The sequence below is a fragment of the Pyrgilauda ruficollis genome, unplaced genomic scaffold, assembly GCF_017590135.1.
Source record: "Pyrgilauda ruficollis isolate IOZ18807 unplaced genomic scaffold, ASM1759013v1 scaffold23, whole genome shotgun sequence".
In the NCBI taxonomy this organism is placed as follows: domain Eukaryota; kingdom Metazoa; phylum Chordata; class Aves; order Passeriformes; family Passeridae; genus Pyrgilauda; species Pyrgilauda ruficollis.
Window position 1 is genome coordinate 5351647 of NW_024522539.1, and position 71430 is coordinate 5423076.

General features: G+C 47.7%; 1 protein-coding gene across 1 annotated transcript; it reads right to left on the reverse strand.

Annotated features, from left to right (window-relative positions):
* Window positions 1-4638: 4638 nt before the first annotated feature.
* ST8SIA2 (ST8 alpha-N-acetyl-neuraminide alpha-2,8-sialyltransferase 2) lies at window positions 4639-36372 on the reverse strand. The gene is made up of 6 exons (XM_041469316.1): window positions 36209-36372; window positions 22003-22065; window positions 19965-20093; window positions 19186-19443; window positions 16359-16652; window positions 4639-7068 (listed from the first exon to the last, which is right to left on the reverse strand). Exons 1-6 carry the CDS (start codon window positions 36304-36306, stop codon window positions 6783-6785), a joined length of 1128 nt encoding a protein of 375 aa, XP_041325250.1. The 5' UTR covers window positions 36307-36372; the 3' UTR covers window positions 4639-6782.
* Window positions 36373-71430: the final 35058 nt, after the last annotated feature.

A 71430-nucleotide genomic window follows, 5' to 3' on the forward strand; every position in this document is an offset into this window, starting at 1 on the left:
CTGGGCTGCAGTGTCTCTGGATTTCACGAGGTCAGGACGAGTCCCACCACGCACTGGCTTCTCAGTGTAAGAAACAGCACAGCATGCTAAGGCTTGGAGCCTTTTGGGGCTAATTATTTGTTTTAAAAGAAAAGAAAACATCCAAGTCTGGGGCTTGTGGTTAATAAAGAGTTTGTAGGAGCAAAGTTCATTTTCCCTAGAGTTGTTTTAGTCGTGGAAGAACTTCAAGAGTTCTTTCTCCAGCTTCCTTGAATTTGTCATTGAAAGTTGCCTGAATTATGCCTGCAAACATCTTTAAATCTGATCACAGATGGAGCATAAATGCCATGTTATTGAAGTTGAAGGACACAGCTTACTTTCTGGGGAATAATACACAGGAGGAAGCTGATACAGAACTACTAGGATCATTCTTGTTTTGTTTTCTTTTAGCCACGTTTCCTTCAAAGCTTCCATCCGCAGCACAATACTCTTCCACCCCCGTAACTAATTCATTATTTTACAGCAAGTAAAATCAAACAGGAGACAAATGATTGTTGTTTGGTGCCATCAGTTTCAATGGCTTTGCACAATATTTGAGTCATTGGCTCTCGCCTTGCTTTGGAGGAATCCCAAATCTGGATGAATCTACGCGCATTATAAACCATCCATGGGGCCAGACCAGGCCTGCCTAACAGATGGAGGTCCATATGCTTTGGCTCTGCACCCATATGGAACACTAATATGCAGTCCAGGAATAGAGCATGCCTCTTCTCCTCTTCCTAGCAATCTCCAATCCAAAGTTGTTTCCAGGCGCAAGCCGAGTTAAGCAAGTTCATCTGGAAGCGGTGCAGCAAGACACCACGAGACTGATGCTCCAAGCACAACATTTTCCTTGCTCTGTGGCTCCTGCTGAAGCCTAAATTGCAACATTTTCTAGAGAGTGGTGTGTGAGGCTTTCCAGAGCACTGGTTAAAGCCCTCATTAGGCTGCTCAAATGTGCTTTAACCTCTGCTGCCTGGGCCGTGCGAGAACACCGAGTGCTCCACCAGCCCTCCTGGAGCAGCTTCTCCAGGCAACCAAGCCAGCAAATAGCTGAGGATATTTCACAGTGCCTGGGAGGCTTTGTTTGCTGGAGGCACAGGATTAGTGTCAGATGGCCTGCCACCATCTCAGCACAGGGGGACTTAACTTTTATTGCTGGCAGTGTTCCTCCAGCAGAGCCATGGGTTTGTTCTGGCTGGGCACTTTGGGAGGGGACAACAGCCCTAGCTGCTTTTTGCCTTTCAAGGACAATGTTTTTTCCTAATCCATGCTCAAACTCTGTGCTTTTCTCCTGGATACAATCAACAGATGCTGCTCACTTATATTTTGAGCATGAGAGCAATAAATTCAGTGCCTGCACTGTGCAGCCTTCAGCCTGGACAGCTTGGTATCTCCTTTAGGATGACATCTCCCTGACCATCCCTGGGGTCTGTCCTCCTCCTGCCTGTGCCTTCTTTAGGGGTTGGAGATGGCTGAAGGTTCCTTCATTAACCAAGCAGGAGATATTTCCATCCATGTTGTTACTTCACATCTGTTCTCAGCTCATGCACAAGGTCTTGAGGGCATCACAGCAGGAAGGGTCACTGAGTGCTGATCCTGGTTTTTGCAGGGGCATGGGTAGATTTGGGAGATGATGTTAAGCAACCAAATTCATGTACCTCTAGCTGGGCTGTGAAGGGAACAGGCCTGTGACAGCTTTGCTCTTGCACTGGGCAGGTTTGATGAACAGGAGTTCATCCAAGAGGAGTTATTCCAGCTGGAGAAGGATCTTACTGCTGAATGCCTTGATGTTGCTAATAGTGGGAGAGAAGTCCATCCCCTTGGGTGGATGATGATTCTTTTGGCTATCATTCAGGCCCCTGTCCAAGGCCTTTCTCACTAATTTCCTTGCCTACAGGGGTGATGTGCACCCATCTGGGGGCACAAGTAGGACATGGAGTCCGTTCCCTGATGCTGGTGGTGTCCACAGTGAGAAGATGACCCAATGTAGAACTTGGACTTGAGCACCACTGGAGCTGCAGACAAGATTTGCCAGCTCAAAGGTGCTCAGTAGTTTTCACAGAGAAAAATAAGATTATGTAGCAGTGAAGAAGGGGAAGGCTAGAAAGCATCTGATGTGGTTAAAAGGCAGATCCCGAAATGAAATTCTGCTGTCTGGTGCTGAGGTTGATAGAGTAACACACAGAGATTAAAACACATGCTAATAAACCATTCATAAATGTGAGAAACCTAAAAATTAAAGCAACCAAAAGAGCTGAAAAAGTATGGTTTGACAAAGCCTTACATTGGTGACCACGGTTATATGCCTGGTTTTACCTCCTGACATTGTGGGGCACTCTGGAGGAAACCAAACCACTTTCCTGCTGTCCCCTGTGGGTCTCTCAAAGCTTTAAGCTTTAATCTCCATAGTTTCAAGCCTCTCTAGCATGAAATTGGATTGTTTAAATTTTGAAAAGGGGTGGTGGATAAAAAAACCCCAACCCAATATCTATGTTGTGATTTGTAGATGGTGCAACCTTTCTGAGACTATTTTGCACAAAATTAAAAATGAATTTGTTTTGGGATCAACTAAAATAATTTGTGTCATTTGAGACTGTCCGAAGTGTTCAGCGTTATTCCCAAGAAGCATCCAAAATGTAGTGTAAAAATGCAAACAACTTTCATTACACCTTGAATACAAAATACTGTGTCTTTCTGGTTTGTGAGATTGGTGTCTCAGAAAAAAAAATCAGTTTTTTCATAGGGCTAAAGAAAGCCCTCAGGCACCTTGAAAAGAAATTAAAAGGTAATTTGAATCACAGTGACTATTTGCACTTTGCTCACTAATTATCTGGGCTGGGACTGAAGCAGAGGGTTGGTTATTGACCTGCAGCAAGTCCTGGCTGGTGGAGAGTTTGGGGGAAGGGGAAAAACTCCATTCCTGTCCTGTGGGGCTGGGAGGGAGGGCAGCCCTGCCTGGAGAGGGGCTGGGCAGCGTGGGAAGCAGCCAGGGGCTGCTGTGCTGCAGTTCAGAGGAGCTGCTGCAGCCCAAATCACCCCAGCCAGCTTTGAACAAGGCAGTGCAGGTATTAATGATAAAGGATGTTGGCAGTGGAGCCTGCAGACTCTGCAGTTTGACCAGAGGAGATGTGCTTGGTGTCAGGGCCAGATATGGCATGATGTCCCCCAGGAGGGCAAGAGCCATATATATATATTTATATATATATATGCATCTCCCAAAGCTGTGGCAGACTCCAAGGCTGAGATGTAACCCAGCAAACCATGGATAAAATTAAAAGACAGCTGAGCTTCTCACTGTGGTGTGGGGAGCAGGGAACACACAGCCCTTATCCCCAGGCTGTTGGACCTGGAAGATGCCCCAGGGGCACAGGGTGAGGAGAACACTGTGTTTGCCCAGCAGCACCTTTCAGAGCATTGCCACAAAAAGCCCCAAACTCTGGGCATAGCCAGTTGAAGACTCAAGTTTTCCTCTATTTTTCAAGTTTAGGTGGCTTCTTACCACCCAGGCGCCTTTTGGCACAAATGTGCCTAACCCATGGGAGGGAGCTCCCCGTCCCAGAGCCACCAGTTTGGAGCAGCCTCAGTGCTGGAGGGAGTGCTGGGATGGAGGAAGGGCAAGGGGAGCTGCTGCTGCCATTTAGGGCAGTCAACACATTCTTGGTGCAACACCTGCACCTCTCCCTAAGCAGCACCAATGCTCTCTTCTGTTTCACTCCTGATGACAGAAGAGCCTTAATTGGGCATGAAGAAACCCATCAAGCAGCAGCTTGGTGCAGCTGCTGGGTCCCCACAGCATCTGGCAGCTGCTGTGCTGCTCCAGGGCTGGTGGCTGCCCCAAAATAGCCCAAAAATCATCCAGCCACCCCAATCTGGATCTCTGCTCCTGCTGCTCGTGAACAGCACAAGGGCTTTATGGCTCACTGGGGCTTGGTGGAGCCAGGTCCCACCTATTTGCTGGAAACTGAGATGATAAATTATGTTTCCAACCTGAGGAGCCGCTCAGAGAACCAGACCAGAGGGTTTGACACAAAACACTGAAGCAAGGGGAAATTGTTGGTTGTTTTTTTGTGCATATAAACGCAGCAGAGACCAGCCTGCATGGCAGCAAGGTGAAATGGGAGCTCAGCCAGGGATTTCAATAGCTGCAGGGTCTTGCTCATGGTTTAATGCATTTTTACAACGGGGGTGGAACAGGACCCATTCTGGGAATAGAAACATCACCAACAATTTCATTCCCCTGAATAATTTGCTTATAACTCGCCTGTGCTTTGATGCAGCAGCTGCTTCAAGAGCACCAGAAAAAAAACCCAAAATCCCTTCTCCCATCCCCTTTTCACCCCCTGGCACACCCTTGCTGTGCTGCTGCAGCTTCAGCTCAAAACTCTCTGTAGGCACAGCGAGAACATCCCGATGGCTTTGGATGTCTCCCTGGCACAGCCCTGACATCCACCCCACGTGGAAGCCCAGCCTTCCCCTCTCCTGCACCGGCCAAAGGGGTGCCAGGGTCTCCCCATTTAATCCCATGGCACTTCATGGGCTTGCCTCCCCTCTCGCCCTTCTATTTGAATTAAATACAGAATTAAAAAAAAAAAACAAAAAAACAACCCTACACATTTATTTCATTTCCTCTACTTTTATTTAAAAAGAAGGTTTGCTAACAGCAATCAGTACCGTGGCCCAGACCCCTCAATACAACAGTGAGCTTTAGCAGTCCCTGCAGCTCTAGCCCTGCTCTGTTCCTCCCCCTGTGCTGGGGACAAACCTGGGAATTACCTGGCTTTAAGAACCACTCCTGAATCGTGGGAAGCTCCCTGGGATTGCAGATTACTTCCACCCTGCAGTTTCACTCTCTGTCTCTTTCTGTCTCACCTTAAGCTAAGGTTCACAGCCAAGCTTAGCTTTATTGTGAAACTAAAGTCAAGTAAAAATAATATGCAGAAAAAAAAAAAAGGCACCAGGTTTAAAAAAAAAAAAAGAAAAAGAGACATGAAAGAAACGATTTTCTGGTGCTGGAAAGAAACATCCCCTCAGTGGCAGATTAGCCCACATTTATCCACTATAATGTTGCTTATACCTTAATCTTAGCCATCTTCATCTGACACTAATTAGCAGGCTGGAGGCTCCTGTGGGTACAGTAGCTTCTACAGCCCAAAACATGAAAGTGAGCTCTTCTTTTTACCACTTGAAGCACTCAGCTTTTAAAGAGACAATGTCAAGTATTTCAGCCCCAAACTGTACACTTTTTAACTTAAAAAACACAGCAGCAGGAGGAGGCCCAAAGGTGATGATACCCAGCCATGGCAGCAGTGAAGTGCGTGCCTGAGGTCTGCCTGTGCAGTGTTATTTACTCTCCCACAAATTAAACCCAAACAGCCCTCGCTGAACCCTGGACTCACCTGCATTCTGGCACTGAGTGCTAATTAGGAGACAAACAGAATAGACCACAGAGGCAGAAAACGAAACAGAATCATCAGATCAATCTAGTTGCTTCCTTCAAAACCCCCGAAAATCAGAGAAAAGCAAATGTGGTTATAAAAAATTCTTTATGTTTTGGGTTCTGTCTGGCAGGGAAAAAAAAAAAAAAAAAAAGGAAAATATTATTTCTATGATGTTCATCACTAGGCAAGCATTCCATCAAGATCCATCTGACATCCTATTTAACTGTTGGGAGTGAGAGATAATTAGGGCTTGAAAGGACTGACAGAGTGGGACTCCAGGAATTCAGCACTGTGTGCTGGTTCTTTGGGGAGAAACTGAAAATAAATTATTTAGACTTGAAAAAGTCCCTTGATGTCCTGTGCTCTTTCTGCTTGGCTGGGTCTAGGCCTATCATCCATATTTTGGCAGTTTTTGGAGGAGGAAAGAAGGCAGGCTGCTTAGCAGGGAACAGCTGGGAATTTGAGGAATTAGAGCTGGATATACTTATGGTTTTCACGAGCCCTGACAGATGCTGGGTGTCCTTGTGACACAGTGAGACTGCTCAATACTAATGGTGCTGCTTTGTGGCAGCAAAGCTCCTTCCTGTGACATTCCAGCATCTCTGCTCCTCAGAAAAGGAAAAGAAACACACATCCAGCATCCTCCTCACCATCCCCCTGGCCCTCGTATGTGTGAGTGTCACTGGGATCAGCTCAGCTCTGCTCCCTGACTCCTCCTGCAGACCCAGCTGCAGCCCCAGAGGCTTCCCCTGCTCCGAAGGCTGTGCCCGCTCTGTGTCCGGATGGATCTGGTCCCTGCAGAGCGGGAGCCGGGTCCTGCTCGGTGCCATGGAACCCTGGGCTGTGAGAGCCACCAACAAACCTTCCCTGCCCACCCCGCTCCCTGCCCCTTCCCCTCCCCGCCACGAGCACGGGGCCAAGGACGCGCCTCGCCGCCCTCGGCCGAACAAACTAACTACCACCCTCGGACCAGTCACGACAAACGGCTCACGGTTACCCATCACCTAACACACCCTCAGAAACCAAGGCCACCTTCACGGCTTTCCGACGCAAGGCAAACGCCCTTGGAGTCCAGCAAGCCCCACGGCAAGGGGTCTTGCCCAGGCCAGCCTTGTGAGGCGCTCCCGCATCCCTCCTGCCCGTCCCTTGGTGAACACCGAACAGTTATAACACTCAGGTCAATATATATAGGTACCACGTAGATATATTTGTGTCGCTGTCCTGCGCGTGAATGAAGACGACCAACCCCGCCAGGCAGCGCTCATCCTTTCTGCCCCCTCCCCTTCCTCCCGTGGCTGTGCAGGAACGTGCCCGGGGACCACCCTACGTGGCCCCATCGCACTCCCCCACAGTCAGCTTCAAGGCTCCTTGCTGGTGCAGCGTCTTTAAGGCTTTGAACTCCAAGGGCATGGTGTGCGGGCTGGCCTGCGAGGTGTAGCCGTACTTGAGGCTGTCGTAGTAGTGGTACTTGACAGGGTTCTGGTTCTGGTCCAGGGGAAAGGGCCAGAAGCCGTAGAGATAGATCTGGTTGCAGAAGCGGGTGGCCAGGGTGTACATGAGGAGGCCGGTGGTGGGTCGCTTGATGTGCACCTTGTTGGTCAGCCAGTACCTGCAAAGGGACAGTGGAGCCTGTTAGTCACCCCGCACACCCAGCTCCTGCCCTGCACCTTTTCTCTCTCCAGCCTCTCACTGAGATGTACTGGTGATTCAAAGTGAGAGGAGTCTGACTGGCAGGGTTCTCCATGCCAAGAAAAAGCCTCTCTAGGGACTGCATCCTCCTGCTCTCTGCCTGCTGGTTACATCACACTTGTTGCCATGGCACTGAAGCATCTCATGCCTCGACAATCCTTTATGAAAAACAAATTGCTTGCAACAGTGGCCTTCGGTACTTCAGCCTACAATTATCTTCCAATCAACCCTGGAGATCAATACCACAGACCAAAGCATCCACATGTCAAGTAGACTCCAACAACCCCTCGAAGCAGACGCAGTCAAACACATGCTGATGGCTTTCATTGATGAATGAAGATTTTACTCTGACAGCAAACACGACAGGGCTAGAAAAACATCTGCCTTGGAACAAAGGGTCACCAGGCTGAAAGAGCTAAAATGCACTGCTGAGTTCCCATTACACCCAGCAACTGCTGCTGTGATCCTGGACCAAGATACATCACCACGCTCGGCAGCAAGAGTCCATCAGACACACAATATGGCACACTGCAATAGAAAATGTGAGATATGGAGGTCAGCTGTGCTCGCTGCTGGGAAACACGTTCATTTTTATGAGGGATGGCAAAAAGAACAGGGGAAGCATGTAGGGATGTAGTGATGCAACAGCAGAAATGGTATCAGCTGTGATATTTTGGGCTGCTGATAAAAATTATTGCAGAATCAACATCCTGTAAGAAGATGTTTCCAGTGCCCCATATTTATTGCAAAAGCAACTTATCTGGTTCGCTCAGGAAAACACTGTCAAGAGGAGCAAAATCAGAAAGCAAAATGTGTGCGGAGGTAGAAAATATCCCCATCAGGCACACTCCCTCCTCTCCAGCCTGTCTGATGCCAGCACTGCCCAGAGCAGGCAGCACATCCCGCTGTGCTGCAGCCTCTCTGAGCCCTTGGATTATTTTTAACAGGTGAGTGGCTGGCAGCACCTTGGACAAAAGGCACGAGGAGGCAGAGCAGAGCCCTCAGCAGATGTTTGGGATCCTGAGGTGGCTCCTGCAGTGGCAGTGGAGCCCCAGGAAGTGCCTTGCTCATTCACACTTTCTGCTGGGCTCCTGAGGGTCTGGTGCTCAGACAGCAGGAACCCTTGGGAGAGCTGAGCCTTAATCCTGCAAATTAGCTTTTCAAGAAAGCCATTAAAATTTAGCAACCGAGGCACAAAAACGTGCTTGCTTGTTCTCAGCCAGATAAGAAAAAAAATTGACTTTTCTGGTGAATCAAATTCTGGAAGCAGAGTGACCGCCTCAGCATATGCAGGAAGGGCACAGGGACAGTTTTTTGGGGTGCCACATCCAGGGGTGTTCAAGGGGGCTTTAGCAAAGGATGAATATGATGTTTTGGGAAGGAGGTCTTTGCCTGGCTCAGGTCTTTGGCATCCAGCACAAAAAAAAAGAGCAAAAAAAACTGGGGGAAAAGCAGTATCATCAGCATTTTGTGTGCTTGCCCAGCCACAGGGCTGTGCTGGGGGGACCCAGCAGAGCTCACTGCAGTGGCAGGCAGCCTGCACCCACAGGTAGCCATAAAGCAGCCTCCTTGATGAGTTTATGGGTAAGCACATTAGACCCCCTGTGTGCAGAGGGAAATGGGAGATTATCACAACCATTTAACACTGTGAATTAGGGTCTCCTCATGCAGCAGGGAAGCAACCTGGGAAGAACTGTCAAGTCATATTAACCAGCTGGCTTTGAGGGAGGACAACTGTCGGGGTTTGTCCTGCAGCTGCTTTCGCCTCAAAACTCTCCTTTCTATCAATTTACCAGCTGGACTACACAAAAAAATACTGGTGACCTTTTGCCCTCCCAAAATATTAACTTTTGTGTTGGGAGGCTGTAAATACTCTATGAATATCCAAGGATCCTGACAGCAAGATGAAATGATTCTTGTACAGAGGCACAGGCCATTCATGTGACCACCAGTTTAATGCACATTAACAAGGATGAAAATGACCTGGGTCAGACACTGAAGCACCCTATAGACACACGCTGCCCTCTGCAACCCAGCACACACAAAAAACCTTACCAATCCCAACAAATGTGCACAAGCCACCACCCAAAACCAGCCCTACCACAACCAACCCAGTGTATCCACCTCACCAAAGATAGCTTGTGAGCACTCACTTGATAATACCGGGGTAGGGAATACTGACAAGTCGTTTTTTAAATAATGAAAATTAAAACCTGGCTCTTTTGTCTGTATTTCCCTTTGTTGCAGGCAGGGTATTGCAAAAACCTCACTCATGCAGCATTATGAATTCTCAATGCAGCTTTGAGAGGGGGTGAGGGACTCCAGGCTGTCCCAAACCACCCACATGGATGACATAACATAACACATAATGCCCAATCCATAAAACAGGCCATGCCACCGCTCCTGCAATTTGTTTCCTGACAGTGAAGGTGGGAAATCCTCTGGTGAGGTCCGGGAAATACTTTTTTATGACTGGTTTGTGATGGGAGTCTCAGAACTATGCAAGACCTTCCTCTTATCTCTCCCACCACTGTCCAGCTGAGACAGCAGCCACAACCCTGGTGCAGGAGAGAACAGCTGGGGATGGAAATAAAACCTAATTAATTCTGTAAATCCAAATGAGGTTGTCTGGGCGCACATGGGATGCTGTGTCAACAGCACACCTTTAATATGTGAGGTCCAGGATTTTAATTAGGAGGAAAGATAATCTCGAAGCAGGCAGTAATTATTTTTCAAACTGGCTACACCAATCACCATAACTATTAACTGCAACATTTTATGGAAAGAGACAGCAATTAAAACAGAAGAGCAAAGAGCAGTGCTGAAACCCAACACCTCTGTTCTAAGAGCTGTTCTCCCAGCGAGGAGCTGGTGCTGTGTCTCTAAATAAACCCTCAGGAGTGGATGCAGCTCCTGAGATAGGCAGGAGCCTGAGCAGGATGTGGCTCAGAACAGGAACCTTGATTCTGTCAGGGAAAAATTGCCTGAGACAGCTCTGGTTTCAGATGATGATAGTGACAGATGGAAAATGCCATCAGATCTTCAAGGCCATCGTTTGTAAGGAGGCAGCCTAGACACAAGCCCTAACACCTTCTTGAACTGAGACTTAAGAAGAGCAGCTCAGAGGGTCCCACCCTACAGCTGGGAGATGGTTCTGGCTGCTCCTCATCTCCTAATCCTCAACTGGAGATGATCAGAAGTCTCCTAGGCAGAACTGCTGCCAGGTGCCTCTCGTGAGGAGGCTGCTCTGCAGCCACAGGGAAAGAATCTGCTGTCCTGGGACCTCAAAGCCCAGGGAATCCTGCAGGAGGCAACACTGACACTGCCCCTAGGCAGCCACAGCTGCCACAGGAGCCAGGGAAGGTGGCAGCCTCCCCACTGAACATCTGGAGCATGTGCCCCACCACACTGAGAGTGCTCATCCTCCCCAGCATCACTGAATATGGAGAGAAGAGCCTGGCCTGGATTTGGGCTGGAATGCTGGGTGCAGAACTCCCTGCAGGCAGCATTCAAGGACTGCTAGAGAGGGCAGGGCTCTGCTCTCTGCTTACCAACCACCTGATTTGGGCTGGAATGCTGGGTGCAGAACTCCCTGCAGGCAGCATTCAAGGAGGGCAGGAGTCTGCTCTCTGCTTACCAACCACCCCCCGAAATGCCTGAGAAAAACCGAAAATAACTTGTACCCTCCTGGTAAGGGTTAACCCACAGGATAAAATTAACAGAAAATCCATTGCCCTCATGAAATGAATAAAAGACATAGGTCAATGAAGAAATCAAATTTCAGCAGTATCAGCTGCATAATTTCATGATACAAATCAGAATAGCTGAAATAATGCAATTTCGGACTCTTTTAAAAAAGCTAATTCATAAAAGGGCGATATGAACACAAGCTGTTGTGGAGGTGCTGGTCCTTGAGTGGCAGCAGTGTATTATTATCAGTGTGCCACACACACCCTGCTCCAGCAATACCCAGGAAAAACCAGACACAGATAAGCAGGTGCTGACTGACGGTACAGGGGGGACAGGAGCTGCTGCTGCTGGCAGGGGACAGAGCCCAGGGCTGGGTGGAGATGAAGTGCTGGAGCCCAGAGAGTAGCTGATATCCACCATTCAGCTTCTTCCAGCCCTTTTTCTGTCCAGGTATCGAGTTTCCTCTGTCACCTCCACCAGAACAGCCAAGAGCCATGAGCAGTGATGAGAGCTGTGCTGGAAACGCAGGAATGGGCATGTCCCCGTCCAGATGCTAACACTGGCTCCAAAAACTGCATCTGGTGTCAGCTGGGCTTTATCCAGAGGCTGGGCAAAGCCCAAACACCAAACCCAGCCTCCCTGTCTAGACTGCATCCAGACCATATAGCCTGGTTCTGCTTTTGGTGACTTGGCACAAGCAGATCAGCTCTGAGCCACAGATAAAAAACTCTCTTCTCCTCCAGATCTTGAGCTGAGATGCTTTTTCAAACACATATGGTACTCAACACCCTCAAGGTAAAGCTTTTCTAAACAGACAAAAAAGGAAAATAATTGAGAATAACCTTATTTCTTTCACCTTTCCTTTCTATGCCCCTTCACTTCTTTTGAAAAAGAAAAGACTGAATCCTTCAGATTAACAGGAACAAATTAACTCTCTTGGGCCCCCAGTGCAGACACACCACAGCTCAGGTTCAAGGTGCCTGAAGTGCAGAAGAGGAGAGGATAATAGCTCACACAAGGACTTTTTCTGCAGGATATCCACTGATCTAACCCACACATGGCTTTATGGGTGTTCACAGTTCCCCCTCACATCCCACTCCAGTCACACACTTGTGAATGGCTGCTGTCTTTCCCTACACCCTTTGGACATCTTTCCCTCTCACCTTAGTGCAGGACCACAGTCCTTGAACCATTTGTTTCATGTTCAGGGGAAGTGCTTTAGGCACAAGACCCCAGGGCAGCTATTTCAGAGGAGCCCCTGTAAGCATGAAACTCCTTCAGGGAGGAAGCATGAAGTAGCTGCTTTAGAAAACCCACAGGTGGGTGATGCTGGACACAGCAGAACCAACCCTGAGAGAGAGGGTGAGAAAAGCTGAGCTGGGAGGGGCCTGAAAAGGAAAAGCAGGGGCTTAGGTTTGATGTGTTAGAGAAAAGCAGAGGCTGGGGAGGAATGCAAGAGAGTGCAGTCAAAGCAAAGGGTCAGGAGAACCATCTGCACACATGTCCTGTGTGAGGCAAGTGAGGCAAAGGGGGTTGGATGTGGCACAATGGGGACACGAGGAGAGCAGGGAGCAGGGGTGGGTTTCCACCATGAGGGCTCCCACCACGGCTGGATGGGAAAGGCATCGTGCCCTGAAACCCTGGAAAGGTGGAGGCTCAGCCCTGTGTGGGTGTGAGGACACCCAAGGCAAAGGTGAATGCACCCTGTGGCTGCCAGGCTGCAGATCTGAGTGCACGTGGCAGCCTGGGCACGGTGATAGTCCTGAAGAGCACACACCAGCTGTCACAGCTGTTTGGATTTAAACCTAATGGGAGACCAAGCCAAGGAGCTGGAAGGTTTATTGATTTTTAATTTTTTTTTTTTTTTTTTGTCTCTCAAGAAGCCCTTAACAAAATCTTATGGGACTGGAATTGGTTACTGCTAAGAGACCCTTGTGATGGACACGGTGAGAAATGCTAGAGCAGATTAGACAAAGTGAAACATGTCCCTGAATTCGCTGCAAGGAGTGACACACAGACCTCCCAACACAATCATTTTCCCTCTCTGCCTGCACTCCATGTTATTTCTCTAACGAAAGCTGCCTGGCAATAGGGATTACAATGCTTTTTGGAGAAACAAACAGGCAACTTCTAAGGGGTTTGCTTGCTCCCCCCAGCCAGGTGAGGAGCATGGGGCTCGCCAGAGGAATTGCTCAGGGGACATTTTATGGAACCACTGTGAAGTAAGGCATGCACACACCCTGAAACACACAGGAGCTGGCTCCCTGCCACCAAACTGTCCCCCTCTCCAGCCCTGGGGGTGACTTGGCTCCCTCCTGAGCTCCTCCACTGGAATGCTGAAGGCTCTCTCCCCTCCTGGTGAGAGCTGAACAAGCCTTCGACTATCAGCAAACATTTAAAGCACCCTCACAGCTTGAAAGGTGATGTCTCAAATGATGCTGTTAAGGATAACAAAACCAAACGCTTTTTACTTATCTCAGCAATGCACCCTCTACAAATGCCCCAAAATGCACTGAAAATTATAGGGAAAACACTCAATTGCCACTTGAAATGAGTTTTGGTTTGAGGGAAAGCAGAGCAGGACAATAAATACTGTGGTTCAAGGAGAAGTCAAGGGCTCACAAATGTATTTTGCTGGTAGTGGAGAAAGAAAAGGCAACACTTTTGTGGCCAAATTGAAGTTGGCTGAGATGTCAGCCTTTGTAGAAAGTGCTATTCCTTGGGTAAAAAAATATAAAGGGGTGCCTTGGGTGAAAAACTTCCCCCATTTCTCATTTCTTTGTGACTTCCAAATCAACTCAGGGTAGGTGATAAAAGGTGGTTTTAACTAAAAAGGGAGAAGATGGGACCCCTCTGCAACAGCGGCCCACTGCAGCACAGAGGGATGTGCTGTGGGGCTTTGTGGATTATCCATTCTCTGCTGCACACCACATGCCACAAAATGTATTTGTTTCACAAATCTCCGATCAGGATAGTGCTATGAACCAGCACAGAGAGAACTGCAGAGACAGAGGATGTTCTTGGAGACCATACTCTTCAGAAGCAAAAATATGGGATGGTCATAGGAACTGGGCAGTGACACAGAAGACGAATAAGTAAACTCCTAGTGATTCTGGTCCTGAGGAAGGACTCCTTCACCCCAAACCACATCATATCAATTACCCTCAGCAGATGGTCAAGACAACCCTACTGGTACCTGAGGGACTTCCTTCACAGCAGCAAGAGCATCAGCCACCTCCCTCAGCTGAGCCCAGTTCATTCAGCTCTGCCTGAATCACTCTCAAATCCACCCAAGTCCACACCTAAGGAGGCTGCACCAAGGAAAGGGTTAACACTGACTCCAGCCTTCACCCAGAACAGCCCAGCCCTTCACTCCCCAGCCCTGGGTGACCCCTCTGTGTGCTCTTGGGCCAGGCTACAACTCAAAGGGTCAGTGCTGAAGTGCTCCCATCAGTTCTGGCTTTCTGAGGGGACTGCACTTTTCATTAGACTAATTGCTAATCAGTAGGCATCCTTGTTTTCCTGCTGATAAGTGTGAGAGCAGGAGGGCAGGTCAGGCAGCAGCTCCCTTGGCTTAGAGGGCAATCCCTGATGAGGATTAGCCCTGGCCTCTGTGGTTATAATTGAATTAGTGCTGCCTCTGTGCTGCCAGGAGCCCCCTGGCACTGCCCCCAGCACGGTGACCAGCCCAAGGGACAGCACAGAGGTCTTGGCTGCATTTCCAACCAGGACCTTGGGGTTGGGACCAGCACCAGCCACTGTCCAGGCACGGGCTGCTGCCACCCCCAGCACCCCCAGCTCCCTTCAGGGCCTTGCTGCTCTGACTGGCTGCATCCCTCTGAGCCCCAGGAGGTTCTGAGAAGCCCAAGTTCCTTGCACGAGACCCCAGTGAAGTCCATGGCTCCACTAAAACATGTGCAGAAGGAAGACACTGCTCCAAGGCACGAGACAGCACTGAGCCCCTGGGCTTCTCCCAAAATCCCTGCACCTCCTGCAGCCAGGCAGGTCCTGCCAGCCACAGGTGGTGGCTCCAACACTGCTCTGCTGGAGCTGCACAGGGACATCCAGCACAGCCAGCCCAGCTGGACCGCAGGGCTGGGACACAGAGAGGCCAGGAAGATGCTGTGAGTTGGAAGATAAGCCCAGCAGCTGAGCTTGTGGAGGCATCCTCCTCTCCCATAGGGAAATGATGCCTAACCCTTGCCAACTCTTCTGCAAAGCTTCCTATGGGAAGGTCCTAGCACTAGGAATGGTTGCCAGCATAGGATTAGCAGCCTGTTGATTTAGAGGGCTTATTACAGGAGCTTAATTCTATTTTGACAGATGAAAGTAAGTCAATTATAGCTAGAAATAGCTCTGAATTTGGGTTGTGGGATTTTTTTCCTTCCTCTCTTCCCCTTCTGTGAGTTGTGGTATCATTTCCTTCCCTTTTTTTACCTCAAAGCCAGTGTCTCCTGCGAGATGCCTCTCTGGCAGATGTGGTACTTGCTCATTATTGCTGCCTGTGAGGCACCATGGCACCACTCCTCTCCTCCCAGCCCCACCAGGCTGCCCCAGAGCCCCTCCATGGGCTTGATCCTGGCAGAAATGGCCCCAAAACGTGTCCCCTACCCACCTCCAGCCCTGACACACAACCTGAGCTGGGGCAGGAAACACCCAGCAGGGACCAAGTGACCTGCAGAGCTCAGACTCAGAGGCGTGCAGGAGAAGTGCTCAAAGAAATCAAGGAACATTAATGCTGAGGCTTAGAAGTGGGAGCACCAGCTACACAAGGAAATTGCCATCCTGTGAGATTAACGGGGTCTAGTCAGGATCAGAGGACAACTACTGCCATAAGTCATCTCCAGCAAAAGTCAACTCCCTAAATGCCTAAGAATCATGATCTTCCTAGAGAAATAAAGCACAAAGGCAAGAGCCTACCCCATTCCCAAATCATTTACATGAAAATCTCACCCCTGGGGCTCTCTTTTATTTTCTTTCTTTTCTCCTCCCCACCACACCTGTGTCTCCTGTACACCTGAAGATGCAGGCAGAGAACAGAAAGACCCTTTCCTTCCCTCAGAGCAAACCCAGTCACCATCACCTGGCCCTGTTTATGTGACCAGCAGGACCAGACCACGTCACTCCCCTCCCACCCTGGCTCACACACGAGCTCCCTGCCTTGAGGAGCTGTGTCTGACCTGTGTCACTGAAGCACAAGGTGACAAATCTCACTGCTAGCTCAGTGCACACCCTTTTCTCCAAGGAAAGCCCTAACCACAGGCTTGGGAGTTACGGTGATGCCCCAGGAAAGCCCTGGAGGTTTGGATATTGCTAAAATCCCTCGCAATCAAAGAGCACAGTGGGGAGCCCCTGCTCACAAGGCGGTCTCCAGCTCTTATCTAGGGACCATCCACCACCCCATCCTCATGGTCTGCAGAAGGGAACAACCTGTGCTGTGTTCCTCTGGCACAAACCCAGGGCTGCCTCTCCAGGGAGCCCAGGAGATGCAGTCAGGGAGCTCAGCAGAGAGGCGCTCACCCTCGGACAGCGTGCAGCAGGCGCAGCGAGGGGTAGGCAGTCCTGACGTTGATGTGGTGCTTCAGGATGAGCTCGTTCACCCACTCCACTCGCTCCTTGCCCCCCTTGGCCATGAAGGCTGGGATCCAGAGGATGCTGCCGTTGAGGCTGTGCAGGCGCTGCAGCAGCTTCTCCCTCCAGGTCTCGTTCACCAGGTCCTCGAAGGCGCGCTGGATCACCGAGGGGTTCATGGTCACCAGGTCTGTCTTCATGCCCACGTCCTGAGAGTACTCCTGCACAGGGGCCAGGTTGCACCTGCAAAGGGGAATGTTGCCGTGATGTTTTATGGAAAATCCCTTCGCCCAGGATTTTTCTCCTGAGAAGCTGAGAAGCCTCAGAGGAAAAGAAAAACAATAATTATATGCAACAGGTACGTCTTTGATTAGTCCATGTGAATTGTTTCTACTTAATAACCGTTCAAAGATCCAGCTGTGTTGGATTCTCTGAGTCATGAACTTTTATTATCATTTCTCTTTTCCTTTTCCTTTTCCTTTTCCCTTTCCTTTCCTTTCCTTTCCTTTCCTTTCCTTTCCTGCTTCTAATAGATCCTTTCTCTCTATTCTTTTTAGTATAGTTTTAGTATAGCATTTTAATATAATATAATATCATAATATAATAAATCAACCTTCTGAAACATAGAGTGAAAATTCTCATCTCTTCCCTCACCCTGAAACCTCAAACACAGCCACAGGGGAACACCCAGCAGCCCTGTTCAATGGACTGAGAGAGGGCAGTGACAGGCAGGAGGGGGGAGTGGTGCCAGAAGCCAGGGTGGTGACATTGTGCCCATTCGCCCTCGCTTTTGGGAGGAAGAGGAGGGAGAATGACCCTCTGCAGTAAATTAGTGATGATGAGCCATCTCCATCTCAGGCACCGTCCCTCAGCACGATGGCACGTGCACACGTGTCCCCCTGGGACCAGGCTCATGTCAGCCACAGCTCTGGTGTCTCCTGGGTGGTTTGCAGGGAGCGGCGGCTCTTCTGGTGCCTCTCAAAAATAACATCAGCAACAAAGCTCCAGTCTCTGCTCCCATGGCAGAGACATGAGATTTAGACAAAACCGCCTTTTCCACTCAAGGAAAGCAGTTGCCTCATAATTCCAGCCCTGCTGGAGTAACATTATCCCCAAGGCCCCTTCTCCCCTGGCGAGTCTCTGCAAGCAGCAGACCTGGTGGCACCATGGTGATACTGACACCAGCACAAGGGGGATGCCAGCACATGGTCTCCACAGGGTCTGGCTGTCTGGAGGCTGTGACCCTCAAAAACCACCTTTTTCTGTAGTGTTCACTGGTGCCTCCTCTCAGACTGCACATGTGGGCACGGGCCATGTATCTTGAGCTCCCGTGCCACAGCAGCGTGAGGGCTGAGGGCCCGTGGGACAAACTGCCAACAAATCACCCTTGTTGTTGTTATAGAGTGGTTTTCTACAGCTCCTTGAGGGGAGTCATCTGTGTCTGTGCCATGCCCATGGCACAGGGCAAATGGACTGGGAACCAGCTGATGGGGAGATGCAGAGAGATGCTGCCCCAGCATCCTAAAAACCAGAGGCTACCCATGTGTCTGCACACTGAGTGCTCTGCTGTGGTGTTTGACAGTGAAGTTACAGTATTTAATGAGCAGGAATTGCATCTTAAGCATCTGCCTCAATAATCAGCCATTATTACTGTTTTCCCTACTTACACATGGGGAAAATAAGGGAATGGTGGAAAGAAAATCCAGCTACTGGCATGGGGGCCCTTTGGTTGACTCATCACAAGAGTGAATTCAATAAAAAGAAACATTGGACCTGTATCCTGGACACAGACCCAATCACTGGTCACTGCCAGCCCTGTTGAAAAGGCTGCCTGGATGGATCAAACCTTCCTCAGGAAGATGCAGGTTCCAGCAGTGGCTCAGACAACCTACAGTGGGAAGTGTGTCTGTGCCAGACTGCACCAGCACATGGCTGGTGACAAGTTGCTCAAAATCCCCATCCTCACATCCAGAAAAGCTTTTCTCCAGCAATTTTGCTGCCTGACAAGAATGCCCCTCACTAAACTTTGCCAGAACCACAGTAAGCAGTTTTTCCCTCTGCTCACTGGTATTCCAGTTAAGGATAATGCTCTGCCCCCTTGGGCAGGCTGGAGCTGCCAGCAGCCAGGCAGCTGCAGCAGCAGGGTTTGAAAGGGGGACAGAGGTGACATTATCCTCATTCCCACGTCACACCAGCACCGCCTCTGTGAGCTGCTGATGGATTGGGCTGTCCTTGTAATAGACTCACCAGAAAACAAATGTCTGCATGTACATAAATCATCTGTGGATTCCACAGCCTCTCATCTAACAGGGGCATCGGGCTGGGAGGGCAGGAGCTCCTCCTCTCCACTTCAGACACCTCCAGAAGTGAATTTGGTGTGTCCCAGCGGGGCTCAGGATGTGCTGCTGCAGGTCCCTGGGGCAGTGCAGCTGCAAGGACAACAGCACTGGGGACACAGGGAAGTGCCACACCTGGGCATGCACAAGTGTGGTGCCAGGGCATCGTGTGGTGCTCCAGGGCAGAAGTGAATCAGCTTTGTGAGAGCCCAGGGTGGGGTTTGTTTGAAAGAGGACAAACCTGAGAGAAGAGGAGGTTGGGAGCGCAAATGGTGCACTTACAAGAACACATGGGGAGCACCTGGAGATGCGTGGAAGGCTTTCCAGCAGAACTCAGAGTGCATGTGGGGCTGTGAGGCCGTGCTGCCCCAGCTGAGCTGGATTCCAGCCCCTGCACTGCTCCCAAGCCCCCCTTGCTGCAGGAGCAGTCCCCTCCCTACCTTATGACGAAGCTGTGGGCGTCGATCTCGGGGCCGCAGCCGCTGCTGAGCAGCACCCCCGAGTTGCCCACGATGGCACAGCTGGGGAACTGCTTGCCCTTGAGGGGAGAGGTGCGGGGCAGCAGCTCGTACAGGTTCTGGGACACGTTCATGGTGCTGTCCCTGTCAAAGACGTAGTGGATGATGTCCCCCGGCTTCAGCGTCCCCTTCAGCACTGAGATGTCCTTCTCTGCATCCAGGAACTTCAAGATCTGTTTTCTGAGCACAGGGAAGAAAAGAGCCTTATCAGGTGAGGTACAGAGATAACCTGGGTCATGTGTAAGATGAGCTCTTGCCTGCTGGCTGCCCTCACTCTCTGGCCAGTCCATCTGACCATGCTCTCCAGGCACAGATACAAAAGGATATCTCCATCTCAATGCCTGCTCCCTCTCCTCATCCCTGTCCAGGGCAGGCTACCACAGTCAGCCCACCAGTAGTGAGGGTCCCTGAGCTGACCCAGGCAAGAAGGTCTCCTTCCCTCTGTGACCCATCACCTGCACACACAAATTCCACTTGGCCTGAAAAACAGGGGCTCAAGTGCTCCTTGTTTTATTGTTGCCAGGCCTGCTGGCCTAGATGGGAATTCATTTCCAAGCAATCGTTTACAGATATGAAACCTATCTCAGCAGGAGGTTAAGTCTTTTTATTTCTTCCTTGACTTCTTTAGATGATACACAATTTGCCAGCTTGCACTGGAGAGGATCAAATCTGTCTCTTGTCCTACAGGTAATTACCAGTACCTGATCTTCAAAGAGAGTGTCTGGTTGTGTCTCCATTTGGATGAGGCTGGTTTAATGTTGTGCTTAATGCTTTCATTACTTCTGTCAACAACAGCTGGAGATGAGGAGTCATTTATTACTACTTCAGCTCTGGAGAAAAGAAAGTCAGGGAGAGGGAGACAGAATCTGTTAGCATCCCAATGGCACTTCTAATCACCATCTTCAGCTCTGGCTGCTGGAATTCAAACTTCATCAGAAAAGCAAAATTGTAGTTATTAGCTAAACAAGAAGTGAAAGCCTGTTCGTATTCTGCTACACTCAAGCAGACAGACAGATCCTTAAATACCCGCTCGCTTCCAGGAGCACAGACTGACAGCCAGGCACAGCTCCACAGAAAACACACCATTACACACTGAGCTGCAGGGAGGCATGCACAGAAAAACACACAGTGACAGGCTGGCAGATGGGTAACTGCAGACAAGACACCCCAAACCCCCAAAATTCACTAAGAAACTTCCTAGCCAAGGTGGCTGCCCTGTTGCCTCATGGTCACGCATGAATATCCCGAAGTGGAGCCAGCTCATCTCCTGGAGAAGATTAAAATCCTCACCAGAGAGGAACAACCCTCTCTTCACCCAATGGAGAAATTAATTCAGCTGAGCTGCTGGGTGCTGCTTGTGTGACTGGGCTGTGAGCATCCTGTACTTAGAGGGGCAGGCTGGCTCACTGGAAACTTTTTCCCTGCTTAGAATTGAGCACAAGGATTTCAGCACCCATATCACCTGTTCCAGACCAAGAAATGAGGTCAGCCAGAGATCACTGGGAGACCCCAGAGTTTAATCCCTGCTCAAAGAAGCAAATCAGCCCCAGCACTTCTGTGACATTAAAATCAAACTGCACGAATTGAAGGAGCTTCCAAATATTTGGTTCCAGCCAGCTGCCCTCCAAAAAGAAAAGCCAAGCATCTCATCAAGAAGCTGCGTGTGTATCTGCAGACCCAAAAAAGCCTTCACACTTCAGAGCACTCTGAAAAACACACAGCTAAAGCACTCGCTATCAGCTAGAGGGAATCTCCCTCTCCACTGCAAAGGGCTTCTTCCAGCTGGTAAATGCTTTGTAAATAAATGCATTTATATAAAGCATGTAAACCCCAAGGAGGGAGCAGAGTGAGAGATGGGGCAGAGGTGGTGGCCCAGGCTCATGGACAAACATCCAGTTCCTGGGAACACATCTCCAGCTCAGGGAAAGAGCTCCCCAGGACACACTGTGGCTCACACTGTATAATGTTCTGAAAAGGCAAGGAAATGTGTTTATAAATGCTGGCTGCCAGTGTCCTGATGTGTGTGTGTACAGTACCTCTCCAGAGGCTGCCAGGCTGTTGGATTTGTTTGCTTCTTGCATTTTGCTGCATCACTCATGTCTTGGAAACCTTACTTAGAAGGTGTCAAAAATTGTAACTGAAGTAGGGTAAAGCAATCCTGGGAATAACTATGTTTCTTTTGCTTTTGTCAATTTTCTGTGTTTTGGTCACGGGTGGTGGCATCATCACAGAATGGTATCACCCTTCCTTGCATGCTGTCACAGAGCTTTTCAAACGTGCCACTTGGCAAGGCTGGGCTGACTGGGAATCTTTGTAAAAATGACACAGAGAGACACTGAATGTGGCTGGGATGCCAGGGAATGACTCTGCCACAAAGGGATGTTACAGAAGTGCACTGCAACAAAACTGGAGTTCTGATCCCAAACACAGTGATTGCTCCTCTAATAGCACTTAAAACTATGGAAAATAGCAACTCTATCACTGACTTATTTTCACAATAAGTAAACTCTTTCTCATTCTCTCAATCACCGCAACTTCCAGATCCTTGGTTATTTGCAAATGATTATTGCACTGAGCTGGAAGAAGGAGGGGGGGAAATGATTAAGAAAATGCAAAGCAGAAGTGAAAAGGAACAGATACATTTGCTAAATAAGAACAGCACTATCCAGCGAAGAGGAGAAGCAGATTAATAGCTGCCTTACAGCAAAAACAAATGAACACAAAATCTAATTTACAAACCTATTAGATTTGCTATGTAAGCTGTTCACAGCTGATCTGATTGTACCTCTGCCTCCAGAACTCCTGCAAGACAAAGGAAATGCATTATTTATAATTCCAGCTCCTTTCTGCCAAGCATTGTTCAACAGTCAAGAGATCCTGCTCTGAAGGGTTCCAAGCAGAGACACTGCCATGCCACCCATGTCCCACCCCATCCAGAAGGGAGATGTCCTGATGCCTCTGAAGGGCTTTTCACCCCTTGTCACTGCCCTGCTGTGACTGTGAAGCCATTCTGGCAAAGAACGCCCCGAGCCACCCCAATTAATAATCCCTGTGTGATCTAACCAGCCATCACACACACCTGGTCCTGCTGCCACGGCACAGTGCGCCCTACAGCTGCACCAAATACATCTCTGCTTGTCTTTACCAGCCAGCTGTTAGCAGTGCACACAGAAGCTCTCCTCCAGGCTGCCAATGGACTTGCCCTGTCCTTTTCAGGTAGGGACTGAATGATCTGGACAGATCCCAGCATTGTCTTCTCCTGGGCTTTTAGTTGAGAACATCCAATATCTCTATTTCACACAGCCTCCTTGACTTGTAGAGACCTCACACTCTCAGTGTACCTTCTCCCAGCTCCCAGGGACCCAGGCCAGACCCAGAGCTCCACTCCAGCCCACTCCAATCCTGTGAGTGCCTTCAAGCCCCTTCTCCCCACCACGGCTGTAACTGGGCTGAAGCTACAAGGCCAGCTCAGCACAGTCATTCACACGCTGGAGCTAGACCTGAAGTGACAGCAGTGTCACTCCCGTGGCCTGACACCACCACACAAGGACAGATGTCAGACCAGTCTGACCAAGACCTGTGGGAATGAGCAGCCAAAGTTTCCAGCAGCTCCATGAAGCTATATTGAAGAACAGGTTGGACCAAGCCCCTTCAGAGAACCACACCATTCACACGAGCTGTGAATCCTCACTTAAACACACACAAGTACTGGTCTGCATCTAGCTGGCTGCAGAGCTCCTTCTTGTTTTAGCTGGCTGTTTTCAGAGGTCACAAAGAACAAGCCACCCACCTCGTGATGCTCAAGGGAGCTGGGCTCCCATTCAGACATTTTAACTGCCATGTACTCATTGCTCTGTTTTATTGTTCCTGTTGCACAGATATCCCAATGAGCACACTCATAAAGAGAACCAAATTCTCTTCCAGCAGAAATATTGCTACCCAGAAATATACACCTTAATGAAAATGTATCTCAGGAGAATGTATTTCTACCAGTTCTGAAAAAAATCCCAAATGCATCAGACAAAAATGAAAGAGAAAAAGCTTGTGTGAGTGTGCTTGGTGCCATTAAAAAGAATTTTCAGACTTGCAGGATGCCACATAAATCCCCTCATTAGGCTGAGCACAGCCCTCAGCACCACCTAACATCAAACCCTTGGAAATGCCACGATGGTTTTCCCTTTCCTCCCTCCTGCCAGAGACCTTCCATGGCCAAGTCAGAGCGATTCCTGCTCTCCTCTGACAGACCTGAGAGCCTGCGAGCTGTTTCATTTGTTGGTGCATCAAGGGAACAGCAGGGCTGGCTCATTCCTGAAGCCTAGTGGCATTTAACAAGCCTCCCCATTAATGGGGTTCACGGCGGGGTGTGGGAGCAGACTGGATTAGTGTGCAAACCACGCACCTGCTCAGTCCTCTGAAGGAGCTTCCAAATGGGATTCACACTCCTTCACACTCGCTGTAGGACAGACAAAGCTTAGAGAAAGAAAATTTTTTTTTCCCCTGAATACATGCTGGTTCACACGTGAAAGGAAAAAAAGGTAAATTAGGAAGTAGAGAAGACAGTTCCCTAGGTGTTAGTTCCTACCTCATCCATGTTTTGTGGCTACAGCAGGAAAGATTCAGAGCATCACAACGTATTATTCAAATGCATTTATCCAGTCTGGCTTTACGTGCCCCCAGTGACAGGTCTGTGTGGTTCCTCCTGGAATTAAGGCAGCTGTAGGGGCTGGAGATGCTGGATGTGAGGAAGGCAAGTTGAGAGCACCTGTGTGCAGCCTGGTGGGGAAGGGGACTGGCTGCCAGCTGAGAACCCCCTCCAGGACAGTGTCAGGGGTTACTCTCTCCTCACACACTGTGAAAAGCAAAAATATTGCAATGCAGACAGAGGCACAAAGGGTTCTGCTGGCATAAATGAACAGGGAGGGGGCAGCTTAGTGGTGGAGGAGAGCAAGGCTCTGCTAACCATCTTGCCATGGCTCTGGGGTCACTGCTCTGCTGGCCAGCAGCAGACACGATGCTCTCGTGGACACCTGAGATGCTGGCAAGGACACTGCTGCCTGTGCCAGGCTTGGCTTCTCTCTCCAAGACAGGGAGACTGCCCAAAGCTGAGACACGATACTTGGCTGAAGGTCTCAGCTGGTTTAGTGGATATCAAAATGCTCAGAACTATCAGTCCTTTGGTGCTTTGTGTGCCACGCTACAACTTCAGGACACTTTCCCTACAATCTCCCTTTGTACAGTGGAAGGCAATGCGTGCTGTAGGATGCTGTGAGGTGTGTGGCCCTATACAGACACCCTGCCTTGCTCAGCCCACTGGTGGGTCCCAGACAGACAAACCAGCTGCTCAAAACACCAGAAACTGAGCCCAGCACAGCATTCTCCAAGGTCTGCCATAGTTCTGTACCAACACAGGCAAGCCAGTACCTGTATGCCTTCACTTCCCCCACCTGGGAAGAGGAAAACATTTAGAAATGGAGGGTACTAATTAGGAAGTACACATTCAAAACAAAACAAAACAGAACAAAAAAACCTCAAAACACCCCAGTCCATTTTATTACACCGTCCTGACCTGGAGTTTCAAATCTCTTTGCTTCAAAAGGCAAAGACCAACCTCGATTAAAATAGCACAGATAGCATTGATTTTGAAAAGCTTTCTAGTGCTACACTGTGTTGGGACTGAATTGCCTTATTAATCTCGTTGTTATCAGTTTCATTGTATAGCCAGCTCCAGAAAGTACCAACCTGCTTCCTAATCCTATTATTTACAAAACATTTTTCTCTGGGCTTCTGTTGGGATGTTTTCCAGTGATAAGTTGCATCTATATGTGCTAATGCCATCTTACTGACTTATGCCATCTTTTCTCATTTTCGCTGAGATTTTCAAGCTGCATTGCCACTATCTAAGATATTATATAGGTCAAAACGTTCTGTGCTCAGATGTAAAGTGACACTGATTCATATATCAGAGGATATAAAAGAAAAATTGTCATATGGTTCAGGCCATAATTTTCTTGGATGAATAATTTGTGACAAATCAGGTATGCAAAGACTCCTCTATTCACCCCCTGTGAATGGGCCTGTTTAGGGTTTTTATTTCCCTTTTCATCATTTCCTGCTTCTTAAATGCTTCTCTTAATTGTTGCTAGGTAAGTTTGGTCTCGCTTGGAGCCGCCTGGACACGTGAAATCAAAGCTGCTTTGACTGAACAAGTAGGTCAGAGCCTCGTTGGGAGAGCAGATCTCTACGAGCAGACTCCACGTGTCCACGTTCCCAGGCTCACAAACTGGAAAATGTGTTTTCCGTGGCTATTCTACAATGCCCACACCCCAGTCCTGCTTCCCCCCAGCATTGGTGGCAGGTGATACACATGGGAAGAGGGATGAGAAACGGGAACCAGCTGGAAATTTCAGCCACACCCAACCACCCATTTCATAGCTCACAGAATGATTTGGGTTGGAAAGGGCCTTAAAGATCATCTCATTCCAACCCTCCTGCATTTAACCACATTTGTGAAGCTCATTCCTGGTGGAACAAAACCTCTGCCTCTTCCTGACCTTGGGCAACCCAAGTCCTCCTCTCCTCCCTCATCCACATAAAACTTAGATAATAGTCCCTTGGGGGATTATTAAGCTGAATTCATCCACAAAATTCCCCAAGAAGAGAGTTCAGAGTGCCACAATTTTTACCTGAGGGGTTCAAAAGACTAACACCTACTAATTAGGTTTTCACAACCTGCTTTTATGTTAGGTGCATTTTATGATCCTTGTTTTACCGCTGGACACTGGGGGTGAAGTGGCTTGGCCCTTAACACCAAAAAATGAGTTCTACAAGCCAGGATTAGGCACTGTGAGCTTCCAGCAGACCTGTCCTATTGAAAATGCTGCTCTTTACTTGCTGGGTGCAGCTCTTGCTGGGTGAGAGGGCCCAGGGGACCACAGGAATTGATCTGCAAAGGTTTCACTGGCCCAGAAAGCAGAGGCAGCCAACAGCCTCCTGAGATGGCTGTGCCCATTAAGGCAGTCTGTATCTATTTAAAAAAAGAATAAATCACCGCCTATATTTACTTTGCTTTTTAAGAACTGCTGTTTTCTATCTGAAGAGCTCAAAAGCATGATGCCAAGCGTGGAGGGGATGGGGAGTGGGATGTTCACAGCCCCTCTGAAGGCTCCTGTGCTGTGGCCAGAGATCCAGTCACCATAACTAACACTTCTGAGGGAAAGGATGCACTGCCCAGCCCTGGAAATGAAGGATATAGATGGCCCTCCTCCTCCCAAACTTCAGAGATTTGCTCCTGCTGATGCTCACAGCACTGTGAAATGTGGATCAGGACACAGGCTTCAACCCTTCTTTTCCCTTCCCTAAAATTCAGGGTTTGTGTTGAGAGCAGCAGGACAGCAAATGCATTCCAGGGCTTTTGGGGAAAAAATTGTCACATTTCCAAGTTGTCTATGAAAGAGAAATAATTGGCTTCCAAATGCCAACCTGTCCAGCCCTACCCTGCAGGGTGGACAAGCAAAGGTGTCCCAGGAGCCAAAAGTGAGAAGAAACTGAGCCCAGAATCCAACCTGGATTCCCTGGAGATTGTCCTGGTTTTCTATCAGCCCATCAGAGTGTGGCTTAAAATATGGAAAAAGGACACATTCATTGATAAGTCCCCTCGTGGGCTTCTGACTAGACACTCAAAGTGATTACTGTGGAGTTTAGGTCAAAATCCACCCATATCCATCAAATGCTCTGCTGTCCCAGGGGAGACAAATTCAAAGAGGAAGGGCTGCTTAGCCCCACATGTAAATCAATCTGCAAATCAGAAACAAAACCCCAAAGCTAGATGAGAAACAATGGGATCAGAGAGGCATTTCTGAACCTTGAGATCCTGCACTCAAACAGGGCATTGTGCACTTTCCTGGCACTGTACCCCTCCAGGAATGCTGCTCTTCCAGGCTCCAGCATCATCCTGCCTTCCTGCAACCCATCTCATTGAATACTGGGGAAGCTGGCACATCAGACCCTTGCAGGCCATTCCTGTGACATGTCACCAGTTGTTTTGGAGGCTTTCTCACCCTGGGATGTGGAGGAGACTGTGATGAAGAGAAGTGGTGGTTGCTGGGTGGGTAGCTGTGTACCCACACTCCCCACGCGAGCAGGGAATTAATTGGGAAGACATTTCCAAAGCAGTTGTCTGCTAGGACAAAAGATCCTGCAATACATCTTGATGAGATATTTGAAATCACACTTCAATATGTTTAAAAAATCTCACTTGATTATATTGTCACAGCTTGGCAGCCCAAGTGTCAAAAACTTCCTAAATATCAGGTGCTACTTTTAGCGTTCCAAGCTTAATTCTAGCAAGTCATGCAATCACATTTGGGAAAATGTGCCCGTATTATGGCTTTCAGAAACATCACCTGGTCCAGCTGGGCTCCCAGTGCAGGTCTGGTGCATGAGGAGCAGCCAGGCTGGCAGAACAGCATCTTCCAGCAAGCACCAGTGAGGCACCAGGCAATGGCCTCACTGTTGCTCATGGCACTCATCATGGGACATGCAGATCTGTCAGCCCCATGCAAAGCAGCCTGGTTAATTTGGTCACCTCTTCCCACACCCCAATCCCACCTCCACAACATCACCCACCCTGCAGGCTCCTTCCCAGGGACCACAGGAGGATGGGAAGGTGCTCAGCATTCCTGCCTGCCAGCGGCTCCACATCAGCTCTGGAGTAAATGTGAGCAGGGCTTGACCCTGGCACCTCTGCCTGGCTGAGAGCCACGGTGTGTAACCACTGCACGTGTCTGCTGAGGACACTGGAATGAAGACACATGAGCTTGCAAAACAGACATCTATTGCTTAATAAGGAACATGCCAATTAGTCTGAAACACTTATGAGACAAAAGCAGGGACAAATCAGCAGGAACAGAGCAGCTCTGACAGCAAATGGACAGGAGGCAATGGGAGATGCCCGTGGCAGCCTGTCACCAGGGCACTGCTGGGGATCACTGGGGTAACCAAACCCCTGTCCCTCCCTTCAGCTCTGGGCCCAACCCAGTATGAGCTTTTCCTGAGCCACAAAAGTGACTCCTGCACCTGCAGGGTGTCAGCTCTCACATCCACATGCATTTGTGACAACATCAGCATGGCCCGACTCAATCACCTCAAGATGCTCTAAAGACAAAATACTCACAGGGCTCACGTGGCAGACACTTCCCCTCTCCCCATCCTGCATACTGGCAGGACCTTATTCTCTCCTTCATCTTTAAAACATTATTCCTGGCATCAGCTCTTTTTCTCTGGCTGTGTTAATGAAACAGCCAGCAAAGAAACAGACATTGAAGCAGGGAAAAAGGATCCAGAGGGGCTTAGAACTGGGCAGGGTGTTTGTGTATTTCGTATATGTTTGTGTAATTTAGTTTCTTTCTCTTCTTTCCCTCTGGAAGGGAGAAAGCAAAAACCCCAAAAGTTCAGAGAAGATATAGAAAGCAGCTGAGATAAAAGCCTCACTGCTTACAAAACATGTCTACACCACACATTTGTCCTGAGATAATTTTTTCTGCTCTGAGAGCAGAGCTCTCAGGGAGCACAAACAGCAGAGCATCAGGCTTGCAGCAGAGCCTGTCACCCTGAGCATCCCAGAAACCAGAAATCCCAGTGGCTCCTGCAGCATCTTGGGTGCCACATACCTTGGGAGATGGTACAACATGAAATATTCTCATGTGGGGCTGTGGGCCCTTGGGCTCATCCTCCCACACCCCTGTCATCCCTCTTCCCAGTGCTCTGTGCAGCACTCTGGAATACTGAAGGTCTCATGTGGTTTCTTCTTTCCCTGTTGATGCAGATGCTGAGGACCTCTCCTGAGCAGAGACCCCCTCCGGGGGCAACTCTTCTGTATGAGCATCCTCAAAATAACATCTGGTGCCTACACAAAGAGGGCTGGCAGTGCTGGGTGAGAGCTACACCCCACAACCAGCAACTGAGCCATCCCAGCACCTTCACAGTGATGTAGATCCCAGATCACAATGTTGAGCTGCCAAATACTGAAAAGCCCATGGTGTTTTCAGAGCTGGACCTCCTCTCTCCTCCCCTGCTCACAAAGCCACACCGTGGAAATCCAGGCAGCAGTAAGAAGTTTAATTACTCACTGAGCAGCTGCTGGTTTCCAGGTGAGTGTGCTTCTGGGTGTCTGAAAAGATGCTGGAGATGCCTCATGATGATGCTTAACCTTTGCAGGGGAAACACGGCCACTGCGGTAGCCACTGGCCAAGAGCTGACTGATATCCCTGAAGGTGCTGGCAAAGCCTGGCTGTAAGAACCATCCTTGGATTCAGAGCTGCCAGACACATGGGTGGTACCTGGAGCCCACTGGGATGCTGCTGGACTGAGGATGCCTTGAGAGAGCACTCCAAAACTGTGACAAAACATGCTTTTCAGAGCAGCCCTGCCTATGGAGAGCACTGCATAGGGAGGGACAGCATGCTCAGCACAAAGACAGCGAGCCTGGGCTGGGGTTTGTGCTTGTTTGGGATGTTCCCAGGGGATTTCTGCATGCCATAGCAATTTCTGATTTGCCATAGCAAGAAGTATTCAGACCTAACTTTGCAAAGAGCACCACCCCACATGGCTGTCACTGCTCTGGCAGGTTTTAGCAATGCTGTGCCTGTTTCCTTGGATGAGTCCTTCCACTTCCCAATCAGAGCCAATTCTGCTGCTGTTGATGAAGTTGCATCTCCCAAGGCCACCACCACCATCAAAGCTGCTGCAGCAAAGACAAGGATTTACAGTGGAAATGTGAAGAAAAAGGAGCTGTAAAGATACTCCCCTTTTTTCCTCTTTTTTCTTTCATTTTCTATTGCATTGCAAGGGACTGAGAAGCTGACACCTGTCTGCTCTGCAGTGGTGTTTGTTGAAGGACACCTGAAACTCTGCATCTCCAGTGAATTTACTTTGCCAGGGAACTTGCTTGTTTCCTGAGGCAACTGGGGATGGAAGCCAGAAAAACGGCAAAATAATTATTGTCTAATCTTGTACTTTGGGCTTATTTCTTGCTGCTGAGGATGACCCAGACCCAGGGGAAACAAATGTGGGAGGCAATTAGAAGAAGTCCAGTTTTGGTTTGGTTTTGGAACAACTGTTTTTTACAGGAAGTGTGCCTGATGTATTTAAGCAGTGCTACTGTCAAGGATGAAAAATACCTGTAGAATCACAGAATCATACAGATTAAAAATATCCTTTAAGATCACTGAGTCCAACAGTCATCCCAAAACTGCCAATTCCAGCATGAAACCATGTTCCTAAGAGCCATCTACACACCTTTTAAATACCTCCAGGGATCATGACTCCACCACTTCCCTGGGCAGCTTGTGCCAATTGCTTGTCAGACCTCTCAGTGAAGAACTTTTTCCTACTATCCAATCTAAAACTATTCTGGTGCTAGTTAAGGCCATTTCCTCATCTTATCATTAGGACAGCCTGAAAGCCCAAGGAAAGATAAAGGCACTCCTGTTAAATGCTTTTCCTGGAAGATCAAAAGCCCATCTGCCATGAGAGAAAACCAACCCCTTGAGTTCATCCGTGCCTGGGGAAGCTGGGAGGGGTGGTGGCAGCAGCAGGCTCTGCTGTGTCACGGCTGGCCCTGGTCCCAGAGGAGCAGCCAGGGCACTGCTGAGGCTGAATTTCTGAACTCACCGTTAGCTGCTCAACAAGCCTTCGCTAAACCAGCCAGCACTCGCAGCTCCCTGCTCTCTGCTGGGACAGAAAGGCTTCCTCTGCATTCCCAACTGCAATTCTGCACTTGCAGGGTTACAGGTGGGACACAAAAAGCCCACCTGGGCAAAAAGGAAACCCAGCTGGGAACCGCTTTATTGTCTCGATTGCTGTGGTCGCATGAAGTGGCCTGGCTACAGCAAGAGTGCATCCAAGAAAGGCTGGCTGGTGATTTGCATTCTCCTACCACAGCTCTCCTCACCAGCAAGGTCAGAAGTTGCCTCCCTGTGGGTCTTGTAAGCTGCTGACAACCAATGCTGGGCTGAGGAGTAACTTTTCAACAGACTGAAGTCCATTAGCACTGGCTTTTCTTTTTTGTTTCACCTGGGGGTCTGTGAGTGCTTTCCATCCTGCTGATCCCAGCTCTCCACTATTCCCACCATTCCCTCAGAGCTCAGCTTAACGTGGACATTCATTTCCCAAACTGCTCCAGGCAGGAGCACAGGGGTTTGGCCATGTTTTTGTGGCAGCCTGCCCTGCCCCTGCAGGGCTGCAGGAGGTGAGGGAGAGTTTCATGGGGAGCAGAGGGACCTCTGCAGCCAACCTGAAATCGGCTGCTTTACCGTCAGAAGAGCTGCAATCAAACCTACCCTGACTATCTCCTTACTCAAATCAGTGCTCCAACATTGCTTTTATTTTCCAGCCTGATGTGTCACGGAGCTTTTATTAGAGCCCTGCCATACCCACGGAGTACAAAGGTCTCCTCTGGCTCCATACACAGGAATACTTCCAGGATGTCTATGGGCTCCTCTCCTGCAGAGAGCTATTCCTCCTCCAGCCCAACCTGGATAATTGTTGGCTTGTGCACACCCACTGTGTGAGGGCACAAAAGCGCTTGTTGTTAGAATGCAGCACTTTCTCCAGCAAAACTTTCTGCTGGAGAGCAGGTCTTAGACTAACTCTGGGCTGGGTGCAGTAAATCACAGCCTGGAAGATGTAAGCAGGACATTTATACCCCATGCACCAACCCTGACAAGAAGCATTATGACTACAGCCCGCTCACAGCAAGCACAGCAGCCTCCATAAAGGACACAAAATCTCTCTTCCCGAGTCTTTGAAAGGCAGGTGTTGGAAAAGGGCACATGAGGAAAAAGTGGCAATTTACTGACAAGCTCCCAGGCAGGCCAGCAATATCAGAGACTCCTATTCGTCACTTAGAGCGAGCAGAATATAATTCCTGCTGTAATCAGGATGGAAAGGCATGTGGTCTGGGCTAGCAGGGAAAAGGTTGACTCCTATTAAGACCAACCCATTACCAAGTGTCAAGTGCTCCCTAAGATGGCTCGGACGCTAATTCGAGAAGTCACCTGGTGGCAGCGGGTCACCAGCTCCCTCTACAGACAACCAGGACACAGCCGGACCCCTGCACAACTGCAACAGCAGGCGCACAGTAACAAAGAGAGTCCCCTTAAACCGGAGCAGAATTCTCCTCCTCACCGCCGACAACAGTCACCCCACTGGATGCCAAACCCTTTGTTTTCCTCTGCGGGGACAGGTCTGTGGCGCTGCCCCATCCCGGCGCGGATGAAGGAATGGCTGCGCTGGCATCAGCGCTCCCCGAGGCGGCCGGGAGCGCGTCTTTTGTTTCCTGCCAGCGAAACAAAGAGCGGGAGCGGTGCATGGAAACGCAGGCGCCACCGGGCTGCAGGAAAAGTTCAGCAGCCCGGAACCAGCTGGCTGCTCGGAAACAAAGTGCCAAGACCGCTCAGCACAGCAATACCTCACGGAGCAGCACACGCCGGCGAGCGTGTCCGTGCCCACCGGCATCCCACCGGCATCCCATCAGCATCCCGCCGGCATCCCACCCCAAGCCACACAGCCGTAGGTGACACGTCCAGACAGTGACAAGGATGTAGCAGGGGGAAAACCCGCGCACAGGGGTGGCTGCGGGGTGGGAGGAACGGGCTAAGCAAGAGCGACGCAGCATCACGAGCGAGAACTGCTGAATTCTCATCCTTGCCCCAACACCTCTTTGTTTCAGCATCTCCTGGCTGTGGGAGGTGGTATGAGGATGTCTAGAGGAGCGAGATGGGACTGCTTAAGGCACAAACATCTTTCTCAGAAGCCTGTGACAGGCAGAGCAGCTCCAGCTGCCCTCGGCTCCTATCTCCCTTCACCCGCGAGCCAGGGAACTTCTTGTCCAGAGAAACAGCATGGCTTTGGGTTTTTTGTCCTTTTGCCAGTAGTATTATACTCTGTCTTACTTTTTTACCTAATGAACGTTTTGTGTTTTCTTTCTGAAATTTCTCAGTGTTTGTAGGTGAGAGAAATCTGTTCCCCCCCACTCCCACCCATACGAGGAACATTCTTCCAAAGACAATCCAAATCACAGGCAGGGGGCAGGGTACGTGCAAAAGTGGGCAAGCTGTTCGCTCCTCACAATAATTAGAGAGTGTTTCTATGCCAAGGAAAAAGAAGAAAAGAGTTGCACCTGCCTGTGTTTCCCACCCCCCTCAGTGCCACTAGCCTGCCAGGGGACAGCTGGGCAGCTCCTTCCTTCCCTGCTGCACTGACCAAAACGAGGGGGCTGGGGGTGTGAAGGAGGATGCTGAGCCACACAATACAACAGCCAAACATTCCTGACGTGGGGGAAAGCTGCACAAATATACAGCACCTCCTAAACCTCTCAGAGAGAGGAGCTGTTCCCTGCTGGACACAGAGAGAGCTCCTGAAAAACTTCGGAAGGACCGAACACTGCTGTGCATTTTTGCTGTCACACAGTTCCCTTTACCTATAGGACCTGTTAACAAAAAATGCTATTATGTGGCTCCCACAGTTGAAAACCCTCTATCATCCCCTGACCTGCTGTAGAACAGGCACTCTGCTTTTCCATGTCACCACAGCAATACATTTCAGCCAGGTCAGAGCACCGTGCTCACCATTCCTGGCACCACGGCAGCACAAAGGGATGAAGTGCCCATTGTGCCAGACTGCTGTGCCAGGTGAGCAGTGTCTGGTCCCTTACTGGGTTTGGGATGCAGGAGTTCATCAAACGCGAAACACTCCAGAGACGCAATGGGGAAAAGTGGGTGGGAGAGAACAAAGCAAGAGAAAGGTTCAGTTTGCCCGAGTTAATGATTAAATAACATATAATTAAGAGAGAAGGGTCCCACCTTTGCTCTGTTTATCCCCCTATGGGAAGCACAGCTGATGTGGGCACTGATCTGTGGAAGGGCTGGCCATCATGTGCATCAGAGGGCTTGGGACCCAGGACCCTCCTTCACCCTGGGTCCTGGACCTATTTGCTCCTCTCCTCTGCCAGTTCCCTCCTGCCCTTCCAATTCTGATGCTGTGTGGAACAAGCTGCTCGCTGTTCCTACAGAACTCATCTGACCCTGTTGCCGTCTCTGCCGCCGCACCGCTTGGCAGTACTTCCTTGGAGGAACTACAGCAACAAACTCAGATGCCAGGGTTTGGAGATAAGCAGCCAGCAAACAGCCAATTTCCATACAATGTATAGAAAAGAGAGGAGAAAAAAGACACAATACTGGGAATCCCTAATGAACCAGGGTGAAAAACAGGACAAGCGAGTAACAGAATAGATTTTCAATAAGGGCACAGCAAGTTCTAGTGGGTAGATCTAGCAGATAGGAGAGGAGAGAGGAGAAAGAACAGAAGACGGAAAAGGAGATGGGAAGAAAGCAAGGGGATCAGAGCAGCCAGTCCAATGGGGAGGACGCATCAGAAGATTTTAATTTCCTTTATTATTATATAGATAGTGCCAGCTCATTGCAGAGCAACAATTCATCTACCCTGGTAACCCACAGTCTGGTGCTGGATGTTTCTGGACAAGGCTACTGACCTTTAAGCACTTCTTGCCTGTGGCACCCAGCATAACATAACAATGAAACAATAAACAAACATCACTGCATTTCATTTATCATCTCATAAAGGTGTTTGTTTCGGTGTAACACACTAGACAAAGCCAGCTGGTTCCAAACAGAAAGACCTTTGTGTCATTTGGGTGCCCCGAGTGCACACCTCATTACCAAAATTATTTGGTTTTCCACATTGCTGTAGCAAGTTCCTCAAGTTTATGCAAACCCTCTTCTTTGCATTTGCTCCTTTCATACCCTAAATTTCCAACCAGATCTCAGAGATGGGGTTTATGGGGTGGGAAGGGTGCTGCTCCTCAGACTGAGGGGCTGCTTTAGCCCCTGCCATACATGGCACCTGCAGGTAAACAGCGACCACGACAGCCATCACTAAGAGGTGATCATGAAGCCCCTAACACATCCCACAGGGACACACCAGTGGGTTAAGCTCTCTGCTCCATCACCCCCACCCAACTGATCCCTGCTCAGTCTCTCCTATCCCACAGACTGGTCCCTTATCCACCTGCAGACTGGTCTGTTATCCACCACTCCCATCAGCTGGTGCCCTCTCCACCACACCCATCTGGACCAGCAGTGGCATCTAAGCCCCCTGGGCTGCAACTTGCCCCAGCATCCCTGTCCAGCAGACCACTCACAGCAACATCCCACTTAGGGACCTGCTCCATCAGCACCCGAGCACTGCCTGTGCCAAAATCCCTGTCTCCAGACCAGGATCTGCTCCAACATTTCTAATCAGACTGGTACCCTCTCCGCTATCCTAACCCAGACCTGTACCTGACAGAGCATCCCTGGGCTGGTACCTCAGCCTCTCTAAAAGGACCTCCACATCTCTAATGGGAGCGGTACCTGCTCCAGCATCTCTGCCTGGACCGGTACCTCAGTGTCTGTAAAGGGAGTGGTACCTGCTCCAGCATCCCCACCCGGACCGGTACCTCAGCGTCTGTAACGGGGCGGTACCTGCTCTGGCATCCCTATCCGGACAGGTGGCTCAGCATCCCTAAAGGGACCGGTACATGCTCCAGCATCCCTACTCGGACCGGTACCACCGCGTCTCTAGCGGGAGAGGTACCTGCTCCCGCAGCCCTGCCCAGCCCGGCGTGACTCCACCCGGCCCGTGCCCCATCCGTGCCCCATCCTGCCCCGTCCTGCCCGGCGGCGGGGCGGTCCCGCCCGGGGCTGCCCCCGGCCCCGCGGAGCTGCGCGGGAGCGCAGCGCGCTCCCTTCCCACTTGGGCACGGCAAAAACCGGGAGAGCCGGAGACAAAGAAACTGTCCGGGCGCCCGCCCCCTCCGCCGCCGCCTCCTCCCCGGTCCCCAGCACCGCTCCGCGCCCCTTCCCCCGCGCGGGGACGGGCGATTTACCCGCTCTCCTCCTCGATCTCCGAGATATCGGCGAAGATGAGGAAACCGACGAGCAGCGTGAGCAGCGCCAGCGTCCAGCCCCGGCACGGCAGCGGCATGGCTCCGGGGCTGGGCCGGGCTGGGCCGCTCCGCGGGGTGCGGAGCCCGGCGCCGCGTCCCGGCTCGGCGCCGCCGCCNTGCGGCCGCACCGCGGCCCGGGGCGCCCGGAGCCGCCGCCTCCGCCGCGCCCTGCGAGCCCCCCGTGCCCCATTGCCAGCCCTGCCAGCCCCTGCCAGCCCTGCCGGCGGGCTGCGCTCCTCGCCGCTGTGCCGTCTCCTCCCCTGCGCCCACCGCGCGGTGTGGCGGGGTCGGTCCTGGCCGGGGAGGGGGTGGGCACCGCGCAGGCGGGGCGGCTTCTCCCCGAAAGGACAAAAACTGTAATAAAATCAGACAACGGGAACTCCCGCGCGCGGTGCGGTGGCTGTTACCTTCTCCGCCTTAAAAAGAAAAAAAAGCTGAATAACTTATCACACCCAGTTCTATTACTATCAATCGCTATTTTAGCAGCAGTGATTTCTTACGCTCCTATAAATACTGACCGTCATAACCGCACTAGTCCTGCCGTGACTCTAGATCCCGCTGGAGTTTGTGCGGGCAGAATTTTTTAAGAACAAAACTGCAAGGTAGGTGTTCTGCTTCTGAGATGTTTGGCTGCATCTCAACCACCTTTCAACCCCTGCAAACATCCTCCTGCAGGCTACAGGCACCCTTGGGTTTTGTTACGGAGAGAAAACCTGCAGTTTCTACATGGAAAGTGTGTGAAAGCTGGGAAAAACACTAAAGTGAGTACTGGCTGGACCAAAGAACTGCCAAAAAGCAACCAAGAGATGCTTTCTCTATATCCCTGTTACCTGTTAGTCCAGTGACAGACATGGAGAGGCTGGCTGTGTCAGGGTTTAGGCAAGGCTAGCCTGGCAGAGCATCACCAAATCCAAGCACAACTTTCAGAGCAGAAAGTTGCTGAAAATCAGAATATCTGGTGATATATGCACTGCCGAGCTGGAGAGGCACGCGATAGATTTATAATGCAGCAGAGAGAAGCAGCACAGATGTGTTGAGAGCGAGAGATACTAATTGCTTACATATTTAAAACAGCATCTTTAGTCTGAATGGGAGGCACCATTAAGCAAAACAGAGCTATTAACTGGGGCCACTTGGAAAGCTGCCATTTTCCCTTCTGTGCACGGCTTTTTGCATCAATTCAGAAGTACAGTGAGATACACTGTCAGTGTTGTGTGATTCCTGCCGAGGTGCCTTGCACCAGGGTACAGGGGTGCTAACACCAGCATAGTGTATGGAGAGGCACACTCAGCACAACACTTCTCTCTTTGTCTGGATTAAATGGTGGAATGAGTGTTTTATGGCCCAGGTGCTTTCCTGGGGATCCTGAAACTCTTGTAGAAAGAGGAGACAAACAAATCACCATTACATTATAGGCAAAAAATACAACACAGGTGAGTCTGGTGCAATTATATTGTAGTGTATATATGGCAAATTTACACTCCAGTATACAGCTTTAATAATAGAGCATATTCAGGACCCTGGGGAGAAAGTGATTTTAGGTGGCATAAGTAGCCCCATAATTTACCTTCTGCATAAATCTGAGAAAAGCCTCATTTTCCTCCCATTTTATTCATCTTGGACTCCTTTTGCCCACCCTGTTCTGGAGTTTCACAGCAGTGTGACTGGCCTGAGGATGAGGAAACAGGCTCTGAGGTGACCTTGCTGGTGCAGGGACTGACATTGGGGCTTCCCGAGATGCAGCGGGGCACAGTCCCCTGTGGTTCGGGAGCACCACACCGCAGCTGGCTTCTCCTCCTACACATCCTCAGGAATACAGATGGAGATATCTGCTCCTGCATCTTTCTCAGCTCCATCCCAGGTGGTGTTCCAGCCTCTTTTGTCTGATCTTTGTGTTTCAGTTGCCAATCACAGTGTCAATGTGCAAGAACAGAAATCTTGATGGAGGCTGAGGAATAAGAGGAACAATCATTCAGAGCACGGTGGGAGTTGGTTTGCCTGGACAAGGACTCTCAGGGGCAAAGGCATCCTATGTGCTGAGATGCTGCTTCTGCTGAGGAGTAGCTTTTCTTAAAAGACACACTGGGATTTGGCTCTGCTCCTGTGTAAGTCAATGGAAATGCTGCTATTAACTGAAATTGAAAAAAAAATCCTCCTTGCAGGGTGAGCTGAGAGTTAAGCTTGATGTCCTTCACTGGAGAGCTCCATTGCTAGGGGCTCACACAAAGAGCTCTGTGAATCCTCTACTTGGTGTCATCTGTTGCTTTATTCCTCTGAAAGATGTAGGTCAAAAAAAAAGGTCATTCTTTGATTTGGCTTCATACACAGGGATCAGGACCTTGAAGTGCAGCTGGTTTGAGATGAGGAGGCAGAAAGCTGGATAGAAAATGCAGGAACAGTGCAGCTTGCTGAATTATTTTGTAATCAATTAACAAAGCTGTATAACACCACCAAGTGTGACTCTGCAATGGAAACCTCAAGATCTCGATGCACTGCTGAGGGCTAAATTCTGCACAGTCAGGAGTCTTACTGCAGTGATAAGAGGAAATTAATATAATAATACTGACTACAGAGAGGACAGTTTACTCTGCATTCACTCCAAGTCCATCCTTTACAGCATCCTGGCCAGATTTGGGGGAGGAGCAGATAATCCACCCTGATAACGCACCAGTTTCATGCATTGCTCGTTATCCTGAAGAACTGCAGACTGCTTTGGAGCAATTGCCATAGTTCCTCAAGTGTTAGTCGTTCTGCACATTCAATCCACCATGAATCTTTACATGATTCAGCTTAAACAGGTGCATAAATGTTGCAGGATTGGGTCCATAAGCATCCACAGCCTCAATTTTATGTCTCATTTGTAAGATGGGTTGCAGGAAGATGAGAGCAAACTGTCGCAAATAGACTGTTGTGGTAGAGTAATATCTTCTAAAACAGAATAAAAGCTGATTATATCTTCAAGTTCCTAATAATTTGAGGAAGTAATTCTGTATCCGGAACATTTGCAGTAAATACAATAAGGTCTACTTAAAAAAAAATAAAATGTTAGCATTGCAGCTAAAGTAACTACACCAGAACAATATTGCATTTTCTGCTTTGTAAGGAGAAGAGAAAAGAAATGGCATTTTTACATTTTCTTTTGACCTTTGAGAAATATCAGGAATATGTAATAGCCACACTCACCAGCAATAGCTCAGAGGATTCAGAGAATAAGAGTTAAACACCTGGGGACATTTACAAACAACTGGCAGAGAAGCGATGAATTTAAGATGTGCGTATGAAAGGCACAGATACACAAAGAGTGCAGAAATAATGCATAATTAAAATGCTTTTAATCTATGTGAGAAGCATCACTGAGGTGGGTAGTGACTCCTGAACCAGCACAGGAGGGGCAGGGAACATGACCCATGAGGTTCCTGCTATGCTGTGCCAAATGCTAGAACCTGGTGCAGCGAGAGGTCTCAGGGGACCTTTCTCCATCAAATTCGTAATGCTGTAAAGCACACATAACCTTTATCGTATCTGTCAGCCAAAATGAGCAAAGTTTACAGCCCATTTTATACAGCTGAGCACTGCTCTGATGTGGCAGACGGGCACAGGAGCCGGGGCCAGCCAGGGTTGTCGTATTCCATCGCGTCACTGCCGACACCCAACCCGCCTCTCGCTGCTTCCGCCAGCAAAACCCTCCCACGAAACAGAGGTGACCCCCAAGGGCCATGAAGTGTCTTTTCCTCCCCAGCAGGTTCACTGGCAGGAGGCAAGGATGCTGATTCAGTAGGTTTGATGCCCTTCATCTTCTCCTGAATGCTCTTGCTGGTCTCCACGCTGAGCAAGGGACAGGACTGTACCAGCCCAGCAGCTCTGCTCATGGATGGAGGGTGCTGGAAACAGGCCAGCAGCTTCCAGAGCTGCCAGCCTCCTCACCTGGCTTCATCTACCCTTGGGTAAATGGTTTCCAGCTGGATCCTGAAGTGGCTATGCCCATTACTGGAGTGCATTCGCCTGGCTCCTGAAGGAGAAGCTGTTTGTCCCAGGCTGGGGAATATGATTTTTTTTTTTTTTAAATTAGCAGAGAGCACTGAGTTGCAGCCCAAGCAGAGAAATTTAGACCTGGTTTTAGTAGAGAAATTTAGACTTGAACCTGAATTTTGCTACATTACAGGGCTCCATAAGTTTCTGTGATCCATCCCCTATTGAAATGGGTAAAGAAGCATCCCCTGCTCCTCATCTTCCAGACAGGGAGAGCCTTCACATCCTTGGATAAAGAGCCAAAACCCTCCTGATTTTCTCTTTTCAAGGATTTTTGCCATTGGAAGGAGGATGCCAAGTCTCCCATCTTCTTTGTACCCAGACTTGTGTGGCAGCAATAAGAAAGCTTTGTTGGTTCACAAGAAAGGGAGAAGAAAATTAAACTGTATTAATTTCAAGCTCTATTAGGATTTTAAGAAAGTAAAATCAATAGAAAAGGATGGACTCGGTAGGGAATGTGACCTTATTTTCCCAGTGTCTGAAGGGGAAGTGCACACAACAGAGAGATAAAAATACATCTATAAAACCAGATCAGTTTCTTTGATGTTGAAGAAAATAAGTTTAAATGTTTATGTGAACTTGCATCTCTTGACTGGCATTTAGGAGAAATGTCTTAAAGATAAAAAGAGTAAAACCAAAAAATCCCAACCCCAAATCCATCAAAAAATCCCCAAACTCCACCCCATCCATTAGTCCTTTTTATTTCTTTCTCTCTTGCACTAAATTGTAAAAATGGTGCGATCCATGCAATATTTCATCAAATATGACTCACTGTTGTCAGAGCAAAATGTTTGATATAAAACAAGAATGATATTTCTTTTCTTTTTGGTCAGATAAGCTGGTTTGGATTAATAAAAATGCCACATTCACAATGATATCGATAATTTGCATGTGAAAAGCCTTCCACCTGGTAATGAAAACGATTTTTCAGTTTTGCCACCACTAGTCAGGAGAGATAAGGTCTCCTGTCCTCCCCCTTGCAATTAACCACAGACACACAAAAAATGGAAAAGGGAGAAAAAAAGGGAAAAGGCAGAATATGTGTGACAATTGCAAATTGCCTGTTACCTGAACCTGATGCCAAGGAATTGATATTTCCACCTGCAGCTGCACAGCTGGCTCACTCCTGCAGCCTGGCCCTGCGTGCCTGCCAAGCCAGGCACCTCCAGGTTGGGAAGGCAGAGCTGGGTATGTGTTTGTATTCAATTTTACACCAAGTTAATGGCATTTAGGGGAGAAAACCCCACCCTAAACCAAGTTTGCAGCCCCCCTTTGTGGTCAGCAAGCCACTGGGTGGCAGTGCTGTGTGTGCACGGGTGTTTGCACACACACATAATGGGGGCCCCTCTTTTTGGGGGGTGTTGAGACCCTGAGTACGTTTTGCTCTTTCTGTGAAGCCACTGTGATGCCCAGGGCAGAAGGCAGGAGAAGAAAGGTGTTTCAGCTTTGAAGAACGTGGAAAATCGCTGCATCTCCATGGACCTGTGCAAAGCTCCACAGCTCAAGGAGGTGTGAGTGCCCAAATGTCACTCCCAGTGCTGGCATTCCACACTATCCAAGCTGTCCCAGCCTTTTCTTCAAACTTTCACTTGCAGTGTTTGTCTTGCATGGTCACCAGAGGAACAAAGAAGCCTTTTGCTGATAGTCATGGAACAGAAATGACACAAGACTCCTCCCTGTTCCCTGCTCCTACCCTAACCCACATGCTTCACCCTTTTTTCCCCACCTCACAGAGGAATAATTAACCCAGCAAGGCCATGTTTTCAGTGACTCAGAAGATGCCCACATCCTCAGTGTGTATGAAGGATGCACATTTTTTTTGCACACAACCAGCAATGATTTGAACTTAACAACGCATCCCCCTGAGATAAGTCCAAAGTGAGATGTAATTCTCACTTATAATTGTAGATTTGAAGTGGCTGATAAACAGATGTAGGGTTCAGATGGCAAACGGAGACCTCAGCGAATTTCAGATTTTGTGTTTCATCTCTGATTAAAGCTGCTAAGACATGACATTTATTTCAGGTTTGTTTCTGCAGCACCTCCAGCATGGTATTCCTGCATTTCTTAGACCTTGAAGCACAGGTCATACTTGACTCTAGTTTTGACCTGTTTCAGACTGACAGGTTTGATTAGTTTTGTTCTATACCTGACAGAAAACCAATTACTCTCTACAGCCATGTTGAGGGGGTAAATCTACCTAGTTTGGATAAACAATCTCACATGTAGGATGAAGGAGCAAGCTCTGTATGGGCACTGCAAGGGGTTTCTTGCAAGAATAATTTGAGATTTCAGATTGTTCCCACCTGTGAGAAGTCAGAGTGAAAAAGAGGCCTGGAGGTGACAACACAGGAAGAGATAAAGAAGGGGAAATCTTTATAACCCTCCTTTGGGCCATCCAAGACAGCACTGTTAACCACTCAAAAATCTATCACCTTAGTGATGAGCACACCTGAAAAAACCTTCAGGAAGGCTCTCTTGCTTTTTCCTCGCCCTCTTATGGTGCTGTGGAAAATTTTGAGTGAAATATTTGCAAAATGTGCAGGTTACAACAGCAATTAAAACAACCAAAAAAAGAAAAGGAACAAAAAAAATTCACATGCACACATGGTCCTTTGCAAATGAGAACTCTTCTGCCAGGAAAACACGAGATCTGACAATATGTTCCATTTAGCAAAGATGACAAAACCTAAAAGGGTTTTGAATGAACATTAAGAATGTAACTTTTTCTTCTCTCCACCTCTTGCTAACAGCTGAAAAACTGCTGTGCAAAAGGCCTTTAATGTGAAGCCTCATTTCAGCTCTAGAAAGGCACTTGGGTTCTGTAACTACGGTGACTGTCGTTCTGCCCCCCATCAATAATAAATGCTTTTTTCCTTCTCTTTTCTGCTAATATTTCTCATCCTTCATGTCCTTTGTGGTGGGCAGAGCTGCCGAGGGAATTGCTTGGGCTTTGAAATAAAGGGAATTTTGAAAGAGCAAAGTAGGGCAAAAGGATTTCCCCTGAAGAGCTCTAGCCAAAGGTACAGGGAGAGCTTGGCCCCCAGGTTAGGTCCTCCTGTGAAGCAAGAACAGAACTTCTTGGCTAGAACTCACCTCTTGGTGGCCAACCCCAAGAAAGAAGCACTTATATTGATCCAAAAAACTCTTAAGGAATTGCAAACACCCCAATCACATTAGGAGCAGCCAGGACAGGATCTTTTCAAGATCATACTTCCCTTCTGGGTTCTAAAATGGAATTTTTCAATACCTGCTGCTGGCTGTGCCGCACCACAGGCTCCAAAACCCTCCTCTGTGGGAATCTGATTTGTCAGCTCAGTGAGCACGTTCCCTGGGAGGGAAAACTTTAGTGCAGCTTGCGCCAAAATGTGATTTTTGCTCTGATCTGGGATCATTAGTGTCCTGTGTGTTGAGGAATATGAATGATCTGCTGCCAGATCACACCTAGCACAGAACACCCTCGGGAGGGTGTTCACTCCCCGCAGGTTGAAGTGCTCTGTACAAACCCAGAAGGAGGAAGGAGAGAGAAAAAGAACCAGCGCGGGGGAGAGAGACCACAGGCATGTAACAGCCTCCCTGACCTAGTGATTTATTTATGGCAGTCCTAGAGGGGAAGAAGCCATGCAAAGATCATGAGCCTGCATGCTGCAGTAAGTGCTGGCATATATTTAGCAAGAGTACAAAGCACAGAATCTACAGAGGATGGGGAAATGCTTCCAGTCCTTGCAAGGTTTTTGAATGATTTGAGTCAAGCAAGAGGAGAGGTTTATTTGGAGGAACACTAAAGATTTCCCTTGTTTTTTCCTATAAATAAATTACAGGTCGATTCTTGGGTTTGCTTCCTTGAAAGCCAGGGTGTTTCGTCTCCCAGCAAACACCTCACCATGCCTCACTCTTGGGCTGGCCAGCACCTTCAAAGGCCTCTGCGGGGAATTTTGGATGCTGATATCCCTCTCAGGTCTGTAAAAGAAAAGGCTGTGTCTGGGATGAGGTGCCTGAGAGGTATTTCACAGTGAGCTGCTCTTTCCAGGGTAGGTGAACAACAAAAGGAGCATTGCAGGGAATAGGCCTCCAGTGCAGCAGAAAAAAAAGCACAATCTGTGTCAGCTGAAACCTGTTGCAATGTTCATCAGCCTGATAAATACCTGCTCTGGATGGTTTATAAAGTACAGTATCTCACAAGGGGACTGCACAAAGATTTACCCTGCAACCCTGGGGAAGAGCCCATCACTGTGGCCACTCTAAATAGAAGTTATTAAAGGGGTTCTCCTTCATATCCCATTGGAGTGAAGCCTGATTCCACCAGGATGGTGCAGTCAGTGGGACCTGGAGCAGCACAGTGCGTGGGGAGAGCAGGGGGAACACGAGGTGTTTGGTAGCATTCATCAAACCTTGCACATCACAAAAATATTAAGCACTAAACGAGAACAGTGTCACTTTAGAGCTCTTGACTCTGTTGTCTAAATTAAACCTCATCAGAAATAGGATCTTAAACAAGAGCCTGTGACACCCTCTTTGGTTTCTCAATTTAGCTCCTGCTTCAGCCTCGGGGATTTCAGAACCCTGAGCTCCTGGAGATCTGTGGGGACACACAGAACACCAAGTGTCCCAGCTGCCTCTCCAGCTGGGGTCGGATGCCTGAGGAAAGCTTAGAAGCATCACTGGGCTTATCCTGTGGACCTTGATGATCCCTGTGGGTTCCTCCCAACTCAGCATATTCTCTGATTCCATCAGCATTGACTTGATTTCAGGAGCTGGATTTGATTAGTCCAGGAGTGGACTTAATGCTTGGACTTGCATCTCAATCAAACTTATCTGTCATTCATAGATTCTAGTGGAAAAAAATAATCTCCGTTTATATAAGGGAATATAACAATCAATCAAACTTTATAGCTCCTGTTTCCATTCTAGCAGCTTATAACCACATAATAAAAGCATATAATGAAAACATCATAAAAACACACAGTAAAAACACATTCACCATGCAAGTATTGCCATCTTAGCACATCCTGGATAGAAATGCCAGAGAATTCTTGAGGCTTCTGGTATGTACTAATAGCCTCCATAACACTACATCACATTCACCCTACCTGCTTGAGGAGTGCTTTCTGTTTAAACAGCAGTGGTTATAGTGGTTATAGAAGATGCATGTAAATGTTTGGATTCAGCAAATTATGGACATGAAAGACCTCCAGAAGAACTGTGCTTTCCTGGCTTTAGAAAGTTAGTTAGAAGATTCTGTGAGAAAAGCCTCTTCAGCTGCTTTTGTTGTATTATAGCCCTTATTGGAAAAGCTGCATGAGGTGGGTGTTGCATTAACACTCTTCTTCCCTGTGGTTTAAATGAAAGTTCATCTTCACAGGCAGTCCTCTGCTTCACTTGAAGGATGCAAACAGCTCGTTCTGCCTCCCTGCTCTTTCTTCATTTCCCTGACACTTTTCCATAAATCCTTGCTCTAGCAGAGCACGGTTTGCTCAGTGTGGAGGAACCAACACCCTGATCCTGCAACAGGGAGATGATTCTGCGCCCTGATGAAAGGTATTGGTCCCTGCTAACTCTGCTTTGGACCCAAACTGCTGTGATTCATCTCAGCTGGCTCTCAGTGTGGGCACTGAGGTACCAGTGGCAGGGCAGTAGCACTCTTGGAATTTCTCCCACCCCACACAGCTGCAACTCCTTTTTGTGGGGGAAGCTGCTGAGGTCAGAGCCTTGTGTGGCTGGCCAGTGGACTTGCCCACTTGTCCCTTCACATATTTTCCAAGTTTCTCACAAAGTTGTTTCAGAGAGTGAATAAACCACAAATTAGTCATCAAACCTGTCACAGTGACTTTCTCCTTCACTTCAATAGTGCCGGAATAGTCACCTCTCACTTTAATAAGAGCCTCTTGAAATCTTCTCACTTTCAAAGATTTTCATTTTGGTTTGAAGGAAGTATTACAGTGACACTGTGGACCTAATGGCTCAGCTACAGGTTGATTTTTGTATTTTTTTTAAAAGCCACAGATGTTACTGTAATATCTAAAATGACTGAACATGTTTATCTTAGAGATTAAAGGCAATACAGTTCCCAGTTTTCCCCAGCTGCTTATTTTGTGGCTTTGGGAAGTACTTTTAACTCACATGGCTGTGCTTTTTTCCTCCATTACTTCCCTCTCCTTTGTTTGCTTGACACTTTCGTGCGGAGAAAGGGCAGAAACCTAAGCTGGACAAATGTGATTTGATGGCAGAGCTGGTGGGATGCAGGCACAGTCAATCACACTGCCGTGAGCGCTCTTGTGTGCGATCAGCTGGGGCTTGTTTGGGGAGAGCCCCTTGAAATGATGCCCTGCAAAGATGCCAGTCCAAAGGCTGTGGTACCTTTGCGTGGACTCTGGTCTGGTGTAGTGTGTCAGTATTTCCCCCTCTAGTCTGTAGATGTTAAAGCTGGAGGCTGGTTTACCAAAAACCGCAGATTGATTCAGCCGCAGAGCAGAAATTCCTGACCTGAGTCCTTCAGTTGTCACAAAACCACCATCAGAGGCTTTTTTTTTTTTTCCAAGTTCTCAGCCTCTTCAGAGACACACTAAATTAACCTGAACTCCCTTGGCTTCCCTTAATCTTGCAAAAACGCGAGACGCAAAGTAACTGCATTACAGATGAAGGCAGCAGAGCTGCCCCCCTTACCCCAGCTCAGAAGTTGGTCCCTGGGATTTTAACTGTTCCTTTATCTACTGAAAAGGAATGTTGAAAAGTTTAATTGGCATGTAATGAGATAACTATAACAAGTTAATTAGTTCTCAATTAAATTGCGTTTACCATACGTTCTGAATATGTTGTTAGCAATTAACAACACCTAATGAACTTGCAATAGCGACTGAGTTTACTGTGATAAGGGAAATAATAATAATAATAATATTAATGCTCACTCGTGGTTTCATAGAGCATTAGAAGCAACAAATGATTTAATAAGTATGTGGTTAAATCGTCATATCTTGTGCAGCCACTGGAAGGGAAACAGCCAGGAAATTTATTCTGGCACATCTAGCAGGGGTCTGGGAGGAAACAATTGGCTTTTAGGATAGGTCATCTTGGGGAAAAAAATTCCCTGAGAGCTGCAGAAGAACTGCAGAAGAAAAAGGAAAGCAGAGCTGCAGGATAAGGCGATTCAGTGTAGACATAAGAAAGGATGACAGTTCCGTGTTGGACAGGGCTCTGAACAACCTGGTTTAGTGAAAGGTGTCCCAGACCATGGTGGGGGGCTGAAATGAGATGATCCTTAAAGTTCTTTCCAACCCAAACCATTCTGTCATTCTGTGATGATTTTATGATAAGAAAGATCATAGCAAAAAGTTGGGATAAGGTAGAAACCCCTGTGGGTAAAAGAAGAGGGTTAAATTCTTTTCCAAGATCACTTAAGCAGGTGAGTTTATGGAGAGCAATTTGTCTCTGTGCTGCCAGTTAACCTCCCCTTAATGCTTTGTGCCATTAGAGTGTCACACTGAACAGGCATTAGAAGGAAAAAAACCCTACAAAGTAATTTACATTTTAATGAATTTTTAATTGAACCAAAATCTGTTGTTTCTGTTTAAAGATGCAGTGTTGACTTTGTGGTCTGTGCTGCTGAGAGCCAAGTGGGATCTTAATGTGATAAAAACAATGATAACGCTAAGCTTAATTAGGTTTGAAAGCATCCCTGGTAAAGTGGTGGGGAATAAAAACGTCACCTTCCCACATGGAAGCCAAGCAGCCAGGCTAGGGAGAGCCTGGACCCCTTGGCCAGCCTGGCTGCCGTGAAGAAAGAACCAGAGCTGCTGCTTCTTGCTTGTGTAAAGCTCAGCCTATGGCCCAGGTGGGCTCAGAGAGACAAACCTGACACAATAACGTTAGTTCTGTCTCTTGCTGCCATTAGATCCAGCTTTAATGACTGCCAGGACCTCCTGGGGTTTCTCTAATCACTTTCCCCTTCATAACAGGGTATGTTGAAATTCCAGAGCCTGGCAGCCACACTTTCCATGGCTGGGACTTGGAGGCATGGGTTCTCACGCCCTTCTCTGTCCTGGAGCAAAATGAACTTTTCCTCATCAGCCTGCCTCGAGCTTGGAGACAAGAGAGCTCACTGCACCTGGATGTAACCAAAAATGCTCCCTAGTGTTGAGGTGCACACGTTTGTTCTCTCTCTGGGCTACCTGTAATCCTGATCCATACATTATAAGGCATTTTGTTGTGTTTTTGGTGTCTTGTAAAGAGCGATTTGCCAAGTGGATCGTGGCACACACATACCCAAGGAGCTCAGTGAAATGGCAGCAAAGCAGCTTTTTAACACTAGTTGCACATCCTCTACTTTCCTCTGGCTGCCTCTTCTCCTGGGAGGATTGCTCTGTTCATAACATGCTCACAGATTCGCATAATTAAACCTTGGTTTTTATTAGTTATCATTTATTAGGTTATTGTTGATTTGGTTGTAGCATGAGCATAAGCTGAATACACCCCTTACCTCCACAGAGAGCCCAAGCATCTGACACTCTAACGAGCCCAAATAAAATCACAGCAATTGAAAACAAGCTATGGCAGCAGGTTTCAAAACCTGTTAAAATCACTTTGTGAGCTTTGTCTTCAATATCCTGCTGCTACTTACCAGGTCTTGCATTTTGCAGCAATTTGCTCCACTCTTGCTCTTTTATGACACTGAATTTATACTGCACAGGAGTCCCTAGCCTCAATGCTCAACTTTGAACTTTACATTATATACCATGTTATTTTTGGCTTTTAAAAGTAAGGTTTCCCTTTATCAATTTATTTCATACCTCCTCCTGCTACCATGGGCAGTAATTTGGTTCCCTGGTAGCATGGGCTGGGAATATATTCCTTTCTAAAGTGAGCAAGTTTATCATTAAAAATGTCTTTGCATGCGTAGTGGGTGCAGAAGAGTTAAGACAGAGACCTTGCACCTCATCACATGCCTGAAGAACTCCTTATTTCTAGTTGGAAGCAAGGAACTTTTCACTGCTACATCAATTTTTCAACTGCTGCTGTTTTCTCCTTCAGAGGCATTAAACCCTAGACTCACTCTCCCAGCCTTGCTGCTGTGTCTGAGCTGCTTCTCTCTGGAGCTACACCATCTGAACAGAGAGAGCCACAGCACTCCTCACGTTGCCTTGGCTTGGGAAATCATTCCTGCCTGCCTTTCCATGCCCTGGAACAGCAGGAGCTGTCACTGCAGGCTGCTGTTGCTGGGTGTGATCAGCAGAGTGGTCCAAGAATAGCCCCTGGTCCTGACAGGGCATAATCCCAGAATAGCTGGGATGTTGGGAAGTTAGCAGAAGGGGAAAGAAGTCACTGAGAATTTTGACTTTCAAGCAGGAACACCAGGGCTCCCAAAGCCACATGTACTGAGGAATTGAGCCCAGGACTCAGCAGCTCTTGCTCTCACTCATCACAGGGGGAGTTCACCTGCCTTAGGGAGGTTATTAGGACCTCTCTGGGCAGGAGGGATGCTGATGCATGTTACCTCCCCCAGAGCAGCTCTGGAAGGTGGTCAGAGTGTTTCCAGTGTATTGTGGTCCCTCTGAACTCTATTTTCATTTTGGTCACTGAGCAAGAGCAGCCCCAGAGCTGCAAGGCTGGGTGCAAACCCCGTTAGCAGAGCTGGGAAGCTCTCAGGGCACAGGGAGGGATGGAGGAGAGGCCTTTTTACTGTCTTGTACAGGAACTGTCACTCTCTACCCCAAAGGAGCTAACTATCCTGAAATCCAGGAAACAGCTGCTGAATGACAAAGATGGCTTTGCATTTATCCGATGATCATCACTGGAGGATGTGAACTCAGCTCCTGCAGATAAGCTCTAAGTGTGGGAGGGTGCCACATCACTTTGCTTCTTCCTTCAGAAAGGGTCTTTCAACAAATTGTGTTCTTCTCTTCTCTCTCTTCTCTTCTCTTCTCTTCTCTTCTCTTCTCTTCTCTTCTCTTCTCTTCTCTTCTCTTCTCTTCTCTTCTCTTCTCTTCTCTTCTCTTCTCTCCTCTCCTCTCCTCTCCTCTCCTCTCCTCTCCTCTCCTCTCCTCTCCTCCTCTCCCCACTCCCTTGCTGTTGCTGTGGGACATTAAATGTCAAGTCAATTGAACAATTTTCCATTTTGCCCTGACAGTTGCAGGCACTTGGGGCCATCTGGAGATCCTGTGGCCCCAGGAGATGAGCCAGGCCAAGGGACCACTGTCTCTCTATCAGATAAACCTAAGTGTGTACCTGGCAAATCCTGGTGAGCACCACAGCAGAGTTTCTGCTTTTGTGATGAGGTGAAAAATAAATTAATAAATTAAAAAAAAAAAAAAAACAAACAACCTGGCTAATTGCCTTTTTGCAGATTTAGGTAACTATAGCCCAGCTCTACAGAAAAGGCTTTTCTGAAGTGAAGCATCTCTCTGAGATTGTTTTTTTACCATAGCTTTATGTAAAATCTCTCTGCTTCTTCCCCACAGTTGAATCAGATCATTGATCTTACACTGCAAGCTTTGCCTCCCTTTTCACCTGTTCCTGCCTCTGTTCCACACAGCCTGGTAATGATTCCAAGATACAAAAGCTCACTGCCTTCCTCATAATGAGTCCACTTCTGTCACAAAGCCTAATTTTGGGTACCTGGATGGAAAATATTGTCCAGATCCCATTTATGAAAATGTCTTTAATTCTGAAAGAAGGATGATTTTGCAGCTCTGTTTGGGAAAAAATGAGGACAACAAAGGGAATTTAGTGCAGAAGGGCCTAGAAAAGATCCATTCCACATGCTGCAGGCCACAAAACATTCTCCATCTTCTTTATCTGACTTAATGTCTAGAGGAAAGAATAAGCTCAAAATGCACTGAGCTGCAGGAGGTCTCCCACCCTCCTACGTCAGCATGTCTGGGAGGGAAAGGCACCTGAAAGATGGGTTTATAGGAATGTTTCTGGGGTGGTTTAGGGTGTTGCCCCCTCCTCAGAAGGGCACAGGGACCTCAGTTGCACCCAGGCAGGCTCTGGCATCCTTCAAAGCCACCCTTGCCATGTGTGAGACAGAGCTGTTGCAGAGGAGGCTGAGGTGCTGAGCTGTGGCAGAGAGGCAGCAGAACAGCCAGGGGCTGTAATGCCCTGGGCTGCTGCAGCAGGAATTCTCCTGGCAATGCTCTGTAACTAGGAGGGCACAGTGAGGAGGTGGCTCTTCACCCATGTCCAGCAAGACTTAGGTCAATTGTGATAATTTTGTTGCCCAGCTCTGTAATGTGGTTAGGCACAGAAAGGCTGTCTTTGTAAGTGGATTGATATAATTGACAGAAGCAGACATCAAAAATTCCTAGGAGACTATGAGTATGATCTTCTTTGAATGCAAATAGTTCCTAGCACAGCAGCCCTGACTTTGGTTAACCCTAATGCAAATTAATAAGCAAAATAAATTATATAATGGATGGAAGAACTTGAAAAAAACACTTCACTCAAGAAAGTAGAAGTGATTTTTCAATAGCACACTGTCCAGGTTTTCACCAGGCTTCAGCTGCTTTTTGAATAATGAAAAAGATGAGCAAGTAAAATACATATGCTTAAACCACAGTCCTAATTGAAATACATTATGGTCAAACAGGGCATGTTCTACAGAGGCGGAGATCAGTGTGATAAAACCAGGAACAAGATGGAATAGTGCTTCAGAAGTGTTTAAAAGCTCTTCCCATTCCGAAGGAGTGGCTCACATTTGCAAAACATTTATTCAAGTCTCAGCTGAAAATAAATCCTTGAACGTAGCTATGCTACTGAGAGGTTGCACAGTGGCAGTGGCCTCTTTAATCATTGTCCTATTCAAGCCCTAATCAGGACAGCATATGCAGGAATGAGTGGTAGGAGCTGAGAATTCACCTCCTCAGCAGGGTGAGATTGTCTGTGCGTCTTCTTTCTAATTAGAAGCTCTATTCAAATGTTAATCAGCAACACCATGATTAAGGAGGATTAAAGAGAACACTTGGCCATCACTTCGCTGATGTGGCTAAAGAGGTTTTTTTTTTTCTCTTTCTTGTAACAAATAAGGATGTTCTGCTCCTGATGGAAGTCAGTGCTGTTTGACTTCACCCCAGCATCGAGGATGCTGCTGTGATGGAGGACAGCTGTTTTACTTCCAAGACCTTCTGCCATCCATCTGAGCCACGCTGGTCCTTGGTAAACAATGCTGATGTTTAAGGAGTGACAAGGGACTCGCCCACCACAGCTGAGAGGAATTTGGGAAGTACTCAAAACAAAGGTGGCCTGAGAGAAGGTCACGGGAATAATGTCTCTGCTCCCCTGACATCAGCTTTGAGCTCTCTCCTTGCTTATTCCAGTGCTTTAATACCCTTCTTATCCCATCTTCTCTGCCAATATGGGCTCCTAAATGGTTCTGTTTGGATTTTTCTTTAGAGAAAGGAAGAAAAATAATTACTGTCAGGGTAAAATGAAATCAAATGAATCTGAGACAAATGGGAGAAGTCAATGAAGGAATAGTCTTATACCTGATGGAAATGGACAGAACCCTGAAAATGCCTTTAATTCTGAAAGAAGGATGCAACTGGAAGGGACAAAACCACTGGAGATAAAGCAGGATGACTCCAGACCAGACAGAATCAGATGAACCAGAGAATAAATGGGAACTTCTGCACTCACAATTTCTCTGCTCTGTTCAAAGGAAAAAGGTTCTACATGATTAGAGACCATGACCTTCTCCAACATCCTCTCTGAGGTGCCATGCCTTGCCCAGTGACACCACGTCATTCCCAATGCCTTCCCATGCCCATAATTAGGGGAAACAAAAAGCTCTCTTGTCTTTGTTTCTTCTGAGGAATAAGCTCAGCTGGCATAAAATGAAACCATTTGTCTAATGGTCTTGTATTTGGAAAAAATCCCTTCAAAGAGATTGTACTGGAACTGGCTATTCCTCCAAATACAGGAAATGATTTAATTAAAGGTGACAAGTTAAACAGAAATTTTAGTGCATAGTGACCTCATTGTAAGTCTGTATTTTGCCTTAATGAAAAGTTAGCATCAGGTGAGGCTGCTCTGCCAAATCAAATGTCATAACCAAGGTCCCAACACAAAAAAACTGTTCTCTGAACTCAGGCTAGGGAAACTCCCTTAATTTGCATATTTCAAGGAAAAAAAAAAAACAAACAAGAATGAAAAATTGAAAGCAATCAGCTCCTTTCTGGTGGAGAATTTGGATGCTGCCTCTTGCATCCATGCATAATCCTCAGCACAGCATTCATTAAGCCCTGATGATTCATGACTGGCTTCTCCAGCTGAGACACAGGATGGGTTCAGCCCTGAACTGCCCTCACTGTCTGGAGGCATTTAACTCCAGGGGTGACAACACAAATTGCTGTGAGTATTTTGAGGCTGGCTCTGCTCTGTGGCAAAGTAAGCATTGACTTCAGCTGTGTTTCTGACAATACCAAAGCAGGCAAGCAGAATTTCAATCCTGCACTATGGATTATATATGATTGTTTGGGGCAAAAAACCTACCAGGGCCTTTAATTCTTCTTGGTATTGTACGGGAAGGAAAAGTGGTGGCAACAATAGGCTGTGTGCTTGCAGAGTCCTTCCAGGCTGGATTCATTTTTAAAGTAAGCTGGAGGTTAGCTCAGAGTCGTCAGGGACTTCTGAAAATTAGGGGTTTTCAAAGCATCCAATTCCCATCTTGAGATGCTGTTTGCAGTCAATATCCAGCCCGAGCCTTCAAATATCAGCTGGGCCTTCAGCACACCTTTAGTCACACTAATAGACATTCAGAGCCCAGACAGCACCACTGAAAGGGTGACTCCTTGAACTGGAATGCTGTCCCATCTAAGATAAGCTGTAATCTTGGAAGGCACATCTGTGCCGGATCTAATGCACCCAGCACACACAGCAATAGTGGAGGTCCCGTGGAACAGGCAGCTCTGTGAGCTGCACAAACTCACAGTCTATTGACCCATGGCACCATCCACATCCCTCCACTGTCACAGCTCACTGGCACCTGCACGAGGTAGATTAAGCACAGCTAAATCAACCTGCTCACATGACAGCACAGCTACACCAAAAAATCTGGGGAGAACTGGAGCTGTAGCAAAGTGTGCCAGAGGGAAGGTGAGTAGGAAACAATTATTTGCTGTTCTTGCAGCAGAAGAACAAGGGATCATTATGTGCAACTCTGAAATTGCAGAGTCAAGCAAATGAGCATTTTGCACACATAGTTAAACTGAAAAATACTGCCACAGGATAATGTGGGGGCTGAAAATGTTCATGGCCAGAAAAACCTGTCAAGAGTCATTAAAAAGAAGGACTTAAACATTGCCTGAAGAGGTGCATCAGTACCACAGCCTGAAGGTGAAAGGACACAGAGAGATGTTTCCTCTCTTCCAATACAAAAAACTTCTGCTGCTGTTCACTGTTAGACAGAAACCAGAGCAAAGCTGATGTCTGCTTCAGATGAGTACAGCCATTTTTATATCCTTATAAAAAAATAAAAAGTTCTGTTCATGGATTTGTCCTTTCCAGGGAAGGTCAGGATCTGCAGATATTTTTTTTTGGACAAATTTTGGAAAGTAATCAGATAATCAAATATGCCTTTGACTGATGCTGGACAAGGAGCACCTTCTTGGCTGATAGCAATTAATCCCAAGAGTCCCTCCAGAGCCTAATGGATTACCAGGACTCCTAAAGGTCATCTCCTACCAGCAGAGCTCTCCCAGGATAGATGAGCCCCAGGCTGGCAATGCCATCCATGTCCTGACAGGGTGGGGTAGCAGTGCCTGCTTCTCCTCACTCTCAGGCTCCTGCTCCTGTCCCTCAGCTCGAGCCAGCAGACTGAGAGGAGCCTGTCCCAGCCTCACAGCTGCCCAGGTCCCTGACATTTTACTGCTGTCACCGTGGCTGTGTCTGGGCACCATAATTCAGCACTCTGCAGAGCTGTGTGAGCCAGCTCCAGCCAGGCAGCATCTGCACTGCTGGCATCTGAGCTGCAGGCACGTGGAGCTCCCTGGCACTTCCCACCATTATTTTTACCCACAGGGCTACTTTGGTGCCTCTTGCACCTTTGCTTGATTTTAATCTCATGGTGATGAGACTTAACTTCCCCTTTCTCGTCTCCAAAACTCTCACTAATGAGCTGGCTCTTCTGGTTAGCAAGATTGAGATCACCTGGTGCCATTTAGCTTGGGACACCCAGTAGCACTTTTCTTAGGAAAGAGACTGGGAAGAGTTGAATTTCCTGTCTCCACAACTTTTATAAAACATGGCTTTGCCTCAGAACCTTTCTAGGGTTGGGCGCTTTCATCTGGCAATAAAATTCTCTTAAAGCATTTAAAATAAAAACATCACAGAGTTACAAAACACCGAGGTTTTGATCTGAAATCATCACATTCCCACATGCTTAGTAACGTACTCATATTTTTCTTGCTTGATTCTTTCAGCTAATAGTATCTCCAGAGGGGTTCTTCCAACATCACCTCTTTCTTGGCTTGCAAAGAAATAAAAATCCTGATTGATGATCTGCAGGCAGACGTGATGAAAGCATTCCAATCAGAGGCACAACACTGGTGCCTGAGTAATGGGTTTCCCACGCCCACAGGAGGCACAGCACGTAGCAAGTGATGAGGTTGCTCTTCTAGCAGGCAAAATTCTGCACCATAAACAGCCACCAGTTCACGTCACTGAGCTAAAGAAAGCAAATAGACAAACTCAAAATACCTCCCTGCACTTGTCTTTCCTCTTGTTAACATCCAGGCGTGAGCAGTAGCCTGTTGCAGTAGGTCATTTGTTTTAAGATTGTATTTGGCTTGACAGGGAGTCTAGACAGGAGAGTACTCAGTTAATCTGTCAAATTCCCATTGCTCTTCCATGCATTGAGCAAATCCTGGATGAGCTGGTGCCTCGAAGGTGAAGCAGGGAGGTGAGGCAGGGGCTTTGCTGCAGAGCAGCACAGAGGAAAGGTCCTGGCAGACCACACCAGGACTCCTCTGGAAGCAGGAGAGGAAAGAGTTCATTTTGCTCTGGAGCAGAGCCGAGACCTTTCAGGGTGCCATGGTCACAAAACCTTTCTCCAAATCATGAGTGCAAGGACTGTTGAAGTTAAAGCTGCTCAGGCTGGTGTGAATGGATAGGTTGCTTTTTAGGGCAGCAAGACTTTGCTTTACAACATTATAAAGGATATGTCTGTGTAAGGCACTGGGTCATAACCCAGTAGGACCCAAGCTGGCTCCCTTTAGTGCTTGCAAAAATCAGCAGTAGGATAAAACAGCTGCAGTTTTATTGTAGTGCTCTCCGTGATGCTATAATTCTCACTCCCAGGCTGATCTTTGCCACCCTCCTAGTGTGACATTTTTTGGCACTTGTAGGTAACCTCTGCCATGAAGTGCTCACCACATGGCTGCTTTCTTTTAGAAACATCCATTGCCACAGTGCCAGAGAGCTCTGACCAGCCAACACAAACCCTTTTGGGGGTCTGGATGCCCATCCTGAAACAGGCAGCCCACCAGGCAGAGTGGTTCCACTTTTATGTCAGGCTCCTAACACTGAATCTGTTGCTCTTAGAGCAGCAATAATCAGCCACAGAGCCTTGGAAAGACAGGCAGGCCAGGTTCATTTTAGATAAGGGAACTGTGAAAAATGACAGCATGACAGACAATTGCACGAGGGAGAGCTCTTCACACAGTTAAGGATTTACTGACAAAATGCTGCAACTTCCCAGCAAGTGCTGCTCAGTCACCTCCAGAGCCTCATCTGCTGGTGTCCCTCAGTTCACACCTTCCAGGTGGGATTCTTCTCCAAGCAAAAGGATACAGGGAGTGGAAGCTGTGAGAGATGTGGCTATTTTGGGGTAGAGAGCTCTGGAGGTCCTGGAAGTAAGGATGAGCATGCCCATGGCACTGTGAAGTCTGGTTAGGGGTTGTATTTTGCTTTGTTGGAAGATGCCAAGTGCACCTTCAGTGAGGCCAGGAACAGGGTGCACCCATCCTCTGTCTTCCCATCCCATTTCTCTCCACCATATGTAAGCATTTCTAAAAATTTTCAAAGCCTGCTTCTGAGGGACAGCATTAAGTCCAAACCCGTGGAGGTTGGACAGGGCAGGGTGCAGCAACTTTCTCCTTTAGCTGCTGCAGCTAAAGGGCAGCCTGCAGGAACTGCTGAGCACTGGGTCAAGGCATGATGCTGGCTGAGAAGCCCACACCTCTGTCCTGCACGATCCTGGTCATCCCTTCTCTGTGTGGGATCCAGAGCTGGTGTGTGCTGCTGCACCCCTGAGGGAATGGGAGCAAAAGGAGACCATGCAGGCAGCTCCAGACAAAGATTTTTGGCTGCATCTCTGAACACTCCTCTGCCGATGAAATATTTATGATGACATGTTGCCTAGCAATGACCAGATTGCCCTGAACAGGCAGGAGATGAAATATACTATGGGATGTGGGAACTATGGGAGAGATTGTGAAAGGAGGGGGTGGGGTGTGGAAGAATCAAAATAAAACCAACTCCAAATGGGCACTGATTTTGCTGGGCTTAAAACCTTTTACTAGTAAGAGATGAAAAATAGGTATTGTTCAGTAAAGAATTGGATTGGTCAGACTGATTTCACTGGCTAGGTAGAAGCTTACAAGGATAAAAGCAGGCAGTCAGGAAGCACTTAGCTGTTATGTAGCAAAATGGTTTATTTTTGTCACTGCTTGGCGATGTGTGTCCAGACAGCACTGTCCTGTGGTGTTTTCTTTCCTCTCCTTGTCAATGTGCCAAAGCTAATTAAAGTGAGCTGGGTCTATCTGTGAAGTGGGATTTACTGAAACAAACTAATCAGGAAGGCAAAAATAGCATGTATTTTTGTCATTTGGAGGGAATTGGTTGGCTGGGAAAGAGGATGGATGGGAGAGCCGAGAGCTACCGCATGTCGTCTGTTCTGCCATCTGATTCTCCTCGTTCATCCTGCTGTACATGCACAGCACTCCCAGGTTGTTTTTCTATTTTTTCCACCTCCTAGATTTAACCCCATTTCCAGGAAGTTGGAAAGCCAACAGGTGAGCCAATAGTGTTTCTGAAAAACACCACTTAAAAAAAGCTGGTGGTGTGTTTGCTATTTGGTGATTCTTGATGTAAAAAGGGGGAAAAGGGAAAGACATCAGTTCTTTTCCTGTGAAAAGAGATCATCTTGCAACAGCATTTGTTTTCTGGAGCCCTTGCAGAGGCCAGCTGCTAATAGATGGTCTGCATGAGCCTTCTCATTCAATTTATCACAAGTCTTGCACAGAAAGATTCTGCTGCTTTCACGAGGGCAGTCTATCCAACCATCTCACATATCTACAGCAGCCCTGACTGCTTTACCATCCATTGCCTGGCAGTCTTTATTCTTCCCAGATCCCTGTGGAGAAGGGATGGTTGCTTGCTCCATTTTGCAGATTTGCAGAGGAGTAGTGCTTAAAGCCAGGCAGGAACTTTGCATCACCCAGCCTGACACAGATTGGGACATTTCATAGCTCACCTCAATTCTCTGTGCATGGCTGATATTGTCCTTTCTCATAGCATCCCCTCCCACCACCAAGCCATGGAGACTCTCTGGAGAGCTCGATGCTTTTGGTTAAACCTCCTGGAAAACTTTAATTTCAAATCAATGCGTATCTGATTGAAAAAGTACAAAATATAAAGGGCAGAGATGGAAGTTTCAGGTAGGTGCTTGGCAGTGTCCAGGGAGAAGTGTGGGCCCACTGGCAAAATTAACCTTTCAGCAGGGAAATTGTGGTGTGCTGAGGATTGGTCTCCAGAGGGGTCAGAAGTGCCAACATGTGACCCTCACTGTAATAATCACTCTGGAAACACAGCCAAACAAATCCCCAAATCTGTGGGAGTGACTTCCCTGGCCAGACCAGGCAAAGTGCTGTTGGTGGGACCAGTGTTTTCCTCACCCAGGTTTTGGTGTGCTCATGGGCTCTGGTTCCAGCAGGATCCTTCAAGCATTTTGTCAACAGCTTGAATTTCTGTACTGTTCTGACTTCGTGGGAGCTTTCTCAGCTTTGTCATTTTGACATTTCTCCTTTGCTGGGTTTGCCAGGCAGAGGTGACACAACAAGCTCTAGTCAAGCTCCCAGCACTGTCTCTGCACAAAGAAACCCCAGGCACTCGTCGCCTGGGCTGCACTGCCAATCTTACAGTTTTTTCCCCTCAGCTTTTATCCAAAGCAGATGTTTAGCTGGGCCTTTGGGGATGTTCACTGCTTGGACTTTGGGAAAAAATTCCCTTCCTCCAAGGTGGGTGATCACTGTGGAGCTGTACAAAGGCACTGGGGGGTTTGTGCCGTCCTCTCGCAGCAGCTCTGGGGACGAGGTCACCTCACGCCCTCCCAGCCTCACTAAGAGTCAGCGTGGGGGAAATAATTGCTGCCACTTCTAATGGATAAACCAAGGGCTGTTGAACCTTTGATGGCAGCAGATCTGGGAAATAAATTGGACAATCTTAAACACAACAAATTGTATGGTCAAAACGGAGCAGAATATGATGGCAGCTCCACTGAGCTGCTGAAATGGAGGGCGAGGGGTGGAACGTGACCCTCTCTCCTCCATCCAGATAAAAGGCACTGGAGTTCACAGGTGGGGCCATCACAGATGGCACATCTGTGTCAGGAGCCAGGCTCATCAGTTGCCATTGATGGGCTGTCAGTGGTGAGATATTCCCCTTGACACAGAATCAGATAATGCTGAGTCAAAGCACGGCCTTCAGGAGACTTCAAAGGCCTCCACTCCTGCCGGGTGCTGTCATGAGCAGCTGGAAGTGTGAGATGCAGTGAGAAAGCACCAGCTCCCCTGGGTTCAGTGGCTGGCTTGGGCCAGTGATTTGCTGGATGCCCTTGGAAAAGCCAATTAAGTTTTGCTGCCTTGGATTTCTCAGTTGTACAATCCAGAGCTGTACTCAGGCATAATTAACTCATGATCTGACCGCAGTTTCGGGCATGTGGTTTGTAAGAGGGAGGCATGATGGTTAAAAAGATCAGGAATTGAAAGTATTAATAGATTTTTAGGGCCTGAAGCAATGACTCTGCTAATTTATTTAACCAGCATTTGTTAACCAGACCACAGAACCTCTTCCAGCAGTATCCACACTGCAGGCATGCCTGTGATTCCTACCTGTGCATCTAAAGAGATGCTGAGTCTTGACTTAGACATCTCAAGTGACAGAGACTTCATCACACCTGCAGGTCTGTTGCTGAAAGGTTTATTTACCTGCCTCTCTAACACACACCACATTGCCAGTCTGAGCATACCCAGGAAGGGCTCCCACTGTGATGGGATTAAAGAGCTGTAAATGTGAGCAATCTCTAACCCAAGTGGAAGGCTGCAGCCAGCACTTTGCATTCTGGTGGATAAACTGAATAGATTAGGGTTTAAGCCACTCGCAATAAAGAAGTTTTTCAAGGTCTTAAATCATTCTGGGAACTCTCTCCAATTTTCCCAGCATCTTTCTTTGAGTTTTAGATGCCCAAACTGAAGAAAGAACCAAACTCATCTCACTGACATTTCATTTAGATGTAACATCTCTGCACTATTTTTAATCTCCTTCCTTATTCATTCATGGCTCATATTTGTCCCTTTAGCTACAGCTTTGTGCTGAGTGTTCGTGTTTGAATGGTTTTCTGCTGTGATGCCCTATTTCTATTCCAACAGTCTTTGAGCACTCTCAGAATACCTGTTTTACAACCTGAGCAATGTTTAGACATAAGGATAAAATGAATAACTTGGTATTTTGATCTAAGGTAATGTAGCAAGTGCCCCAAAGTCAGTCTGAGTTGGAGAGAGGAGTCAAATTCACAGCTGGAGTTGTTCAACCAAGACTTGAAAGGATACCGTGGATGAAGGCTGGAATTAAATTTCAAGGTGGGGTTTGCTGTTGGAGCACATCAAATCTGGCATTAATCTTATGAAATGTGCTTCTTTCTTTTTCCTTCACTGTGGCTTTGAGCAAGAACCAGCTCAGGGAATTACAGGGAAAATACTGCAGACATTTATTCTAAACCTTTATTGCTGAAATGGGATTGTAAGGAGGATCCCTGACCTGAGAGAGTAAACCAAAATATAACCTGAGGCAGATGAGTTTGGGATTCCCGGAGAGCAGAGAAGATGGGCAGGGAGAACTGAGTTTCACTGGTGTACATGCCCCATCTGTTCTTTGCTGGCACATTATTTAAATAAAGAGCCTTTGCAAGTTGCTGTGGGACCACAAATGACCTCCTGTTCATCCAATAAGGACCCATCTCAAGTGCATGGCTGTGGGGCCACGGCATAAGGAATTACCAAAAGACCTCTGAGTCACCAGGCTTTAAAAGTAAGTTAGAAATAAAGTGTGTCCATTAAAAAATAATTGAGAAAACCCGGCTGCTGCAACATGATAAAGAAGTTATGGCTCCAAGGAGCATCCATCGACAAAACTGTTGTCCATGGAGGAAGACAGAAATCTGGAAAAGGAATGAAAGAGAGATGCAGGACAGTGGAAGAACAGATTGAGGAATGGTCTTTGGGAGAAAATTCTGTGGTAAGTGAAGGATATTGGCAGGTAGAAAAAGGGGGTTTCACTAAATAGAATGCAAATTTTAAAAAATAAAATGCCAGGTCTTGTTCTGCTTAAAAAAACAAACAAATGAGATATGACAGAGTGGTAGAGATGCTTGCAGAGAGCTGAAAACTGCTGAAAACGGCTTGCTTACATGAATGGCTAATTCCAATTAATAAATGCAAGTTAAGATTCCATTTTCTTGTCAAGTGGATCTATCAGGCTAAGTAGGATGGACAGTGAGGAAAGAGAGTGGGCAGAAAATAAAAAAAGAAGACAGCATGCACTGAGTGTGAGGTACCAGATGGATGGACTAGGGGCTACACCACAAAAACAACACGTTTGAGTGTTTGATTTTGAAGTGAATAAATGGGAAACTGGGGAGATGGAGACATAGAGATGAGAATTGTCCAAACAAAATGATGGCTGAAAATCAGGAACTGAAACCAGCAGAAAGGGAAGCTGAGGGGAATAGGTACAAAATCTTATTTGACAAACAGGGAAAGAAAGAGTGCTGGCAGAGGCAGAAGGGAGAATTGTTGGCAAGGATGAAAAGGAAGTTCCTCTGCAAAATTTTGTAGTCAAAAATCATAATCAAAGATCTAATGAAATGTTTCAACCTCTTGCAAAGTCCCTGGGGAGCTTCATACAGAGTTTCAGCTGCTGTGTTCAGATAAACAAACATCTTCTGGGAGGTTTGGTATCGTGTATTTGTATCAGCTGGGATGGAGCTGGATGGAGCAGGACACAGGGCCATGATTTACTGTGTCATACATTACTAGTATCAAATTATGGCTCTGTGGTTATTGGGGTATATGGTGGAGTGTGTTTTACTCCTGGCAATAAATGTAGTGTTTGCCTTGGGATGTCAATCAATAAACTATCTGCCTTAATTGGTATCGATTTATTCATTCATTCATTGTAACACTGTACAATGAAAACCAACGCTCCTGGATTGTCACAGCCCCTGCAGCAACAGAGCTCTCACCAAATCTATTTTGCACAGCAGAACTCGGGGTCTCAGATGGGGACAAACCTCTGTGGAGCTCCCAGTGACTCCAGCTCTCCCCTGGGACACCGAGGGGCTGCCCTCCGTCACTTCTGATGGCCATGGACAGGGGACTCCTGCTCAGTTTTGCCTCTTCCATGATCTGCTGCTGAATGGGAAGAGAAAATCTCTCTCTCCTTTCTTTCTACCTCACCTGAGCAGTGGAGAACAGAGCTTTCCCTAGTGAAGGGCAAACGTGGGCACCCCGTGGGTCCCAGGCGCGTTTGAAGCCTGCCGAGATGCTCAGCAGCGCAGTCATTTCCTTAATAATGGTGACAAAAGCTGCTCATCCTGCCAAAGCAGCTCTAAAACCTGCCCTGCACACGGGGCTGGGTGGCAGGGGCAGTGCTGGGGGGCTCAGGCTCTCTCCCAAAAGGACACCTGGAGGCTGCTGTGCTGTCTGCACAAGGCGAGCGGGTTTCATGCTACTTTTGGCTCAGTGGGATGCTGCCACTGTAACAATATCTCCTCTCTTTTACCTGGGAGGAGGCAAAACACTCGAGTCAAAAGATTAACTCTGACAGGGCTCAGAAGCTGCTCCAGAGGGCAAGAAGGGATGCAGCAGTGCATCCAGCCTGGAGAGCATGGGCTCAGGATGGGGTGAGGGCTGGTTGCTCCACTGATGGCTCGCTTTCTTTTAAGTTAAAAAATGGTGACTGAAAAGCAGGAACTGTAAAAATCAGTGGAAAGGTAACAGGGACAATACCCAGTATGAAAACAGTGAAAGAAAAGATGGCAGTGGGGGGAGGGAGAATGGTTTCCAAAGGTTTTAGTTAAAATGAATAAATAAATAATTCCATTTTTTGCTAATTCCGTACTTTAAACAGTGCTCAGGATACCAGGCAGTCCCTGAACTTATGGCATGATAGGGAAAGAGGAACCTCTTTTCCTGCCTCACTGCTACCCTCAGTCATGGCTTTGTGCTTTGTTCTGGGGATGCCTCTCCCAGACAGAAATGTATGTGCTGGCAATTAGAGTTAGCACAGACAATTACACTTCTGGGGTTTCTCTCTCGTTTCACCTCATCTGAGCAAGTCAATTAATCTCCCTGCATCTCAGTCTCCCTGCCTGTAAAACAGATAATCAGGTTGGCACCACCCAGCATGGCTTAATCGAAGTGCTGGCATCTCCCCTGGCCGCAGAGGTGCCGTGGATCCTTTTTCTGAAGCCAGGTAAAACGCTGCTGTCTGGCTGGCCATTATACCTGCCAAACCAGCAGCAGCCTCTGCCCACCCCTGGGATTTGCTGGGTCACCTCCCAGGACCTGCTGCCTGCTGTGGCTGCGAGCTGTGGGAGACCCTGCTAAAAATAGCAGTGCTGGCACTTCTGCTCTGGATGCTGCAGTTCATCTATTTTTCTTTTTTAAAGAGCTGATTTTACTGACATTTCTTTTGGGGGAAAAAATGAGGGAGGAAGAGAAGGAAACTGTTCAATTAGGGATGAAAATAATGGCTCCATTAGGTGGTCACTGCTGGATCAGGCAGGAGGGAGGTGAACTGCAGAGCTCTCGTGTTGGGAGGGAGGGTGAGTGGGGTGTGAGGGGCTCCCTTGCAAAAAGTGCCAGTGTGAAGTGAGAAGAGCAAAGCCACAAAGGCAAACAGCCCCAGAGTCATGATGGGGCTTGCCCAGGGTGGTGCACCACAGGTAGGAACAATGCCCATCTCTCCTGGGAGGACAGACCACCCCAGATCACAAAACCTCTCCAATATCTCCCCCACCCACAGTCAGTCCTCACAGCACTACAGAGCATCACTCTGAGCCTCTTGTGCAGTGAAAAGCGACCCAGTTATGTCCCAGGATGAAAATTTATCAATTAAACAACTTTTCTACAGAGGAAATTGCTGCAGGCCTGCTGTATCTCTTCAGGAGGAGATGCCCATTAGTGCTAAATCCATGGCAATGGAGACACTGACCTGTTTGGAGTGGGATGGACAAACTTCATCTGATATCCCTTATGCTACCAAACAGATAGTGGCTGTTAATTATTTTAGTCACTAATTCTCTGTAGCACAGTATAAACCACGACCCAGAGGGGAAATGTTTTGTACCCCATTACCATATCCCTTGCATCAACTAATGACTCCAAAGATAAACATGTTTAAATTAATAGTAATTTCTATTTGTGCTTTGTGACAACTCTCTTTCCAGCATACAGTCCTTACACACTCCCTATTTTTATGCAGAAAAGGTATTGTGTTAAAGCTTGGAGAGATTTTTATTGGGTATTTTTGGTATGCAATGAGTGCTTTTCTGGCATTAGTCCATTTTATGCCCACTTGGATTTTAAGGAGAGACTAAGTGGCTCTGACATGAGTAGAGGAGGATGAGCAAATGGAAGAAAACATAATTGGAGTAGATGAACTTTTCAAGAGTCAAAGAGGACTGTAAGAAGAACCACTCTAGAGTTTGGAAAATCCTCACATTTCCCAACAAGACCATACACCAAGAAAAAGGCTGTAGGTTTGCAGCTAGTGATAGGTACACAAGCAGCACATGGCAGCTGAGTCAGGCTGAAGCTCTTCTCTGGAAAATCCTTTGTGTTCTCAGTAAACATCTCTTGCCACACAACATGTCAGCCATCCTCCCAAGATTTCAAATTTCATTGGAAAGTCACAGTTTTGCTTATGGAAATGAATTTTTTCTCATAATTTGAGGTTTAGGGGTGGGGAAAGGTTGATAATAAAAACCACCCAAATTCCACCTCTTTTCATTTTTTCATCCAGTTCCTGTTAGTCTGTGCTCATCCATGTTAAAGCACAATAGGAAGGGTCCTTTTGGGTGGGGTTTGGCTTTTTGCAATGCAACCCTGAAACAACATTTGGAAATCAGGCACTGATGTGTCTGAATGGGTGCACTGAGCCTTCAGAACAATTTTTGTAACAGGCAGACAGGTGAAAGGGAGAAATCACAGGAGGATTCACATGTCTCATAAAAGGGAAGAACCAACCTGAGAGCTCACATGGTGCTGAAACAGATGGCTTTCTGAGAGGTAATCTGTTTTCTCAATTTGGTGCTGTGGAAGGCACATAAACATTTCCTAAGGAGAAGATGACTCCTTGTCTTTTGATAAAAGGCACCTGCCCTCCATGCAGCCACTACCAAACAAGGACAAAGAGAGAGAAAACTGAAAAAAAAAAAAAAATCATGTTGTGTTTTTCAAGTCTGTGTTGGAAAAAGGATGTAGAAAGGGTGAATATTCCTAATTATTATCTGAGCAGCATTCACAGACAGTAGCTTTGGGGAAGCCTGTGGCAGGTTAGGAGAGCACATCAGCAAGCGCACACAAATGAGAAGGTACCTGCTCAAAGGAAAACAATGCATAAAACATCCTGCTTATGCAAATGTATGATGATGACATTACCAGGTGCTGATTAGAAAATAAATCTGATTTGCTTAGGGCCCTTTTTATCAACAATCCACTGTTTTTTAAAAGGTGTCTAGTGGCTGTAACCTCGGCTCATTCCTCCGTATTTGGCTGTCCCCTGAGGTGATGTCCAGCCATTTGGAAATTAGCAGAGGAAGGAAGGTTCCTGCTCTCAGGGTGTCCTGCAAGTGAGGCTTCAGGCATAGCTGATGAACAGGCCAGGGTGGATTTTGTGCTTGCCACAGGGGAAATGGCTCTTTATGCATCCTGTAATCTGTGTTCCTGCTCCTGAGGATGCTCACACATACATCAATTCCTCTCCAGCCTCTCCCCGTGCAACTAGTCATGCAGCAGAGGGATAAATACTGAAACAGCTTATAGAGTAGGTTGGTTAAAAGTTCACTTCTTGCTGTGTTAAAAAGGTTAAAACTTCCCTGTTTTCACTGCGGGGGCAGAGACATCAGGACATGGCAGGAACTGTATGGGCTGTTGTGCTCCCAACACCAAAGAGCAGCACTGTCTCCTTTGATGGCACTCATTGCTAGCAAGATTTTTTCTGATAAACACTGGCCATTAGCACATCCTGCAAGTGCCTTTTCTAAGCCCATCTCTTCCTGGCATCCATCACCTGCAGAGACTGGTTCCTAGCTCCACAAATTGGCACCGGATCACATTAACAGATGGCCTCGAGTACACACGTGCCAGCACTCATTATGCACCTCTTTTTTTCCTTATTTTTTAAGAGCTGTGTATGGACTCTGTCCAAGTATGTGGCAACATCTCTCACATCTGGGATCATGGTGGTAGCTCCTTTCTTGTATAACAAAGGTGTGTCTTGTGTGTGATGTGCTCCACAGTCCTCACTCTCACTGGAAGGGAGAGAAGCATCTGTCTGGTTGGAGTAAACAGCTGTGCATTCCTTTTGGGGAGCCTGGAGTGAGCTGCTGGCAGCCAACACAAAATGCAGCTGCTGGGATCCATCCAGTACACTCCCAGCCTCAGTAGATCTTCCTAGCCAAAGAAAACCTTAAATGCTCCCTCAGCTGATATTCCTGTGGCACAGGGAACACAGGGCACGGAGTAGGGATTTTCTGGCAAACAGCAGCAGGTGGCCAGCAAAGCCCAAGGAAAGGGCAAATGGAACCTGGAATCTCCTTCCTTGGGGATACTCAAAAGCTGTGTGGACACAATCCTGAGTAAAGTGCTCTTGGGGATCCTGCTTGAGCAGGTGACTTCCAAGTCCCTTCCATTCAGCCATCCTGTGAATGCTGATTTTACTGCTCAGGGCTCATTTCTGGGGCTGTCTCCACAGCAGAGCTGGTAAGGGAACTTCTTAGAGGTGACAGCTAAAGGACAGAGATACACAGCCACATCCTGATCCAACAAACTCTGGTTTTGAAGCTTTTAGCTTAATTTGCATAACCTCAGGTCTGTGTTATTTACGTGATGGAGAAAGACTCATCCCTTTGTCTTCCTGAAGATCATCACGACTCTGCTGACTCCCCTTTGTGTCAGCCTCAATTTTTTTTCCTTGGGAAAAATATGTTGTGCACTATCTGTCAGTCACTTCTTCAGGGATATGGAATCTATAAAAAAGAAAAGCCTGGTTTTAAATGACATGTCACACTAAACTGCCTCATTACGTCCAAAGTGAGATGAAATGCATTCTCCCTACATATTATTTTCCCCCCTACTTCTCAGAATTATTCTTCATTCATGGGAACGGTGTTTAGCCAGGAAGATTATAGACTGGTCATAACCAAAGAAAAGGAGAGAAAGATTTACTCCAATCATGTCAAAGGGACCTCAGTGAGTATTACCTGATAAAGCATGCACAGGTCTCAGCACCCCCTCCCAGCCCTCCTGTGAATTTATCCGCCTTGATAAATGGGAGCAGTTTGCAGAGCAGGCAGGAATTGATACGGGAGAGGTTTCTATCTGGAATGCTCGGTATAAATTACTGGATGCTTATCTGTGAGTAATTCCCTTGCATATGCTAACTGTCCAGACACTTAGAGCCTATGGCAAAGACATTAGATAACCTTCGATTCACAATTGCTGGGGGCAATCTTCAAGCTAAATAAATAGTTCATCTCCTTCAGACCCAAATGATATATCTGTTTCCTAGCACCGCAAGTACTGGTCTAGAAATGGATACTTCAGCTACAATTTCTGAGCTGTCCTTCCTTTTTATTTTTGTGCCTGCAATTTGTGTCTGCACTTTATGTAATTTAGCAGCCTGCTACTCCTGCCCTGCCTGTTTTATCCGTCAGGTTTCTAATGTCCCCATCCAGGTGTCGGTCAGGTAGATGGACAGTTAAAAATATGATTTTTAATCTTTCTCTTTTTTGCTATACACACTCTATTGAGGCCACAAACCACCCCAAGCACCTTCCTTTATTTGCCTGTTTGGCAATTTTAACCATAGCTCTTCCTTGCTACAAACTTATGTGCTGAGCTGAAAAGGAAATATTTTTCTACTGAGCTTTGCCATCTTAAGATCAGAATTCACCTGAGCAAAAAGTGAGGCCAGGATGCAGGCAGGGTGAAAATCAAGCAGTCAGTACATAAAGACAAGAGCATTTTCAGCACTCAGACAGGTGAGTGACAAATATCATCTTTTTCTGATAGAACTCCCCCACCCCACCTTAATACAGACATTGCATAGTGTTTGTTTAGCATCAGCCGAATTTATAGCTCTATTTTCTAGAAATAAAATCACTATCTCTGCCTGAAAGTCACAGCAGATTTTTTTTTTCCCCTAAAGGAATTGCATTGGCACTCTCAGTAACCCAGTGCCAGCCAAGTGTAAATGAACCAGGGGGAGGAAGTTCATGGCACAGAGAGGAAACTTCACGCTGCTGAGAGGCTGCAGGCAACCTGCAGCAGCAGATCTAAACCAGATGGGTGGAAGCTGCTGCTTCTCCAGCCATCAAGAGCAAAGCCAGGGATTCCCATCCTGTTGTGACCCAGCTCCTGAGCCATGGAAACTTTCTGCCTCACTGTGAGGGTGAGCTGGAGCTGTCACCAGCACGTGGCCAAAGCTACGGGAGATGAGACACATGGAACTGCTGTCCCTGCCTGCAGAGACACAGCCCTCCAGGGAGGACGAGCACAAGGCTCAGGGGTCCCAGATGCTGCCTTTGGTTTAAATCTGCTGCTACACTTCAGTCAAAACCTGCATCTTCAGGCTGAGCTGCAACAAGTTCAACAAGGTGGTCTGCACAAGCCTCCTCGCCACAGCCATGAAACAAACTGGAAATTATTAAAACCTTAAGAACTCTCTTCACCCAGCAATGTTCTTTGCTCTAACTTTTGCTGCCTAACAAGCTGTGCTGGGAAGTGCAGTTTCCCTTGGCAGTTATCAGTGAAGCTGGGTCTGTTTGTGAGCTGGATTTGTATTTCTCTGCTCTGGAAGAGGTGCTGATCCCATGCCTCATTCTTGGCATTGCCAGGGCCCCTTGCAGAAAGCTGTGCACAGATCCTTCCACAGGGGAATACTTCACTAATCTAGTGCTGACAGTCCTTCTCACTTTTTTTTTTTTTTTTTTTTTTTCCTACATGCGAGTCAAACACATAATTTTTGCTCCTGAAAGATGTTGCTTGCAATCCTGCAGGGCACAACTGCATCCCCCAGGCCCCAGCTATGGCAGAGGGTCTGGAGCTCAGTCTGTACCTTCAGGGAAAGGGAGCAGTGCTTCCCAACACCCAGCCAGGGTCTCGTACAGATGCAGAGACAGAGCTTGTCTTTTGACAATCCTCTTCCACCTTCTGGGTTTAACAGCTAGTGACAGCCCATGGCTGCTGGTCAGAGCCCCTGTGAGTGCTGTGAGCTGTGCCATCATCTCAGGCTTGGCTGCCCTCTCTCTCACAGCCAGAGTTAACCCATCCTTTTCTCAGTTTTCCATATGGAAGCAGCACTCAGCAGCTGTCCAGATCTGCAAGGCACAGCTAAATATCTGGAGTCCATACCCCCAGCCAGGGGCATCCCACCCCCAGAATGGGGGTATCCCAGGAGTTTATATGGAGGCAAAAAACTCTCTCCTTTTCAGTGGAATCCCTGGTATTTCACAAGCTTTTTTTGGCTGCCACTGCCCATTGAGCTAACGATATTGGAGAAGTGTCAGAACTGAACCCAGCTATGCCCATTCCAAGCTCAGCACGTGCAGAGATGGCCCACATTGTTTCTCTGATGCTCAGATTTACCTATTCACACAGATTTTTGAAATCCTTCAGAGGTTCTCTGCTATTGTGATGGCATTGGACTGCCCAGAAGACCTGAGCTCTTCCTCCTCACTCCAACTGTGTTGTGAGCTGGAAGGATGCCCAGGTGGGATGGCATTGGGGGATCTCAGCCCTCCTGCCCACCACTTCTTGCTTCTAAGAGCCTGAAGGCAGATTTTACACCACAATTACTTTTTTTTTCATAAAATGCTGACATCATTGATTATTAAAGGTCAGTGAGAGGAAGAAATATCTTTGTATTTAAGCTGAAATCTGGGAGCTACTGCCCATCTGCCAGGGAAGTGCTGGAGATAAGCCCAAACTCCAAACTCAGCAGCAAGCTACAACTCCTCTAGATCTGGCCAGAGCGAACAACATCTCCTGCCACTGCTACATGCCTGTGATTTGGGTCAAATAAACCTTTTGCTGCATGCTTGCAACAATTTGCACAAATCTCTTTAGATCCAGGGTCCAACAAGTGCTCTGTGCAGAAGGGAAGTGGACACAAGTTTCTTTCTCTGCCTCAGCAGAAACACATTTCCATCTCACAGGAGAGAAAATCTAGATGCTATTTTTTCCTCCTCATGGCTTGTTGCAACAAGGACTCTCCCTACTACCTTTCCCAGAGGGGAGAAGAGTTGCCTTCATTTCTAAATTTAGATTTAATGAGTGCAAAATGAATAAGGCAGCAGGGGAACCTAATCTGGTTAGCAGAGCAGCAGCAGAAAGCACAAGATGCCTGAGTACAGGGTTGGGTTGTCATTTCCTGTGCTGAATCCACAGGAGCATTGGTTTTGTGGATAAACATTTGGGTATGAATTCAGCAGGCAGTCCTTACTGCTGGTGATGAGAGCAGAGCTGAATTTGGCCCTGGGCAAACACACCTTCCTGCTGATCTTGCTGCTTGGATGCTGTTTATGAAGGGAGAAACAGCACAGGCTGGAATGTATAAAGTTCTGTGTAAAATCACCCCTTGGC

Excerpts from the sequence above, each read along its gene's own strand:
- ST8SIA2 (XM_041469316.1), bottom strand. The coding sequence starts at position 36,306 with ATGCCGCTGCCGTGCCGGGGCTGGACGCTGGCGCTGCTCACGCTGCTC. Across the intron at positions 20,094-22,002 it reads TTACATAGCAAATCTAATAG|AGCTGAAGTAGTAATAAATG; the intron begins GTTTGTAAATTA and ends TCTTTTCTCCAG. Across the intron at positions 19,444-19,964 it reads ACACTCTCTTTGAAGATCAG|AAAACAGATCTTGAAGTTCC; the intron begins GTACTGGTAATT and ends CCCTGTGCTCAG.